This window comes from Nuphar pumila, chromosome 17 (genome assembly GCF_984573655.1).
Source record: "Nuphar pumila chromosome 17, dmNupPumi1.hap1.1, whole genome shotgun sequence".
Lineage (NCBI taxonomy): Eukaryota > Viridiplantae > Streptophyta > Magnoliopsida > Nymphaeales > Nymphaeaceae > Nuphar > Nuphar pumila.
Window position 1 is genome coordinate 18,552,566 of NC_143265.1, and position 72,089 is coordinate 18,624,654.

Genomic DNA, 72,089 nt, shown 5'->3' on the forward strand with positions numbered 1-72,089 from the left:
GAGAGTTTTTCAAAAGTTTGTATTTCTTGGGAAAATCTCGGGAGTTCAATTTTTATTTCAAAAATATAAAGAAACAAATTTTAAAGGGTTTTAAAATTTTAAAAGAAACAAAAGAATACGAAATGCAAACTTAAAATATAAAAAAAAGAGTTTTTTCCCAAAAATATTATAATATTATTACGATATTATCGTGATAATATCATGATATTTTGAAAATATCGTGAGATATTCCAGATATTACCAGCTGCCTTCAAATAGCCGATAATAAAGCTATAGTTTCAAAGTATCGCCGATATAGGTGACACTAATATAAAGAAATCTATCACTGATATACACAGCCATTACTAAATTTACAACAGGAATACAACAAACTGAGATATGCCTTTACCCAGATCTAGAGAGATCAGCCATATATATCTACTGATGTGTCAACCTTAGAACACATAACTAATATGGAACCGATCCATCCAGATAACCAGAGAGGTCCTGACTCTTTATAAATGGGATGATATGTCTTTTCCAGGTTAAGAAATTTGAGTTATTCAGTTTTTCAGAGACTAGTTGACCGAGAAAGCTGGAGGACATACATGACTGCGCATGAGTGAAATCCATTTGAGAGACAAAATAAAGGGCTCGGCTAATCAGCTTCACGTGTTTGATCAAAATCACGTGGCTGAACTTCGCTAACAGAAAGGTAATCAATTTCACATGGCTGGATTCGGCTAACAGAGCACTCGGCTAACAGATAGTAGAAGCATGTCTCGGCTAACAGAAAAGCAGGAGAAACAAGTTCACGTGTTGGATCAATTTCACGTGGCTGTACTCGACAAACAGAAAGAGAAAAACAAAAAAAAAAGAATAATGCGATTTCAGAAAATGCGATCAAAAGTGATTTCAGAACCCACGAAACAGCAGAGGCTAACAGAGATTTCAGAAGCACAGATTATAGAAAAACAGAAGAACCGCAGTGATCTGAAGTAAAAACAGATGTATGATTTCAGATTAAAGGTGAATAAGTTGACAAAGAGAGAAGAACGACCTGTGACCGAGAAACACAGGAGGTCGAGTTTTTCACAAATTCATGTGCCTGTCACCGTGAAACCAAAATCAAGGTTTGTCCAGTGAAGTTAATGTTTCCTTAGATGTCCTTGATGAGGAGCCATATTGGACAAATGATCTTTGATGGTGCACTCCTTTCATTGTTATCCGTGTCTCCTTCCCTTGTTGATTCTAAGAAAATATTAGGCACTTAATTTTTCAAGATATCAACATTTCTTTCTATTTTTTTGTGATTAAATATATCTTTCTAATTTCCTCTTTCACCTTCTCATTCTCACCCTTACTTTTATGAATTTTCTCTTTTTTTTGCTTCTGCATTGCTTCCTTTCTGTTCTGGAAGGCAATGTCATGACTCCGGTGCCGGCAATTTTCTCAGCAAGGGAAAAATATTGGCATACAAAAAAAGTAAAAATATAGAAAAATATGTACAAATATAGAGTAAAATATAAAAAACAAAAAGTTTGGTATATATGACATTAACATCACAGGAAAGTCATGATTTTTTAGAATAGCAATATTTTGAAAATATCATGATTTATTCTGGAAATATCACTGACTTATGTAGCTAACAATTGCAATTCAGGCACCAAAGACCAAAAATTAAAAAACCGAGTAGGTTTTTCTAGAAATTCAACTACATGCATGCAAAAATAAAATTTAATTAAAAGGGAGAAAACCTGTCAAATGGGTCATCGATATATTAGTCATCTTACTAACGCCATTATTAAGTAATGATCAAGAAGATGTTTTCTAGCAAACTGTTGGGTGCTTGAATGTCAAATTTTATGTGCAGTGGCACCATACTGGAACCTTCACTTTGAGACCAGTCTGTCACCTGAACTATACAATGTGAATACAACTTACAAGTGAGTCTTGTTGAACTTTTTCAAGTGGCGTATGTCAGATAAAGTTGGATAATCTAAGAAATTATTCTACACCTCTCTCTCTCTCTCTCTCTCTCTCTCTCTCTCTCTCTCTCTATATATATATATATATATATATATATATATATTAGTAATGATGGGGGTGCTCCGGAAGTACCTACTCCCACCTAATAAAAGCTTTAGATTTTCAAATTTCTTTATTTATTTGTTAATCAGACCCTATCTATGGTTTTGGATCATGTGATTATAGCATACATGTAGGTCCTTTAAGACCTTTAAAAATCAATGGCTTACAATGTATCAACATTTTATGACGTAAAAAATCCTAGTTTTATGTCTAAAAAACATTGATCCAAAGCATGATTTCTATCAAATAAGCTTCGTTGGGAGCACCGTAGCATTACTATATATATTAGAAGTATAAATAAATAAAAATAATCCTTGGAACAGCCTGATTCCATGTCAATCTGATACGTTAGTGAGCCGATTCTAAGAAAAATGGTCTTTGTGCATGGTGGAGAAGGAGCTGCATGGTAATTAAACACTACAGTTAGCTAGAAATCACAGGCATGGGTTGTGTCGATCCAATCGGATCTAATAAATGGATTCATCATGGTCCAAAACTCCAAATGCTATGCCCAAATGTTATCTCAATGTAAAATATGCTTGCGGTAACAATATGGTAGAAGAATGGTAGAACCACAAACAAGGCCTTCTCTTTCTGCCGGTCGATCTTCAACTCTATGTGGTACGGGCTCGAAAGTTTGGTTCAACGCTGACCTAAGAATTGCAAAGTAACGATTTCAATTTGGGATCGGTTGAGATAGTTTTTATTAGAGTTGATAAAAGAAAAAGGGTCTTCCACCTTTTTATTAGAGTTGATAAAAGAAAAAGGGTCTTGCACCACAACAAGCGCCTGTAGCTCAGTGGATAGAGCGTCTGTTTCCTAAGCAGAAAGTCGTAGGTTCGATCCCTACCTGGCGCGCTTTCTGCTTTCATTCATACATATTTTTTGTTTTCCACAAACAAAAGCATCTCTTCGAATTTCCTGTTGCCGACACGTGTTGTGGCATCATTTGCAAGAAATGTTTGTTTCACTAATCCATTTCCACTGAATACACCTTCCATATTTATTTTATATTCCAAATATGTACCTAGTTTTCATTTCCATTTCTGCTCATCCGTTAAAGCCTGGTTGATGTAAATTAAAGATAATACTTTTTTCTGAACTACCATTTTACTCTCTCTCTACTTTCTTCTGAACTACCATTTTACTCTCTCTCTCTACTTTTTTCTGAACTACCATTTTACTCTCTCTCTACTTTCTTCTGAACTACCATTTTACTCTCTCTCTCTCTCTCTCTCTCTCTCTCTCTCTCTCTCTCTACTTTTTTCTGAACTACCATTTTACTCTCTCTCTACTTTCTTCTAAACTACCATTTTACTCTCTCTCTCTCTCTCTCTCTCTCTCTCTCTCTCTACTTTTTTCTGAACTACCATTTTACTCTCTCTCTACTTTCTTCTGAACTACCATTTTACTCTCTCTCTCTCTCTCTCTCTCTCTCTCTCTCTCTCTCTCTCTCTCTCTCTCTCCAAAAAGTATTGCAAAATAGAACCACCTCCGGTCACTTTCCTTGCTCTCATTACCTCTTAAATGTTTAAGAAGTTGCCGTTATGTTTTTCTGCTCAACGCTTCTACTTGTAATCAACCCTTGATTGATGATTGTGGTGGTAGATGCTAGGATCCTTTCATACGTTCGGCTTCAATCTGGAACCCCTCATAAAACTTGCCTCAAGTATTATATTGATTAACCATGCAAGAATTAAGGTATGTACTTGAATTTGACAAAAAAGTAGTTTTAAACTTGAAAATTGTACAAAAAACACTGCCTAGCTTTTTGTTTATTTACAAAACTAACTTTAGAGATATTACAAGTTAAGCCTAGTTAACAAAGCGATTCTCAAAAGTTGGGCGTGTATTTGTAATATTTCAAAAGTTAGAGTGTGCTTGTAAATAAAATAAAAAGTTAGGTGTGTTTTTGTAAATTCTCCTCTAAACTTTTAATATCAGTATGGGCCGATTTTGAAAAATCTCGTGAGAAAAAGAAATTTCTCCAGAAAAAAATATGAGATTTTGAGTGAACGACAAGAACGGCTTATCTTTCACAAAAAATAGTATTTCTGGCAAAATTTATGTTTTTGACTAAATGAAAAACAAAATTTCGCGATGATATCGTGTTACCGGCCTTCCGGCTGATCGGTGAGTCCTCTCTCTCTCTCTCTCTCTCTCTCTCTCTCTCTCTCTCTCTCTCTCTCTCTCTCTCTCTCTCAACGATAGAACCAGGGGCGGAATCAACTTGGGCATGGTGCCTCACTACAAGAAAAAGCTCTTTAAATGGTGCCTCCCCTGGCGCGCGAGTAAAAGAGCATTTTCACTTAAGATATTTTTCATAGTGATAGGAAAAAAATAACTTATATTGGCGCTACATGTACTGCACCACTATAAATAATTTTTCTTGGCGCACAACATCATTGCGCCATTGAAAAAACTTTTTCGGGTGCAATGAAGAAGTGCACCAGTAAAAAGTAAGTTTTCAAGCCTGTTCTTTTAAAATCCTTGCAGATTCTTTTGGAACGAGTTGTGGACCTTTCTTTAATCCTTTTTTATCCATCAAACCTTCATGTATATATGAGATCAAATTTCATTTATGACCTAAAACTAGAAAAAGAAAAGTGAGGGTTTCTTTTACAAAAAATTATTGTACTTTACGGTTAATTTGAATCGATTTTCTAAAAACTCTATAATTTCTAACACTCTCAATGTCCAAATTGTAAATATCTGACATTATTAAGATCCTTTTACCCTTCATAACTGTGAATTGAGGCCTTATTGCGATAAAATTATACCATCCGTCTGCTAGCTCCAACTCTCACTTAAATCCATAATCACAACATTTTTTGTGTAGAACTTAAGAACTCACATAAATTTATTTACGATTTTTTTGTGAGAATGAACTCACTAAAATCACAAATATCCTACTTTTTCGCATATGCTTTCATAAATCACATAAATTTATCTTTGAAACTTACTACTAATTTCATAAATATCCTTTTTTTTTCATATACTTTCAGAAATCTCATAAATTTATCTACGAAACTCCACTTACCACTAAATTCACAAATATTTTACTTTGCTGCATGATTCTCACATTAAGTAATTTGTGAATCACCTTATATTGCAAATATCGTACTTAAATATTTGCATAATTATGATAAAATATGCTATATTTTTTATTTTACAAAATATTTTCTCGAATCATATATAAACCCGTTGTGGTCCCCAACCTAAATATTTTCACATAATCTAGGATTTCTTTTTGTCTTTTGTCTCCAACCAATGGTCTTCAGGTTGCTTCCCTTCCAACAACTATTCATAGGACACACGGCGACGTGTTTTCCTGGTAAGCACTATGTTTCTTTTTGTTTAACCGTTGAATCAAACATTGTTCTCTTTGTTTAACTACTGAATCAAATAGTTTTCTTTGTGTTTTTTGTTTTTTTGAAATGAAATGTTTTTTCAATATTCTCGGTAAGTAGAGTGTTCCTATTTTTTTGGAAATGCTTTTTGAAACGCAAATAGTTCATTTATTTTTTACAATGCTTTTTCAATATTTTTTGTCTTGTTATTATAGAAAAAATTGAATATGTCTATTAATATAATATGGCCAATAAGAAGAAGACAACAAAGAGGTCTACACCCACATCATCTTCTATTGCTGTAGCATAATAACAAAATCTAATAAAAAACTATGAACTAGGTCATACTGGTAATTTGAAGGCACGACTTAATGTGCAGAAGTAGGTAGAGAGGGAGCCACGTTCAAAGCCAAAAATGTGGATGACATTTTTTATAAAAAATATACCCTCGATAATCACATATAGTTGCACTCAAACAGTGAGCTGAAAGGAAAACATGAATTGTCATACAATGAACAACTACAAATGTTAAAGTGACCTATATCTAAGGCAGAATATGTAGAAAAAGTTGAGCAGTTTGTAGGCACAATCTTGTCTCTCACCCTAAAGGCATCTAAGGTGGGGGAGGCTGACCCATTGGCTGACACTGAGGTTGTTGCTAACCTCAATACCTGGATAAATAAAGATGGAGAAGTGGCCACCGGTAGCAGCAGCAGTGAGAGGGCGGAGAAGGTACCTGACAAAGGGGTTGAGGTTAATGTGGACCCTTCTTAGGAAGTAGATTATGAGGGTCATATGGATGGATCAGATGCAAACACTGAGTTTGATGCTGCTATCCATGCAGAGAAAAAAGTGCAAGCTTCAATGAAGATGTCACAATAGGGAAGAAGCTCTGGTGCTCGTAGACATGTATTGCTACTATCCATAAATGTAATTTAAATTAAAATTGAAATTGCTATTAAATATACATTCAATAATTGAAATTGACTTTGATTAGTTTATCACGTATTTGTGAAACATGCAGAAATTTATTGAAATTAAATGATTTTATTGATTAATTTGGGATATATATATATATATATATATATATATATATATATATATATATATATTGCTACTACCCATAAATGTAATTGAATTTAAAACTACTACTATACATATATACATTCAATCATTGATTAGTTTAATATTGCTATTATTCATTGAAATTGACTTTGATTATTTTATCATGTATTTGTGAAACATGCAAAAATTCATTGAAATTAACTGATTTCATTGATTAAATTGGGATATATATGTGTGTGTGTATGTGTGTATGTATATATATATATTGCTATTATCCATGAATGCAATTGTTGAAATTAAAATTGCTACTATATATATATTTAATCATTGATTAGTTTAATGTTATTACTATTTATTAAAATTGACTTTGATTAGTATGTCATGTATTTGTAAAATATATATAAATTCATGCAAATTGATTGATTTCAGTAAACTCAATTTAGATTGCAGGATTCTCAGTCAATTGATTCAGAAGAGCCAACATCTTGTATGCATCGGTTCTACTAGAACCAAGCATACCAATGGTTTTAATACTAACGGTGGAAGCAAAGGAATTGTTGGATCGAATGTATTTTTGCAAATTCTTGGAGATCACACTATGAAACATCAATCACCCTTCTTAGAGGCCATTGTGCAGTTTTAAAATATGGTAACCAACACATTTCAATTCAGAGATCTTGGGATGACCATCACGTTGGAGGACGTGACACAGATCACCAGACTGAAGTATCAAAGGGAGTCAGTTATTGGACATCGATAGAGAAATTTCAAGCAATTGTGTAATATTTATTTGCAAGTAGATGATGATGCATTGTGAGGTGATAAGATTAAGTTTTCATGGCTTAGGAGCTACTATGACCCCAATAAGGTGAGTAGGAAGAAGACGAAACTACTATGTATTAAGGGAAGGGTCGTAGTAGGGTGGACAAGATGGTGAGAGCACTTGCTATATTTCTTTAGCTCATGCTTATTCATCGCTACTGGTAAAAAGTTGATTCATGCATCATACATTAAATTGTTGAAAGACCTGGATGACGTCGATCAATACACATGGGGAGAAGTCACATTTGCATACTTGTATGCAAGTTTGAGTACCACGAGGACCAAAAGAAAAAACTTTGTCAAAATGTTGGTGTTATTGGAGGTATTTATTCTTTTATTGTACTTAAAATTTTTATTTATAGTTATTTATTTACTTATATATTGTGTTTTGATACATATTATGTATTAATCTTTGTTAATCATTGTTATGCAGGTTTGGATATGGGAGTACATATCCATTGAAAGTCCTCAGATGCATGACGTTGCCCATGAATTTCTACGTGCCACAATATGGAGTCAGCCATATAATGAAGAACGCTGTGATCGAAGATTGGTGGGTCCTTGCATGTCACGTGTTAAACGTGATGCATCGCTTTGCAGGCAAACTAGAGAAAACGTAAGTATTATTGTTAATTTTTTGTATAGTTTTTTAATAAATGCATGCATGTAGGCCTAGCCATAAAAGAAATATAAGTAAACTAATACTTCTGTGATTGCGCATTGTAGGAGGAAGAGAATGTCAATGTAATTATGGGGGTGAAGGACAACACGAGAAATAATATTTGGTTGCACAACATGAATGAAGTCAAGTGTCAAATGGCCAGCCAAATCGTTCGGCAGTTTTGGTTTGTTTATCAAACAACCAATCGGTTAGCAAATTTTTATCACATGCCACGATGGATTACCCCACGGTATTCCTATTCGAACTTCAAGACTAGTGCGAGGGTGGCAAAGACATCAGCTTATCGTCCATGGCACATGCTACCAATGATGATTTTGTAGTTGCCTAGTAGGTTGCATGTTCTTCAACGACAAAGAGAGTTTGCATGCTTGAGAGAAGTACAAAAAGACAGTAAGTGAATCGGAGGAAGAGTTGACTCTTACACTTGAAAAAATCTGCATGCTGAAGAATATGATACATACTCAAGAGGATATGATACATATTCAAGTTGACCTTCTAGAGGACACAATTAAGGTCATTGAGAAGCTATGGTCGTAGCAACCACAACATCCTCAACTCTAGAAATTCATTTGATTATTTTTTGTTTTTTTTGTATGTATTCGACGATCAACATTGTAACTCATTGATTTATATATAATGTCATTTGAATGTTTTTTATGAATAAAATTTTATATAAAGTCATTTGAATGTCTCTATGAATGATTTTTTGTATAAAGTCATTAAATGATTTGAATGTTTAAATTAAAAATACTATTGAATATTTAAATAATTTGAATGTTTAAATTGAAAGCATTGTTCAATGATTTGTATATAACATAATTGTTTATAAGTTTATATCTTTATATATTTTCAAATAATTTGAATGTTTAAATGATTCAAATGTTTATTTGCTTACATTGACTGTTATTTGGGTTATTATATACAAAACTCCATTTAAAAAATAGAAACCACTAAAATCACAAATACTTCATAAATTCGCTTAAACATATGTTCACTTAAATTGAAACCACTAAAATTGCATATATCACACTTTTTCACATAGAATTCACTATTTTGCATAAATATATTTGCAAAAAATTGACTATTTCGCATAATCGCTGAAACAACTAAAATCGTAAATACCCAATTCATTTGTGAAACAAAAGAATTTTTGCAAACTAGAAGGATTGTCACAAATATATTTATGCAAAATCATGAATTATATGCGAAAATACAATTTTAGTTTTCAAGTGAAGTTTTGCAATTATATTTATGTGAAACATTGACGTATATGCGAAAACGTAAGATATTTGCATTTTTGGTGGTTTCAGTTTCACCGAAAATTACAAATAAATTTATGTGAGTTTGTGAGTTCTGCATAAAAAAAACTATGATTTTGGATTTAAGTGGGAGTTGGACCTAGCCGATAGACAGTACAATTTTATCGCAATAAGGCCTCAATTCATAGTTGCGAATGGTAAACGGGTACGATCATTTTCTATTTATTTTATCCAACCCAAGTGTCTTATCCTTCTCATTCTTTTATTTGAAGACTATTGGCTGGTTGGGCTTTGGACGGAGGGTGCAAACTCTCAATTGTCACCGGTTGCCAAAAGCTATCCTTTGTACAAGTTTTTGATGGTTTATGGTTGATATTTCTTACATATTTTATGTTTGATGTTTGATGGTTGATAGTTGATACTTCTAGATAGATCACTTGAGATTCAAAATAAAATTTATGTTTTTTATGTAAAATTTAATTGTATAATTAGTTTGTTTTTATTTGTTTTTATTTGTTTTTATTTGTTTTTTGTTTTTTTTTTAGAATTATTTGATTTTTTATATTTTCTCAAGATGTTGCTGATAATAACTTGAGAAAAAAAAACTAAAGAAAAAATTACAGCTGAGAAATTGCCCTTAAATTTTCTTTTTCACTATGCTCATTGGATTTGAATGGACCAAGGAGGACGCACGGACGTGCAGTTGGGTTCCTAAGGAACGTAATGATGTTCCCTTTTCTCCAGCTTATTTAGGGAACGTTTCTTGGCTTCTTGATATGCAATTTGCTTTGCCTTGTATTTTGGTGGGGGTTTGCCTAACCTTAGATTTCTAAAAAAAAACAAAAAACAAAATGTTACCCTTCTTATCCGTGAAAATTTGAAAATTTTGAATTTTATTGCATTTGTACACAAAATTCCAATTTAAAAATAAATAACCATTTTTCAGTGGAAAAGCTAAAAACTCTAGTTTCTGGCAATATTGACGTTTTTATTTTTTCATGGTTCAACACCTTGGTCGAGCTGACATTGGGGATCTTATCAAAGACATGAAGCTTCAAGCTGCTCCTAGAGGTACAAATCTTGCAGCATTCCATGGAGAGAGAGAGAGAGAGAGAGAGAGAGAGAGAGAGAGAGAGAGAGAGGTACTCCAATGTACCCCCAAGTAGGGCTGGTAAAAGAGCGGAGCTTGGGCTAGCTGTTTGGGGTCGGCTCGTTAAGGGTACACCCCAGCTCGAGCTCGGCACGACATGAGCCAACCCAAGCCTGAGCTCATTATGAGCCGAGCTTGGCAAGCCGATCATGAGCTGGCTCATTTTCTTTAAAAAACATTTTAAAGTATTTTTAAGTTTGATAATATCTATAAAATACATATAATAAATTTATAAAACACATAATATATATTATATATTATATGAAATATATGTATAAAATATATATAGTATAAGTATATAATATGTAAAAACGAGTCTATAGAGCCGTGCTTGCCATGTTAGTGCTCGGCTCGTTTACCTAAACGAGCTGACTCGTAACTCGGCTTGCCGAGTTCAATTTCTGAGCCGAGCCGAACTGAGCAGCGAGCTGCTCGTTTCGTTTCCCAGCCCTACCCCAACCCCCCAAGTCCCCAAGTGTACCAAACTTAAAGCATCACATCTCAATTTATCCCTATGGATGTGGGTAAGTATAAGATGTTTACCACGAACAATACCTTGAATTGTGAATTTTTAAAAGAAAACCATGATGAAGTTGTGGCACATTATATGCCATTGATTTTTAGGACCATTGAAAATCTGTTTTTTTTTTTATCAATGAAACTATGTAGATAATATCTTTGTGCTTATCTGACCATCCAATCATTTTGTGGAAAATGTTGTAAAATGGTGTGCTTCCCTAAATGCCTACCAATTTGCCGAAATCTCTTGTATAGCCAAAATCTCCAATTCTTGCCTTTTTTAAGATATTTTTGTCATTCGCACAAACAAACCTATTCAGTTTGTGCGATATATAAGTACAATATAGGAAGTTCACAACCTTTCAATAAAAAAGAGATTTGCACGATCATTTTGCAGACCTCACGAATTTTACATAAACAAATTTGTGCACTCGACTAACTTTCATCCCAACAAACGAGATTTGTAACCCCAACGTGAACCTTCTCTAATTGAAAGGTTCTAGCTTGGCAGGTTCACTTTATGCATTTGTGGTAGTCCCAAAAGTGCATACATCATGCAAACCTCCTTTAATTAAAAGCTCACTAACCTCCACAAATATACAACCTTCGCAAATATATCTTGACCCAAGTAGCTTAGGTGTTTTCAATCTGGATATCCCTATTAGATAAATGGGTTTGCCCATACATATGAGTGTAAGTGAGAATTGAGGTTAAGATAAGGATAGTTCCGGCATATGTAAATAAAAGGGCAAAGGAGGCAATTTAGAGTATATGCAGGAGTGGAAAATACACTTTTCATGGCTTTCAGGGAAAAAATGAAAATGAAAAATAAGTAGCACCCTTCCAGGGGCAAAATGGAAAGAACATGAAAGAAAATTTCCCTTTGATAGGGATGTCCAGCGTGGGGTTATAAAATGTAGTTCCAATTCCTTGTTTTATGCTTTAGTTTCTAATTAAGTCCTGTAATTAGTAGTTACTTCTATTTTTTATGTGATTAGTAAAGATTTTCTTGTTTTCTTTTTTAGGATTGGGCTTCTTCTTAGGAAGAAGAATAGGCTCTTTAGGACTCTTGTTTAAGGTGAACACCATTCACGTTTCTCTCTCTCATGCGTCTCTTTCTCTTTCTCATGCATATCCCTCTCCACTCCATTGCCGCCCCATGCAAATTGGGCCTTCGATTCGAGTGTGCAAGCCTTATATCGAGTTTTTATCATGGTCATCTGTTGCAAATGTCTCTGTTGTTCGCACTCTTATTCGACCTCCGCAAAACTAATTTCTCCGCATGTACATCCACAAATATGTGTTGACGTTCTCAAATACAAGTTGTGAATGTTGACACCCATTTGTAAACATCCTCGTGATGTTCGCAAGATAATTAGCAAACATCCTTATGACCTTATTTGCGGACATCCCAAACATTCGTACATTCGACATGGGATTTACACATTTTTTTATGACTTTACTGTGAATTCCTTATCCTTATGTGAATCTCTATATGAGCATTAAATATGACATTTTAGTTTTTTTAATTACAGTGGTTCGCATTTGAAGGTTATTTTGGCATAAACTAAGGTTTTTGTGGTCTTCAACTTGTTTTTTTCCAACGTATTTTTCTTGGCAAATTTTTTTGGTGACTATTTTATGTGAATCTTCGATGCTATTGCTTGCTCTCTGTCGTGTGATGGCACTTCATCGGTAATTTTTTTAGCTTCCAGGACATCATCGACAATGAGATATTCTAGTAAACATATCTTTAACAGCTGAATCACTTATTTTTTAAAATATTAGCATGAATTGAAAAAATTGCATGATTCTAAAATTTTCTTTACATAATCAATAGCTTATCCCGTCTTTTTATTTGCTTAGTTCATTTTCATGTGAACCTATGCATTTCAAGTTTCAGCATTCTATTAATTTCACAGCAGAAGAGATTCATGCGACACTAGAGAAAAACAGGTGCCACGAACATCAGCATCAGGATCTCTTTGGCAAGGGAAGGTCTCACAATAAATTAAGAAAATTATTCAGGAAAATCTTTGGAAATATATCAGTATTTATAATTTTTTAAACATAGAAATATATAATATACACATAATTTTTTTGAAAATTTAAGGTGTGAATATTGTTTATCAGAACAAAATCATGATTTTTTTACAATAAATCATATTTTGAAAACACCCCTTTCTTGGAATTTATTTTGAAAATATCATGATTTAAATAAAAAATTGTTATAAAAAATCCTAGAAAATGATCACCGCTTATAATTTTATATTATAGAAAAAGATCAATTATAAAAAATTTATAAGGCTAATATTATGATAAGACATCGATACAATCATGAAACTTTCAAAATAGGTAATATTTCAAAAACATCACTGGGATTTTATATGTTTTTGAAAATGCCACAATAATTTCAAAACACCCACAGTTGTGACTGAGGGAAAACCATCCCCTTTTCAAGTGGAAAATAAAATAATTTAACTTGTTCCCTTGCAATTGCATTGAAATTAGAATTGCACGAGAAAAAGCACAAGCAACAGGGAGAATATATCTACTGCAAAACCCTGCAACAAGAAACAATATTGTCTTTTTTTTAAATGAATTTAAGCCAACATTATCTTTGATTCACCCATTGAAAACAAAACAGCACAAAATTGAAGTGAATCTACTAGCACGCTCATGAATACAACTCCTTAGTTTGTACTTTTGGCTAAAATCTACGCTTCTTCTTGTTCTTTTTGCGTATGTCTTTCTTCAGCTTTGCTATCTTCTTCATTTTCTTTTTCACACCACCTGTAGGCTTGAGCACCAACTCAGCACCACCATCGGCTGGTTTGCTTTCAGTCATATCCACATCTGTAGAAAAGCAACAGAATATCACTTGAATAAAACTGCCACGGAATGCGATTGAAAGGAATTATACAGCTATCTGCTAATATGATGACGAACAATCCGGCTATTCTGTTCATTATAACCAGTTTCAATAGCTCCCATACATCCTAAGAACCATGAGAGTTTATCTTGCTACACCCTTTATGTTACTTAAAAGATGAAGGAGAAGCTTGAGGCTATTTCGCGGATTTAAGATCTTTTGTTTTTTTTGGTATTTGCTTCAAACAATTTGGTCAAACTGCTCGGCCAAGATTTTAAGAAGCTACCATGTCAGTGCAGATAATTGAGCTGTAAGAGTAAAACAGAAAAAATATGGACATTTCACATGGCAGCACCGCTGGCAGCATACCTGCGGCATGTTACACATAAATTGATCTTACATAGATTGCAGGCTTGCAGCACATTTACAAACATGTTAACGTTTAATGACGAAATTGATTGCAAACAGCAGCACAAGTGGCCATCTATTCTAGTCACTAAAGAATCATGCTCTGAAGAAGATCAGACATTGGATAACTGAGAGGCCTGCTATCTATAGAGATCTATGTCACATGGGTGCGGGTGCGACGCAATTTCAAAAATTTTGGACACGGGGACTCGGCTATATATATATATAAAATTCTAGTAAACAATTAAAATTAAGGTAAACACATCTATGGGCCATGGTTAAAGGAAAAAAAACTTTAAACTAGACCTTGTGAAATGGTCCATAATCTGTACTGGTCCAATTTTTGAAATGACCCCTTTACTATAGCATTCACATCTGTTCAGTTTTGACATTCAATCATTCAAATGTTTAAACTGTATACGTTAATAGTTGCACAGACTGTGCAATACAGTCTGTGCAATGCAGTCTGTGACTGTGCAGACTGTGCACAGTCACACAGACTGTGTGCAGTGACTGGGCAGTTGCAGTTGCACAGTCTGTGACTGTGCAACTGCATTGCACAGTCTGGTTATATATTAAAAAAAAGATATATAAAAAATGATTTTTTTGTTTTTTGTCTTAAAAATGAACATTTTTGGACTCGGTCAAAGTTGACCGAGTCCAAAATGTGGACGGACTCGGCCTCGACTCGTTGACCGAGTCCGACTCGGCGTTGACCGAGTCTGAGCCGAGTCCGAAGCCGCACCCGTGTAGGGGCGTGTAACTCAGGTGCGGCACCTCCCTAGCCGAGTCTGTGTGACATAGATAGAGATGATGACCACGTATAGAAGCAAATAAAGTCTTCTGTTGACTTTCTTATTGCAAGGCTGTCACAAGTGCCCAAAGTTGGTAACTCGACTGCCATAATTTGGATTCCTCTGCCGTCTGTTCTTTGTTAGACAAACAATTGCCAACTCTTTGAGGTCCAGTTTGGCTATTTGGTTTTTTGAGAGATCCGTCAAGAATTAATTTATCTTTCCTAATAAATATGTTGGAATTGGAGGGATCTCGAACTCGTTAAGTATGAGGAAGCAGGACAAGGAGATATACATCAAAACGACAGCCAGAACTCCAGCCGCTCTCTCCAAATAAGAGTCACCAGGCCCTCTGACTTTAGACAACAAAAGACAGCCATGAACACTAGGTCTAGAAGGCACCGTATGTATCAAGCATAGAACCTGTTGGTTTCCCACAAAGCGTGCTCCTTCCAACACTGATTGCATCCAGTGAATCCAAGGTTTACTATTGGAGGACACAGAGATGGTTCTCTCCCCTGCTGGAAGAAAACATAAAACTTTCTAGGTTTCAGGAAAGAGAAATTGAGGCTCCAAACTGTTAAATTGTAATACCTAATCATTGTAATCCTATATATATTTCATATATATATATAGGAAGACACATGCACATATATATTTCATATATATGTACATGTATCTACCTACGTATATGTATAAAATATATATATTGATTTCTTGTAATAGTCGTAGAGGTATTTTAGTCATTTTGCGCATATTCATTTTATTGAATATGTTGTAATTAGTTTCCTTTTATTACTTTTATTACTTTTATTTTTTATCTTTTTCTTTTTAGTTTTAGGTTTTCGTGTACCTTGGGGGGCTCACTTTCTAGTCGTTGGGCCACATTGGAGGGACTCCAACTTCTAGTGCATTTGTGAGATTGATTCTTTAGTGGTTCTCCCCTTGTGTATTTTAATGGCTTTGGGTGAAAGCCCAAGTCTTCAATAAAGATTATATTCTTTCTTTTAGTGCATTTGTGAGATTGATTGGTTTGTGCCTTTGTACACAAATGTTCTTATTGCGCATGTGTGCACTTGTTCTTCATCAAGAATATTGAGTCTTGATTATAGTATCTTGTCGAAGATACATTCACATGGTATCAGAGCAAGGTTGAAGAAAGATCATATGGATTTTCACATTTTATCGGTGCCTTAAAAAACCTGCCCTCAATTTTTTGACGCTTGGCATGGATTCTCTTATTCATCCAATATTTTAAAAGATTCTTCCACCAAGAAAGATCTAAAAATCTCTTGAGGTACGTATTTTTTTTCCACATTTTTTCCCTCCAATGGGTGAAATACTCCAATTTCTCTCTCGGCTTTAAACTTAATGGCTCCAACTCACGTTTGGGCCGGAAATATAGAAGCACATATTAAAGGAAAAGGGCTTTGAGGCTATGTCTAATACTCGATTCTCGAACCGAAGCCTAAGATCACCTTGATGGAGAGAGGAGAAATAAAAATTCTTGAAAGAGAAGAAAGAGACAAGTCTCTTGAAGATTATTGTAAAAAACATGAAGAATGGGAGATGAGAAACTTCAAAATCCTCTTATGGATTTTCTTGCCCATGGAGACAAGAATCAATGTCAACATTATAAAATTCAAAAAAGCTTCTCAAGCGTGAGAATACCTTGAAAAAATGTACACTTTAAGGGATTTGTCCTACAAATACTATCTTCAAAAAAGGGCCTTGACCCTACAAAAAAATGAAATGACTATTACAGAGTATTTCACGGAGTTGTCTTCCATTTGGGATGAGCTTGCCATGCTTGAACCCAAATGGAACGAAGAGGCTATTGAGCTTAGGTACAAGCAATTAGAAAAATATCGTTTTTTCAATTTTTTGAATGGGCTTAGGCTCAAATTTGAACAAATACGATCATCTCTCCTATCCGCCTTCACTTCCCCCTCTCTTGAAGATGTAATTACTAAACTAAGTGGGGAAGAGACACGTATGGGTATAAGTAAGAATAACCCAAGTGTTCTAGCAACACCTTCCAATAATGAAGAAAATGAAGGTGTTAATGATATTTCAAGACCGGGGAGCAATTTAAAGACCTACAAGCCTTCTCATTTCAAGAATCAAAACCAAAGTTCAAGCAGTCAATGAGGAAATAGGGATTATAGCAAGCTCTTGTGCAACTTTTGTAAGGAACCGGGACACATCAAGCCTATATGTCCAAAATGAAAGAAGTTACTAGCCATGACTACCACATCCCAACCTCAAAAGAAAGAGTGTTCATCATCTTTAAATAGAGCTCTCTCATTGCAACAAATTGTGGATGCTCTTCAACCTCTTATCAAAAGGGTTATTTCTAGAGCCGTTATGTCAACCGCTTCTCCTCCTGGTAAGACATCGCGGCTTTTAGATTCGGGTGTTTCATTTCACATGACCCCAAGTATGAGTTCTTTTTCTGATTACTCAAATAATCGCTCTCTATCATTTGTTTCAACTGCGGATGGAACGTCTCTTGAAGTAGAAGGAATTGAAAATTTTGAAAAACAAGATTTTTTTATTACAAGAATTAGATTTATACCTAAATTAAACTTAAATTTACTTTCGGTTTCTCAACTCTCGAATCATGAGTGTGATATAAAATTTTTATCTAACACATGTTGGATACAGGATCGCCGGTCCGGGAGGTTGATTGGGGAAGGCTCTAGGAAGGGCGATCTTTACTACGTCGATTCTCTTCAAATTCCAAAGAACCTATTTTGTAATGTTGTCCAACAAAAAGATATTAATGTGTGACACAAGAGACTTGGACATCCAAATACTGTAAAAATTTCTCATTTACCTTTTGTTAAAAGTCTATGTAAAAGTGATTTCAATTGTAACGATTGTATACTTGGGAAAATGAAAAAATTACCTTTTTGTCAAAGATCTATGTTTACAACAATAACTTTTGAAATTGTTCATTCGGATGTACGGGGACCGGCACCTGTTTTGTCAAAAGGAGGTTTTTCATATTATGTCATTTTTGTTGCCAACTACACGAGATATTGTTGGATTTATTTTCTTAAACACAAATATGAAGTTTTTTCGACTTTTAAAACATATCATATGTTGATTAAAAAACAATTCAATGGGGATCTAAAAAATTTTAGAACGAACTCTTGTGGAGAATACCTTTCAAGTGAATTAAAAAATTATCTTGAAAGTCATGGTAATCTTCACCAAAGATCTTGTCTGAAAACCCCTCAACAAAATAGATTAGCCGAAAGAAAGCATAGACACATAATAGAGACAACTCGAACTCTACTTATTTCTCAAAACATTATAAAAGGTTTTTGGGTAGAAGCTGCTTTAGCGTTTGTCTATCTAATAAATCGGCTACCTTCGAAAAACTTGAACAATATCTCGCCTTTTGAAATGTTGTATACCAAATAACCCAACTATAGTCGGTTGAGAATTTTCGATTGCAAATGCTTTGTTCTTACTGACAAAAACGACAAGCTTTCACCGAAAGCCATTGCCTGCGCCTTTCTTGGATATTCTGAAACCCAAAAAGGGTTTTGTTGTTATGATATTAAGAATGATAAATTATATGTTTCCAGAAATGTGAGTTTTCTAAAAAATGTTAATGGTTTTGAAGGAAGTGAACCTTTTAAAGAAAACATGGATTATTCCTTCTTATTTAAATTATTAGCTCATGATGATCATAGTGATGATGAACGCACTCCTAATGAGGCCAATGATAAAGAAGATGAAGAAGATATTCCCTTCCATCCTCCTATCTCCCAACATAGTGATGAAGGGGCACCGAGAGACCCTATAACATATATCCATAGAGACAGAAATAGTTTTAGGAGTGCGATTAAAAAATACAGTGAACCTAGTGGTTCCAATTCAACAAATGATGAAAATCTACGAATAACTAAGAGGAATAGAAAGATGCCTTCTAGGTTCATCTCATATGATTCCTTTACTCCTAAACATAGAGCATGTCTTAGCGTCATTCATCTGTATGTAGTACCCAGGAACTTCGAAGAAGCAAAAAAGAATGATGAGTGGCTGAAAGCAATGGAATGTGAGCTTTCAGCTCTCAACAGGGCAAAAACTTGGGAATTTCAAGTTCTTCCTAAGGTAAGAAAGCAATAGGGTACAGATGGGTATTTAAGGTAAAGACTAAGAGCGATGGATCTCTTGAGAGATATAAAGCTCGGTTAGTTGCAAAGGGATATAGTCAAGAATACGAGATTGACTATGAAGAAACGTTGGACTCTGTGACCCGAATGGTCATTGTCTGATGCCTTATCATCGTTGCTTCAATTAACAAATAGAACATCTATCAGATAGATGTTAAAAATGCCTTCCTAAATGGCGATTTAAATGAAGAGGTATATATAGATGCTCCACCAGGAATGAAGGCTCCCAAAGAGAAAGTGTTTCGCCTTCGAAAAGCACTTTATGATTTAAAATAAGCTCCTAAGGCTTGGTATGATAGGTTTAACTCCGTAATGTTAGAAAATGGGTTTTCATCCTGTTTCACTGACACTGTTTTGTTCGTTAGAAAAACCAATGCAGGGATTGTCATTCTGCTTTTGTATGTAGATGATATGCTAATAACAACAAGTGATACTAAAGGGGTTAAAAGTATAAAATCAATTTTAAAAGATAGATTTGAAATGCCTCATTTGGGATTTCTAACTTATTTTTTGGGTACTGAAGTGACATACTCTTATAGAGGGTATTTTTTGTCTCAAACTAAGCTTGCCTCTGAGATTATTGACAGGTCAGGTATTACAGATGACAAGGTTTGTGAAACTCTTGCTATAGTAGGAGCCAAAACGAATATTGATGATGGCATCCCTTTTTCAAATCTCACCTCCTACAGGCAGCTTGTGGGATTATTGATGTATCTGAATATAACTAGACCAGATATCTCTCATGCAGTTCATACTGCAAGTCAGTTCCAACATGCTCATAAGATACATAAAGGGTACACTAAATAAAAGAGTATTCTTATCTTCTTCTTTTGAATTAAAATTAATTGCTTATACTGACTTTGACTGGAGAGGTGATCCAAATAATCGTTACTCCACCACTGGTTTTTGTGTGTTTTTAGGAGACTCGATGATCTCATAAAGATGTAAAAAACAACAAAAGTGTATTTATCTTCTACCGAAGCTGAATATCGAGTCATGGCAACTAGTACCATGGAAATTGTATGGATTCATCAGTTATTAGAAGACATGGGGATCAATGTAGAAGGGTCCACCAAGTTATACTGTGACAACAAGAGTATAATTTACATTGACAAAAATCATACTTTTCATGAGCGGACTAAAAACATTGAGATGGACTGTCACTATGTCCGAGAAGCATATCTGAAAGGAGTCATAGATCTTCCATATGTAACTTCAAAATATCAGTTGGCAGATTTCTTCACCAAAGCGTTGTGTTCTTCGCGATTCAACTTCCTTCTTGGCAAACTTTCGGTCATCATGCCCTAAGTTTGAGGGGGGTGTTAAATTGTAATACCTAATCATTGTAATCCTATATATATTTTATATATATAGGAAGACACATGCACATATATATTTCATATATATGTACATGTATCTACCTAGGTATATATATAAAATATATATATATTGATTTCTTGTAATAGTCATTTTGTGCATATTCATTTTATTAAATATGTTGTAATTATTTTTCTTTTATTATTTTTCTTTTTTATCTTTTTCTTTTTAATTTTAGGTTTTTGTGTACCTTGGGGGCCCACTTTCTAGTCGTTGGGCCCCTCCAACGGTCACAGTTGTGACCGTTGGAGGGGCTCCAACGACTAGAAGTGGAGCCCCTCCAAGGCCTCCACTTCTCTATAAAAAGGGGTTCGCCCCTTGTGTATTTTAATGGCTTTGGGTCAAAGCCCAAGTGTTCAGTAAAGATTATATTCTTTCTTTTAGTGCATTTGTGAGATTGATTGGTTTGTGCCTTTGTGCACAAGTGTTCTTACTTCTTAGTGTTATTATTGTGCATGTGTGCACTTGTTCTTCATCAAGAATATTGAGTCTTGATTATAGTATCTTGTTGAAGATACTTTCACACAAACATGATACTCCAGCTGTAATAAAAGTGTCATCGCTTGCTCTCAATACAAAAGCAATGCGATCTTGAAGTGGTTAGCAGCAAGACACAAATTGAATATCAATGCAGCCAACACGTGGAGGGGGCCAAGGACTCAATATTATGTTGAAGGGGCCAACATCAAATAAGGATTTCTTAATCTGGCCTCCAAGGATATTGCAGAAAGTAATCAAAGCATGAGTTCCAGATCTCACGCTTAACACACTTGATAGAATAACTCCAACCGTCTCCAACAATTCTATTGAGAATGGCTCATGTATCCAATGACTATGTGAAAGGTTACTCCCCAACAAGCTTGAATAAAAGAATATTTGAATTTCCTACCCCTCCACCATTGAAACTTTTCCCGTAATGAACAAGGGGAACGATTAATAGAGAACCGTTTTGTTACCTCCCTCCAGACACTAGTCATCACAATACAGTCCACGAATATACATTGGTACAACTCCTCTGTATGTCTACAAAGCACACAACGATTAGCTAAGGGAATACCCGTAAGTTGTAGGCAGTCTAGAGTTGGGAGATTGATACAATGTCCAGCAGTGCCTCGGATGAGCTTTAGAATCCCAAATCATAAAATGCCAAGGTTCTATAGTATGATGGAATCGGAGGGAATCCCAGACACTAACGAATCCCAAATTCTATAGTACGAGAAGAATTTGGAGCCCACACAACACGATCCGCTACTGATTGAAGGTGGATAGGCTGAGGAACCCAACAAGATAAGATGGAAGACAAAGAGAACTGGGACAAGGCAGGATCCTCAACGACCATGTCAGCAACAGATTTCAAAAGCACAGAACCCACAGCATCCAATTCAGAGGCATTAACTCAACCAGAAATAGATGAATCAAGCCACCGATCAGACCAAAATTTCATATGATGCCCATTTCCCAACTGCCACCAAATATCAGCCTTAATAGCACGCCAGCCTCAAATAAGCCCTCTCCAAGCCCAAGATCCACAATGTACTGGACCCAATGACCAAAGGCTCTTAAAATGGTTGGAATACATGAATCTGGTCCATAACGAATTACACTCAAGAATAATCACCTAAAGGAATGCCAGATTGGCACTATTCACATCCACTAATTTACGAAGGCCCATACCCCCCCACAATGTGAGGTCAGAACAAATCTGTCAATGACATCAGATGCATATTGTTGCCACAACCGTTGCACATGCGTGCCGTGGCATAGCTAGGTCTTTTGTTTTTCCTTTTAGTCCTGTTTTAGCCTGTCTGAAAGCCCTGTGTGGCTCAAGCTTAGTTTTCATAGGCACTAGGCAGAGCCTAGACGGCGAGCCTTTAAAAAGGCCTAGGCAGTACCCCAAATAAAAAATTAAAAAAACTATAAAAAAACATAATAAAAAACATGTATACTAAAGCAATTATATTACATAACCTTAACTTGATCAAACAAATTAAGAATAAATTAACAATTGAATAAACAAACAATACAACTAACAATGTGAAGAACAATACACAAAAAATAAAATCATGTATACAAAACAATTAACAACAACAATAGACATAATACAAGAAATAAACAAATAATATATTCTTCTTCTTCTTCTTAACAATAGATATAATACAAGCAATAGACAAATAATGTCGTCTTTTTCTTCTCAACAATAGACATAATACAATCAATGGAAAAATAACATGTCTTCTCTTTTATCTTATTCTCCTTCTCTTTAAAGAAGAAAACAAATGATGTCTTCAAAAAAAATTCTTCAAAAAAAAAAATTAAAAAAAAAGCCTAGGCTCTCAAAAAAGCCTAGGAGATTGCAGCCTAGGCGGCACCTAAGCAGTAATATAGGGCCCAGCACCCAAACCTGGTCACCCAGGCGGTGGGGCTGCCCTTAAGTCACCTAGGCCGCCTAGGCGGTGCCTAAGGGCTAAGGGCCCTTCTGGCCTTGTAATTAGCATAGGATGAGACTTGGTACCAGGAGCCCCATGCCAAAGTGTGCCAAGCTCCCAACCATGGCTAGGGGAACCTCCCTTGAAAATTTATCGTTCTCCATGTGTTTTTGGGTTCCTCTTATCCATTGGGGGGTAGTGCCTAAACTACCTATAGAGGGAAACTCATTGGTAAGTATAGCTCCCCTTGAAGCCGCACTCTCCAAAAATAACGATGGGCGTTGATGGTCGTCGTTCACTGGTGGCCAGTGGTCCTGACCTGTTCATCAGGGTAAAGAGGAGAGAGAGAGAGATCTTAATTCAAGGTTTTTACTGGCGCACTTTATATGTGCGCCAAAAATACTTAATTTTTACTGGCTCACTTCTTCGTTGCGTCAGAAAAAGTTTCTTCAATGGCACAATGATGCGTGCAAAAAAAAAAAATTTATAATGAGCACCAATATAAGTAACTTTTTCACTTGCTCTAAGAAAAATAGCATCATTGAAAATGCTTTTTTACTGGTCTCCCATGGGAGACGCACTAGTCAAAGATGTTTTTTGTGTAGTGATAATATTAGCTGTTAGGACTGGTAGATAAGCTGAGCTTGGGATGTTTTGGCTCGACTCGTTAAGGGCATACCCCTGGGCCCTGCTCCAATTGGCTCTTGAGCTCATCACAAGCTCAGTCGAGCCTCAGCTCATTATGAGCTGACTCATTTTCTAAAACCATTTTTTGGTGTTTTTAAAGCTTGATAATATATAAAATATTTTTATAATACATATATAATATGCTTGTCACACACACCAATGTTGTCAGTATCGTCTTGGGTCATGATTCGTTTTCCAAATGATTCCAGCAAATCAGGCTATACCGATACCGATTCAGGGTTGAATCATTTTGAATCACCCAACTTTTACCTACAGAAAGGCACGTGTAAAAATAATATTAAAAAACTATAAAAAACTGTCCATGCACGTCCACGGGACGCCCAACACGTGGGACTCATGCACGTCCGCAAGTCCGCACAAATGCGGGATGCACAGACGTCCACTGAGTACGTCCTGCAGATGCAAAATGGGTGTCTGCCACTGTTCGGTGCCCCCCATGGAACAACGGAAGGCAGAACAACCCGGACATGCAATTTTTTTTGTTTGAGGGTGCATGGACAGGGAGGGGCAGTACTTCATGTCCTGTTCGCCGACAGTACAGGACAGGAAGCACTGTTCTGTCCATGTGATCCGTGAATCAAACAGACCCTAATGTGAATCGAATCCAACCTGTTTACATGATTGCATCCCTGCTCTCGTTTGCAGGATTGTGTGTCCCATTTAATGTTGGCCTAATCATTTGTTATGGCGAAGAAGCCAATGTAATGATGTAAACGTGTGGGAGTTGGGTCAGGTGTAGGTAGGGGTGGGCATGGCCTAGCACCCAGATCGGGCCGGGTTTGGGTCAAAGTTTTAGTTCCTAACCTGTTAGCAACCGGGCCAAAACTCGTCTTGTTATATATGTACATGGGTTGGCCCATGGGCTACTGGGCAGATCTTGTAGGCATGAGCTACCTAATTAAGTTTTTAGTAGTTGGTTGCATAATAACTTGATAATTATTACTATTTGCTTAATTAGTTGCATTAATTATATAGAAAATAAAAAAAACAATTAGATTGGTGCATTAATCTTTCATTTCATTCAATGCTTTGGTATTATAGAAATTAATTTATGAACATCACTAAAAATAACTTAAAAATGGGTTTGGGTCCGGCTAGACTGACCTGCTGAACATTGACTCGTTGGGCCGGGTCATGGACTGCTCTTCAAACCCGAGCTCATTAAGAACCCCAAAATCTGGCCCATAAATAAATGGGCCGGGCCTACCAATGCCCAACACTACATAGAAATAAAGAAAGTCCTTATCAAACTTAGAAATGTCATAAAGATACATGAGAAGCAACTCAAGTTTGACAAGCAGGTTCAAACAAAAAAAATAAGTTGGAAAATAAGACATCGATAAAATTCAAGTTCAATACTCGGGTTCAAAAACATGTTTTAAATCAACCAATCAGTCTAAGTAGCTTTTCTAAAACTACAAAATTCAAGGGTTTACGTTGCTTTCAAATGTTGATATTATGAAAATTATATTTTTACCACCCAATCCAATGTGCATTTCATAGTAATAGGGAGGGTCAAAACAGCCAACTGAAGTTTTAATCACTGAGATTCAGCTAGAGATTATCATATTCCAAACTGTAGCTAATACTTTCCTCTCTCTCTCTCTCTCTCTCTCTCTCTCTCTCTCTCTCTCTCTCTCTCTCTCTCTCTATATATATATATATATATATATGTGGGTTAAGATTTGTTAGTCCTTTGTATGTACAAACTACTTAGCAAATGGAGCCGAACCCCATGTTTGTTTGTTTTTCACATCTAAGACCATAGATGTGATCTACTTGTTTTGTTTAGTAGAAAGCGGCTTTTAGATCGCCAGAATTTGACTTGTATATAGTTTTTTTTCGGCAATCAAAAAATCAATGGATATGAAGGCATCTATTTTTTTCAACTCATAAAAACATGTTTTTTTGTCAAATAAAACATGATTCAAGGGTCGATTCCTACTAAATCGAGCATGCCGAACACATTTATGAGGTTAAATTGTGTCAAAACAACTTGCAACGTGAGATTCAAACTAGGTTTTAGGTACAATCTTTTTACCAAATATAAATCCTATATACACACACACACACGAAAGCAGTAGTGAAACACCATGCCTTAGTGAAACACCATGCCTGACTTGCACAAGCAATCGATGGTGCATGTTTTTTGTGTGCAAAACTATAATTTAGCATAACTGCCTTTAAAGGTTTTGCAGGTTTTAGTAGTGGTTAGCCTAAATGCCTTTTGGCCGGATGAGCGGTGCGTCCACTGTTACTCCCTTATATATATATATATATATATATATATATATATATATATATATATATATATATAGGGGTGGCAATCGGGTCGGGTTGGCGGGTTGGCGTGTCAGCATACCTCAACCCGAACCCGACCCGTTTATTAAACGGATCGACTGTGGCAAACACGAACCCGACCCGTTTAATAAACGGGTAACCCGACACGACCTGCCAACCCATTTAATAAATGGGTTGGGTCGGGTAAACGGGTTTTCAGGTTCGCAGGTTAGGTTGGCAGGTTGACGGATCGGGTTAGCAGGTAGGCAGGTTGGCGGGTCGGCGGGTTGACCCACCCGCCTAACCCGTTTATTAAACGGGTCAGCCGGGTTGGCGGGTTGGCATACCCCCAACCCGAACCCGACCTGTTTAATAAATGGGTTACGCGGGTCGACCCGTTTATTAAACGGGTTGACTTAAGCTCAACCCGAACCTGCCTAAGAGGCGGGTTGGCGGGTCGGGTTGGCGTGTTGTGTCAGAAATTTCCACCCCTATATATATATATATATATATATATATATATAGAGAGAGAGAGAGAGAGAGACGAAAGTAATTCAACATTACCACTCATGAAGATCAACAAAATGTTGAACCCATGAACTGAACAAGAACAAAAGCCAAAACAAATAAATAAAGCACAAGAGAAAAGAACATTAGACAGATAAAATGGGCTCACGCCAGAGCCGCTTGCCCAGATTGCGACAAAGAGAGAGAGAGAGATGGTTGTTTGGAACAAAATTGTTGAAAAAAGCATTTGGATAGTCGGGAGTGAATTAGGGATTTATTACTACCAATTTTTTTGGCAAGGTTTTACAAAATATAACTGATATAAGATCAAGTGATGGAGCAAAAATGATCTTATGAGGCCAAATTTCTTGGCATTGACAAGCAATCAAATATGCAGCACCAGTCGTACAAACTGGTAGTTTAGGGGTAATAATCAAGTGATATAGTTGGTTTACCTATTTAAAACTTCTTTTAAATACTTTTTATTTAAAAGGACTAGCTAGGCAAACCCCTACCAGTTATTATTCAACATCCCAACACAAGGAGAGGTGGACTGACAGCTCCTCTCAACCAGGTAGAACCACCATTGAAAAGTTTTAAATAGTACAAGTAGACTTTTTTTAGGGTTACAAAATCCAATGGTGTAAGCTGGGATGGCAGTGGACCGGGCCCGGGTGGGGGACATGGTCTTGACTTCCATTCGGTGTCAAAATTTTGCTCTCCATCCCCACATGGGTTTTGATTTTAACCTTTATCCCCAATTCATTCCTGGTTTCATGTCCTTCATCCCCGGCCCAAATGAGACAAGGCGAGGCAAGCCCCATTTTCTCTATCATTCCACCACCGTAGACTTCCACTATTAAGGAATGAGAAGGAGTTGAGAGAAATGAGAGCTTGCTCAACTAGTTAGAGGAAAGATAAGAAAGAGAGATGAGAGATTTGAGAAAGGGTTTTATGTTAAAGTTAAGAATATATATATATATCTATATATATATATATGGTTTTGTAATATGTATAAAAGTATAATAGTAATTTTTTTTTTCGAGAATTGGGGGTGGGCTGAGGGAAAGAATGAGTTCATCTCTGCCTCCATCCTCGCATGGGTTTTGATTTTAACCTCCATCTTCGGCTCATTTTCTGTTTCATGTGCTCCATCCCCAATCCAAACAGGGCGAGGCGGGGTGGGGCTCTATTTTTCCTCGGTTCCCATCCCTAGTCTAAGCTACCTCAAATTTTTTTAGCCTCAAGGGGTGGGATGAAGCCTTTGCCACTAGAGTGTGGTCAAGATTCCGATCTCATGGGCGTCACTCTTCTTGCATATTGAGCAAAGCAACTCCCTTGGGGGGGGGGGGGGGGGGGGGGGGGTAAGGGGTGTGCCTAGATTCTAAGAGTAGGTTGCCAGATTTGACAGGATCAACCAAGCATCATTCGGAGTGTTTTTTTTTTTGGTTCTCATCAAAAAAATGAATATTAAAAATATGATTTTTACATGAAAACCATCCAATCCAAAGTTCATTTCCTAGTAAATAAATCATATTGAATGCATTTGGAGGGTTAGATTGACCAATTAAAGCTCGCCCCTATAAATACTCTAGAGCACAACCAATATTTTCTCTAAAAGGAATATGATATGGATCTGGTAGGTTTGGTTTGCTAGGCCACATGTGACTCCAAATGAGAAAATGAAAACCCTTGTGGTACTAATGATTCTCACGTAAATGAGAAAACGACTCTTGATACCCCTGGGAACAGGAGTGCACGTCACCTTGTGTTGGGAGATTGCAAGTTAGAATCCCTATGATATAGTTGTATAACTGGTAGGGGTCCGCCTAATCCCAGCTTTCTCTGTCCAACAAAAAAAAAAGGAAAACGACTCTTGGTTTTTGGCCACTCCTTTTTTTAAGTTTGGTTAACCGATGCTAACGAGATTCATTCTATCGTTTGTGTGAGAATCTAAAATCTCATGGGAATTTGCCGAACATGAGTAAATTGACTCGTAAGTAATGCGATTCCCAATCATACGATTCACTCCTTCTCACGGTTGCATGCATGCTTAGAAATGAGAAAAAAATGTGAACACGTGCACCTATTTCTCTCGAGAAAAGCCGCCCTTTTTCTTCAAGATTCCAACGACCTAGTTTCACCTGGCGACTATAAATAGGGTGTGGGAGGGACGAGGGACGACCCGAACAGAGAAACCCGATTTCCGGATCTCCTTCTTCTCTTCACAGAGTTCTTGCTCTGGAGGGACCCGTTTTCTGGATATCTTCTTCTTCTTCTTCTTCCTCTCCCTCTTCTTCTACTTCTTCTCTGTATCACAAATGCTGCAGGGATGCACCGTCTCCGACTTCTCCCGGACGACAATCCTCCAACCCTCGCTTCACCGGCAGAAGATCGCCGTGCGTCACCTAATCCGACGGAATCTCCGGACGTCGTCGTCCCTCTCTCCCGGAGCCCCAGATCTGGCCGTTTCGGAGCGTCCGGTGCCCCTTCGCGCCTCCGAGATCCTTTCTGATAGGCTCCTCCTCGGGAGCTTGGCTGAGGACGGCCTCTCTTACAAGGAGAGCTTCATCGTCCGCTGCTACGAGGTCGGCGTCAACAAGACAGCCACGATCGAGACGATCGCGAATCTCTTGCAGGTGCTCCGTCGCCTGAATTCCGTAGCTTCCTCAGGATTAGGGCTTAATGTTGTGTTGATGCGTGGTCGACTGAATCCTGTTTGTATCTGTTAGCTTTGAGGTGTTTTTTCTCTTCAGATCTTGCTGTATAAGTGTTTGCATGTTGATTTTCTGGTCATGCATTGCACTTAGGCACACAATGAACTCTATTTTGGGAATGAATATAGGTGGAATACATCATTATGGGGAAAATTTTGCTCAAATATTATCTTAATATGTCATTATTTTTGGCATTAAGTTCACTGTTGGATGATAATTGTTGTTAAATAAATAAATGTACCATTATTTTGACAAATGGGTACTAAAAAAACAATCTTTGCGGAAAAGGTCATTTTTTTTTGGGTAAAGATTTGTTACAGTCCTTTGTATGTACAAACTACTTAGCAAATGGAGCGGAACCCCATGTTTGTTTCTTTTTTCACATCTAAGACCATAGATGTGATCTACTTTTTTCGTTTAGTAGAAAGCGGCTTTTAGATCGCTGGAATTTGATTTGTATATAGTTTTTTTTTTGGCAATCAAAAAATCAATGGATATGAAGGCATCTATTTTTTTCAACACATAAAAACATGTTTTTTTGTGAAATAAAACATAATTCAAGGGTCGATTCCTACTAAATCGAGCATGCCGAACACATTTATGAGGTTAAATTGTGTCAAAACAACTTGCAACGTGAGATTCAAACTAGGTTTTAGGTACAATATTTTTACCAAATATAAATCCTATACACACACACACGAAAGCAGTAGTGAAACACCATGCCCGACTTGCACAAGCAATCGATGGTGCATGTTTTTTGTGTGCCAAACGATAATTTAGCATAACTGCCTTTAAAGGTTTTGCAGGTTTTAGTAGCGGTTAGCCTAAATGCCTTTTGGGCGGATGAGCGGCACACATCCGTCACAATACTTATAAAGCGTCCACTGTTACTCTCTCTCTCTCTCTCTCTCTCTCTCTCTCTCTCTCTCTCTCTCTCTCTCTCTCTCTATATATATATATATATATATATATATTATATATATACATATATATAGAGAGAGAGAGAGAACATTTATCATTCAACATTACCAAAATACATCCAACCGAATATTGGATGAGAGAGGAACATAAGAGTAAGACAACCACCATCTAGATGGTGACTGTGCACAGTTCAGAGTACAAGTAGTCCAACCCCCCGTCTCTACTATGTAATTTAATAGCCAGATACACATCAGACATAACCCGCTAACGTAGCCTTCCAAAATTGAATTTGATGCCCCTGAAAAAGATATCATTTCTTTCAGTCCGTATCACCCACCATGCTGAAAACAATCATACCCGCCACAATAATCTCCCTTTTTTTTTGTTTCGTAAACTCATGGGACCAAACAAGAGGTCCCAAATAACAGAACTTGAACGAGTTTGAACAGGCGATGCACCCCAAGTTTGAAAGAATAGGTCTAAAACTATCAAACAAAACCAAAATAGGTGAGTTGTGTCCTCTATTGCCTTCTCGCAAAGAACACACATGCTGAGAAATTGAAGCCCTTGTTTCCTAACATTAATCTGGGTTTGAACACGATCCAAAACCACTAGCCACGCCAACACTTTTGCCCTTGGAGCGGGCCCCTTACCTCATATACAATCAATGGAAAATCAGTCTATCCCGAATAACAACAAAGAATAGTAAACTTGCTTAACGAAGAACCTATCTCCGCTCGCCATGGCCCAGTGAAGCCACGGGCGGCCATGGCCAGGCCTAAGATCCCTGTCACTGAAGGAGCGAAGTGTTTTCCGCCACTCCAACCAGAGGGACGAATGACACACTGAACTGTGCGTCGAAAGAAGGGAGTTAGGTAAACTACCATATTTTTCCCTAACAAACGTAGCCCAAGAAGATGGAGATGTGGAAGCGACCCATGCCCACTTCAAGACTAAAACAATGCTCCTCTTTCTCAGAGCCGGAATCTCCAAGCCGCCTTGCTGCCTCGGGAGAACAATCTGCTGCCAAGAAACAAGCAGGTACTTTTTGTGAGACGCATTCCCAGACCAAAGAAAGTGCGAAAGCAAACGATTAATCGTTCATTCTACTGTCGTCGGTATAATAGACATGTGCATACAAAAATCTGGTAATCTGCCAAAACATGGCGAATGAGCGTCAATCGTCCCGCAAAAGATAAATATCGGGCCTTCCAAGACTGCAATCTCATTTGCACCCGCTCTATAGTAGACGTCTAAGACGAAGTTCTCGACGGCTGCAGTGAGTGCAATGATAGACCCAAGAAATTAACAGGAAGGTCGGATATCGGGCAGTTGAAGATCCTTGCAGCAGTCGATTGGAGGAGAGGGTCAACATTGAGTAAGACCAGAGCGCACTTACTTCGTTCAGGCGAAGGCTGGAAATTGCAACGAATATTTTAATAATGAAGCACAACCTAGACATTTGATTACCATTCGCATGACCAAATATTATAGTATCATCTGCATATTAAATTGTGTGACCAACAAAACCAGGAATGCCCAACGAATTCAAAAAGCCTGTTTGTTCTGCCCTTTTCATGAGAATAGGTAAACCATCTGCCGCGATATTAAAAAGGATGGGGGCTAGGGGACAACCCTGTCGCACACCTCTAGCCAACTTGAATTTTCCCCTCTCAGTCTGTTGATGCACACCGACGACACTGATTTCGTGACCAGCTCCTTAACCCATGTTATAAACTGGTTGCCGAACCCCATATTTGTTAGAGATTCAAACAGAAAATCCCATGACAGACTATCATAAGCCTTGTGAAAATCCAATTTTAACAAGTACGGTGTTCCGGTTGACTGTAAAGAGTGAAGAAGCTCAGTTGCACAAATAAATGACCCCTGCACACTTAGACCTGGAATAAAAGCCCCCTGATTCGGAGAGACAAGTTGATCAATGACAACGCGCAACCGGTTAGCCAACACCTTAGATATAATGCAATACAGAGCGTCCATCACCAAAATCGGCCTGAAGTTGGATATGTCTGACACCCCTTACCTTTTAGGAATCAAAGAAATGACTGCCACATGGTATGGTTTAGGCAGCATGGCATTACGATAGAATTCATCAAACAACTGGAGCAGGTTAGCTTTAACAATTGGCCAAAAAGCTTTGAAGAAGTCTACGTGAAAACCATCAAGGCCTGGGGCCTTCCATCCTGAGAGGCTGCTAATAGCATTAGAGAGAAAGATGGTTGTTTGAAACAAAATTGTTGAAAAAAGCACTTGGATAGTCGAAAGTGAATTAGGGATTTATTACTACCAATTTTCTTTGGCAAGGTTTACAAAATATAGCTGATATATGCCGCATTGTCTATAAGATCAAGTGATGGAGCAAAAATGATCTTATAAGGCCAAATTTCTTGGCATTGACAAGCAATCAAATATTTCGCACCAGTCGTACAAATTCTACAGAGGAAGCGGTGGTTTGGGGTTAATAATCAAGTACTTCGTGATATAGTTGGTTTAGCTTTTTAAAACTTCTTTTAAATACTTTTTTTTAAAAGACTAGCTAGTCTGATCCTACCAGTTATTATTCAACATCCCACCACAAAGAGACGTGCACTGACAGCTCCTCTCAACCTGGTAGAGCCCCCATTGATATGTTTTAAATAGTTTAATTATATTGTACAAGTAGACTTTTTTAGGGTTACAAAATCCAATGGTCTAAGCTGGGATGGCAGTGGACCGGGTCCGAGGTGGGGGACATGGTCTTCACTTCCATTCCGTCTCAAAATTTTGCTCTCCATCCCCCACATGGGTTTTGATTTTAACCTTTATCCCCAATTCATTCCTCGTTTCATGTCCTTCATCCCTGGTCCAAATAAGACAAGGCGAGGCAAGCCCCATTTTCTCTATCATTCCACGACCGTAGCCTTCCACCGTTAAGGAATGAGAGGAAGGATAAGAAAGAGGAATAAGAAATGAGAGCTTGTACAGCTAGTTAGAGGAAAGATAAGAAAGAGAGATGAGAGATTTGAGAAAGGGTTTTATGTTAAAGTGAAGAATATATATATATATGGTTTTGTAATATGTATAAAAGTATAATAGTAATTTTTTTTATCGAGAATTGGGGGTGGGCTGAGGGAAAGAGCACCTCCATCCTCGCATGGGTTTTGATTTTAACCTCCATCTTCGGCTTATTTTCTGTTTCATGTGCTCCATCCCCAATCCAAACGGTGCGAGGCGGGGTGGGGCCTTATTTTTCCTAGGTCCCCATCCCTAGTCTAAACTACCTCAATTTTTTTTTTAGCCTCAAGGGGTGGGATGAAGCCTTTGCCACTAGAGTAGGGTTAAGATTCCAATCTCATGGGCGTCACTCTTCTTGCATATTGAGCAAAGCAACTCCCTCAGTGTGTGTGTCTGTGCCTAGATTCTTAGAGTAGGTTGCCAGATTTGACAGGATCAACCAAGCATCATTCGGAGTGTTTTTTTTTTTTGTTCTCATCAAAAAAATTAATATTAAAAATATAATTTTTACATGAAAACCATCCAATCCAAAGTTCATTTCCTTGTAAATAAATCATATTGAATGCATTTGGAGGGTTAGATTGGCCAATTAAAGTTGGCCCCTACAAATACTCTAGAGCACAACCAATATTTTCTCTTAAAGGAATATGATATGGATCTGGTAGGTTTGGTTTGCTAGGCCACATGTGACTCCAAATGAGAAAATGAAAACCCTTGTGGTACTAATGATTCTCACGTAAATGAGAAAACGACTCTTGATACCCCTGGGAACAGGAGTGCATGTCACCTTGTGTTGGGAGGTTGCAAGTCCGAATCCCTATGATATAGTTGTATAACTGGTAGGGGTCCGCCTAATCCCAGCTTTCTCTGTCCAAAAAAAAAAGGAAAACAACTCTTGGTTTTTGGCCACTCGTTTTTTTAAGTTTGGTTAACCGATGCTAACGAGATTCATTCTATCGTTTGCGTGAGAATCTAAAATCTCATGGGAATTTGCCGAACATGAGTAAATTGACTCGTAAGTAATGCGATTCCCAATCATACAATTCACTCCTTCTCAGGGTTGCATGCATGCTTAGAAATGAGAAAAAAATGTGAACACTTTCTCTCGAGAAAAGCCGCCCTTTTCCTTCAAGATTCCAACGACCTAGTTTCACCTGGCGACTATAAATAGGGTGTGGGAGGGACGAGGGACGACCCGAACAGAGAAACCCGATTTCCGGATCTCCTTCTTCTCTTCACAGAGTTCTTGCTCTGGAGGGACCCGTTTTCTGGATATCTTCTTCTTCTTCCTCTTTTTCTGCTTCTCTGCATCACAAATGCTGCAGGGATGCACCGTCTCCGACTTCTCCCGGACGACGATCCTCCAACCCTCGCTTCACCGGCGGAAGATCACCGTGCGTCACCTAATCCGGCGGAATCTCCGGACGTCATCGTCCCTCTCTCCCGGAGCCCCAGATCTGGCCGTTTCAGAGCGGCCGGTGTCCCTTTGCGCCTCCGAGATCCTTTCCGATAGGCTCCGCCTCAGGAGCTTGGCTGAGGACGGCCTCTGTTACAAGGAGAGCTTCATCGTCCGCTGCTACGAGGTCGGCGTCAACGTGACAGCCACGATTGATATAATCACATGATCCAAAACGGAATGATATATGAGTAATATATCTAGTTCTACAGAAAATTTGCTAGTCCTAATGAGATGGTCCATAATTTGTGCTGTAATTTCGGAAATGACAACATATGGGAGTTGAAAAACTCAAAATTTTAGCTTTATTGCATTGCAGTAGCGTTCTCAAATTTCACTGAAGATATCCTTTTTTTAGTCTGAATATTGAAGAATTTGTTAGTTCTCACTCTGTACAAACTAAATAACCAAGAGTGACCTCTGTAAACCTCAAGGTCCATGTTCATATCCAAATGTTGGCTAAAAGTCTAAGGCAAAATCCTAAATTTGAGACCTAATTTTTTCCAAATATGCAATGAGTATTGTTTGATCTTAAATTGCAAGCATTATGCTGCTTAGCACACTTTAACACTACCTCTTTGGATGAATGTAGAAATGTTTATGACATTCATATTCCACTTTAATTCAATTTTATGGATATGATGATATGATCCATAATATTAACCAAAGCAGAATTATACAATACAGGATTCACAAATATATGTTGGCGTGGTTCATGAAACATCAACTTTAGAAGGGATGCTGAACAAATAATATAATCAAGCCTACATATTCTCTAGCTCTACCAAGGCTATTAGACCCATTATAAAAGGATATATTTTTCCAACCCAATTCATTAAAAGATCATAAATCTCCTTTGGGCTAATTAATTGAAAAAAGAATTAGGAATTTGCCCAAAAAAGGAGGCCGTGTGGACTGCACAGTATAATATATCAGTAGCACTCTAATTTGGACAGTTATTTGAGCAGGACGCCAAAAGCAATTCAATTTCACATGTAATTTGTATACAATAAGATCAAGTTGTACGGATAGCTAAAAACAAATATCATAAAAGCCAAAACAATGCCCAAATTACCATAAAAAGTTCTAGAGCAATCAACACTTAGGGTTCTTTGCCAAGGCTGGATGCATAGACACGACTAATAAAATACAGAAGTCATTCTTGCCTCAAATCATGCCTAAACAAAATTATGAGAGATCATCAGCTATCAAAGCAAGCAGAGGATTTTACAACAGACAAGTTGCAAGAGCCCATTATTGATGCAAATCTAGCAATTCATATTTCATTTGAATAATCTATAAATGCAACTGAGACATCGAGCATATATTTCTGTAAATAAATAAGAAATGTTGGCATTACTACACTATAAGGAAGAACTACATTACATGGGATGATCATCTTTTCCTCCAAGAATTTTGGCTTATCCCGTTTTTCCTTTTGCCAAGCCTGTGACTTAGAAGTATCTTCCGAGATAAAGGGTGGAAAACATGAAGTGAATGCCTCATAAAGCTTCTTCCTGCAAAATAGTATAGTTCACAAGATGGAATCAGAAATTATTGCAGGTCCAAGCCAACAAAATAATTTGAATATGTTGACAATTTTATAAACACACACACACACAGTATGTCATGCATATCCAGCAAGATCTGTAAATTGAAAATGACATTCTTCTTGCAAAATGAACAATGGTCTGTCACAGGCTTAGAGCAGCTATTGCTAATCACAGTTGTGGCTTTGGCTAGATACATCGATGGAACCTAACCACTTTCTTCATCTATTATTGATACCATAGCCCACATGGAATGCTTTTGCCACTCAGATAGACACATTAGGCCCTTGATGTGTGTGTGTGTGTGCAAGGAAAAAGCACACCTAGCACAGATGAATTATAGGATTAAATGATCCTACTAAACACTATCAGCAACATTCATTTGCAAAATGAGACTTAACAATAGAGTTTCTTGGAAGAAAAGCATTTGCAGCATTTTTTTAATTAAATATTCTTACAGGGCTCTACTGGACCTCTAGTGTAAGGACACCCTCAAGAGATGTTTGCCCACAAAATTCCCAACCAGAAAGCAAAAATGTTGGCTTGCCATCATTTGAATGGCAGCCATGCATCAGGCGAGAAAAAAATGTGGCTTATGCCTAAAATCCTGAGAGATAGGATCACAAGCATTATGAAACTGTTGTAATTCCCATCCTCTTGATTTTTAATATAAGAGAATACCGAAAGGTGCTCCAATTCTATTGTATACCCAATGGCTGATCGTCTGATTGCCCACAAGAATAAGGTGAAAACTTCTACCTAATGGTGTCTATTACCAGTATTTTTCTACCAGTTGTAGGTCAAACCATGCCGCTTCACCACATTTTTTCCACTAGCCCAACACACACGTGCACATTCCCACATGCATGAAATCATGGATATATACAAACATACATACACAAGCACACACGAACAAAGGAAAAAATGGATATGTGATTTCCAAGAGCCTTCAAACTATATATATGCTTGAGCATCGGAAGTCTATCTTTTCTTGAAGTTTGTCTACACATTTGGCTAAAATGTGCCTCTCTTGATACTTCTAGAACCTTGTGAATGTGGCAACATAAGGACTTGCAACATCAATGCCACTCAATAGACATGGACGTAAAATGCCCTATCTAGTGGAATATTTTTGAAAACCCGTTGTTAAGAGCAAACCATGCAGCAGAATTGGTGATTAATAAACAGCCCAGTTGCCATTAGCACAAACTAAGGCACTTGCCAAAAAAGCAAATCCCTATCACCTTGCACTACTACAGAAGTCAGTACATCGCATACATGCATTCCCTATTTACAAACTGCAAAAATATTTCTAGCAAGATGTGGTTGCTCCTTCCCATTAACTTATGAGCTTGATAGGCTAATGCAATCACACAAGAGACAAAACACTTATCACGAATCTATGCTTCTGCTCATCTTGGGATTATAATATACAGTTGACACATACAGACTGAACATAACATCAATCTTAGATCATCTCTCTCAAAAAATAACATCAACCTTAGATCATGCATGTGATATAGCACCATAGGCACTCGAAACGTTAATGTAGGAAACAACAGTTTCATGTGCCAGAAAAACATGTCATACTTCTCCCTATCAAAATATCTCATCAGAATCATTCACAGGACATCATAAAAACAATTTTATAAGTTCAATCAATCTATTACAATATAACCATCTGCCAATGCATGTTTTCCTATTTAATTGTAAGCAGATATACAAAGAATAATAATTTTGGAAGACTGTGTAAGCTTAATAACTAAGTTTCCCAAACTAGAAGCCTTAATAACTTTTAATGTTGATGAAATAAACGAATGCAATCAGATGGAAACCATGCTCCTTACTTTCTAATATAAAACGTGATTTAAAATTGAAAAATCCCAACATTAGAACACCACCAAAATAAGCCAGAAAGACAGAATTTTCTCCAACAAATTTTTTAAGCTTCAAATTTTTCCTCAGATATTCTTCAGCCAGTAGGGCTTTGACAAAAAATGAAGAATAAAAGGTGTCAAGACTGCATCCAATCTAACAGATCTTTATAGCATCTGAGAAAACTAGGACATGATTCAAAATCGCTTCCTAGGAATGTCTGGAATAGAATCCAAGCTAAAAAAATGTGGGATTAATATTTATTCTCTGTAAAACAGAATGATGGATTCTCCTGCCCACGGGAATCATTCCAGAGGAAAGTACTCCAACTCTCAAAGACAAGCTTTCAAATGAATTTTAAGCATCCATTTCATGAACACTGTGAATAAATTTGCAGAATACATAAGAGACAAAGGAGGAGAACTTCAAAGTTCAAATAACAAACCACTGCAATGGTTCCATGAAAACCATGTACAGAATGAATAGTTCACTCGGGGGCATCGGCAGGGCTCAGAAAAGGCATAATTTACAATAGAAAAAGGGTGCCTTGTCTGTCAAGCCCATGTATTTCCCTCATGGAACTTGCAAAAATGGAGTGACTTTTTATAAGAAAGTTACCCTGCTACTATAAAATCCTCAAATCCCCCATTGAAGTTTGAATGGCTGGTGGTAGGGGTGATTTGGGCTTTAGTTCCACAGAACCTCCCACAGACAATGATGCCACCGGAGGGTTTTCTGCAACACACACAAACGCCCCCAAGCGACACCAGCTCAACTTATGAACAGCCACAGTACCCTAAATGATAAAAGATTCCACACAATGATGCCCAAGGCAATTAACCCCAATAGGATTTTTTTTACCTGATTTAAACTTTTCTAAAGCAGGAACACAAGTAGAAACGACATTGTTTTGCTGACCATGCAACCAAATATCACTAGCACCTGGAGCTGCAACATTTCCATCTGAATTGCCAGGTTGCTCACTGATGCATGGAGATAAATGATCATTCCTCGTAGTGGGCAGGATCACATCATGCTCTGATAGAACCGAATCTTTCATACGTCCACCCAAGATTGACAAATTAGATTCACAGTACTTGCTTTCATTAGTTACTGCCAGCATTTTTTTATCCACATTGGCATCAACATCAAAAGTTATTTTCTCATTACAGGATTCAAATATGTGATATGGGGTGCCAAAAAGAGATGAATCTTGACTATTACACTTAAGTAGTGACAACTGAAACCCTTTTTCTGTACAAGTCTTTAGTTGTTCCTCTTTAGTCTCTTGCTCTTGTTTATCACAGAATGCACCAACTAGCGGCTTTGTTTTTTCAGCAGCTACCATGCTTGTAACAAGAGCATCAATGGTATCATGACTTGATTCTGGACTAAATGGACTAGTCAACAGATAAGCTCCACCTGCTTTGGCTATGGTTCCTTCCACCTTACTTGATGTGGTTGTTACACTAACATCAGCACAAGTAACATCCGCACAAAAAGAAACCTCTCCATGCATTTCTATATTCTGGGTGTCGCTTTCAATATCAGAAGGAAATCCCTTTGACATTAGGCCTGTTGTAGCATTTTCATGTACTGGCACCTGGTCAGCAACTGGATATGATTGTGATCGCAGTGGTGATGATGGCGATGGTGATGGCAATGTCGATGGTGTTGGTCGTGGTGAAGAAATCTCAGATGCTATTACAGCCTCAGCATGCTTATGCTCTGGTAGCTGCCCGGTGTGCACAGAAGCCTCACATTTTCTCGGTCCACATGATTGTAGAACTCCATCTGCTGCCGGAGGCTGACTGCTAAGATAATCTGGTGTTCTACAACATTGTAAGGCTTCTGGCTGTTCCTCGATCTTTTTCATCCCCGATATTGATGCAACCATTTTCAAATTACAAGGATAAGCAACAGTAAGTTCTTTTTCCAACACCAAATCACCTTCACCGCTTGAAATGGGATCCCACATAGTCCAATCACCAAGCCAAGAATTTTCATTATCAACCGACAGTGAAATATTCTCTACTCTGATAGCATCCTTGTAGAACTGCCTTCTTCTTAAAGCATTAGATATTAGGGACCTGAAATGCAGCAAAACCTAGATTGTAAGGATTACTCGCTTATGCACATGTTCCAGTATATTCAAAAACCATGCCATGTTGCGAACCTGCAATTCCTAGAAACAGCAGCCTTAGAATGCTGCATGGAGAGACCAAGTAAAGTTGACAAATTAGCAACATCATATGGCCCTCTAATCTCATTTACAGTGGATGCAGAACTTGAAACAATAACATTCTTCCCTCCAGTCCACCCAACAAGCAACTGCATATGCATAGAAACATTTTTCAAGTTTGAAGCTAAAACATCTTATGGTTTCTAACCAACAAAAATTAACAAAACATATCCCACTTGCATAACAAAAACTGTTAAAACGTATTCCATTTGCTTAAGAAGGAAAAATGACAATAAGCATAGAACTTTAATAGGCTAGATCAGTTACTGGCACCTGGTTGTTGGCCTTTAGTGGAGTATGTAAATATCCAGAACAGACCCCTATTTAATTGGATCTGGATCCCACTCAAAACATGATCTATAGAACCCATCTAGCCTCCAACTTTTTGGCAAACTTTTAAGTAAAAAGTTGCCCGGTCATGGTTGGACCCCACTACACCTCAACTGATAAAAAACAAATATGCTAAATAAGAAAAAACTTTTAACATTCTAACAAAAATGATAAAGGATGACAAATCAAGCTCCAAGCATAATATAAGTAAGAAGTGCAAATCAAACACATCATGTTCCTTTTCCCCTTCATAAAGAGATGTTATTAAATCCATATATAGCTTCCAGTAAAGCACACATGCAGTCATCAAATAGAAGCTTCTTAACAAAATGTACGCCTTAAATCCAACATTTTTCTAGTCATGTTTCGTATCATTATTAACTAGAAAATACAATTTCAAGAAGAAGCGCCTCACCTTGGCACCTTGAATCATTTCTCTTCTTGCACGAATATCAGATAAAAGAGGGGAATAGATGAATTCAAAATATAGACCACGCTGTTAACAAAATTTCAAAAGTGTTAGTAAGAATTATCTGTCAAGAATGAGCAGTTTCAACAATCCAGAACAAACTATCTTAACATAAAGCCATCCATCAAAGAATCAGAAACCTGTATTGCAGCTTTCACCATTTGAGACTTTAGGCGAAAGGTTAGCTTCTGGGAAAAATCAATCGCAATTAAGTCTACCTAAAAAGCCGAAGAATATCACATAAGATATGGAGAAAAACAAATCTCATAACAAAATATCATATAAGCATGCACTGATTCCTAGATATGATAAAGGATTAAACAGTCTAAACATTAATATTTTATCATTCTCAAAGAAAAAAGAAAAGGTCATTCTAAAATTTTTATTAAAAATGCAATAAACAGTAAGAAACTTATAAAATAGATGTGACATTGCACAACATAGAAAAGGAATTCAGCCAGCAGAAGCCATAGAGAGCGAATGGTATTTCAACCAAGTCAAAATCCATGTTCCGAGCATCTAGCCTTACACCAATGGATGAAAATTGAAATTCTATGAACAATGAAAGTTAAGGCAGTCATGTTGAAGCAACCAGTCCACAAATAATCTCCTGAACCAAAACTGTCACTTGAAAAATCCCTAGCTATGACATCTAGATAATTTCCACTTGAACTCAAAGCTGCCACTCTAAAATATGCGTGCAACCACTAGGGAGCCATCTAAGATAATACTGTGCACTAATATGTAGATAACTCAATCCAAATCCAAAGGTATCTGTGCGTCTATCTCAAGTGTCAAACCTCACATTCAGTAGGTGTGGTTGTTAAATTGGTTAGACTTTTAATGCTATAACTATATTCACCATAGGATCCATGACACTTCTTAATCAATCAAATGGACCTACTACTCCAAGTCATTCTACAGGCAAAAGTGGAAATCAATCCCCGGTGAAGATTGTTAAGTTATATGTATAACTTCATATATAGTTATATATATTCAAGACATATGTAATGATAATGAATAATGTAATTTGGGTTGCCCATCAGGGGTATTTTAGTCATTTCTTACAAGTTAGAAAATAAGTTTTCTATTTATTCTTCTTCTTTTTAATTTTTGTATTTTATATTTCTTTATGTAAAGGCATTGTTGTTTATGCCTCCACATAGTGGGAGGGAGTACCCTCTTGGCCTCTTCTTGTCTATAAATAAGGGCTTAAAGCACCTTGTATTTTAAGCTTCTTTGAAACTCCTTGATGAATAAATTCATTATTTTTAAGTGTTGCCTCTCTTTTGATATTGTATGCACTCTTGTGTAGTGCTTTTTGGATTGTCCCATAGTGGACTTGTGCATGTGCACTTTGTGATTGAGTTCTTCATAAGCCCTTAGTGGTTTTTATGCTTTGGACCATTTGTGGGTGTGATTTGTGCCTCTTGAGTGAGGTTTGCGAAGACTCTTTGTTTCATTACATGGTATCAGAGTGAGGGTGTTCTTAGACCTTCAAAGTTTGATTATCACATGCTCATGGTACTTGTGTGATCGTGGTGATTGTGGAGCCCAAGAGGATGTGTTGTCTACATCTTTCTTTCTCTTATAATCATTCCAGTTAAATGGAGCTATCTTTCAAGTTAAATGGAGCTACATGATGTGGGCTTCGGTATGTATTCTAAAATTCTTATATATATGACTATTTTTTAGTTCTGTGTCTTTAAGAAAGGTATTTATATATTTTTGAAAAAATTGTTTTGAAATAATATGGTTATTTCTTAATTGTGTAAAATGTATTTTCTTTAAAAATTAAATTGAAACTAGAGTTTGTGTTTTGACATTAACTCATAAGTAGCATATTGTTGAGCAATTGATGATAAATCCTCCACTTTTACTTTTCTACAAAAATATATATTTTTTATGCTCTGGTGTATATCCATTAGTAAATTTGCATACGTGTTCATTCAAAGTATATATATTTATTTGAAAAAATTTAAACAATTTAAAGATTATTAGTAACTTCATGCATATGTCAAGGCATGTTCTTTGAAATCTTGGTAATTTCATACATATTGCATTTGGTGGTAAATGATTTGTCGGTGCTTGAAGATGTTCAACCCCTTCTTGCATTATTTCATCATCAATAGAATATTATTGTGTTAACCACCTTGAGTGTCCACTTTGTTGATTGGTGAACATTTTTGGAGACTTTCATTTCCTTGCATATTAATTCAAAGTTTATTTTGGGTATATTAGTGTCTTTATGATTATTTGTGCATATTCCTATAATATATTAAAATTTATGTTCTAAGTATGTGGTTTCTTAAGAACTCTAATTACTATGATTATATGTTTTCTATACTTCTTCCTTTCTTGTTGAACAAATGAAATTTTCATTTTGAGCCTTTTATGGATGCCCTTTTGTGGGCTTTGTTGGTGTGCCCCTAATGGACACTAATTTTCTTGATTAATGGTTCTTGTCATTCATAAAATATTAAATATTATAGTAGATTTTATGTGGCCTTCAAGTTATTAGATTATTGGATATGCCCTTGGTCTGTATGGTTCATTGAGAATCTTTGTAAGTTTTGGCCCCTTTATGTTGTATACCATTGTTGTCTCATAATAGACTAGATTGAGTTATCTCTCTATATAGCATGTTTATATTGGCCATAATCATTCATCATTGTTATTGATGTAACCTTGATTGTCTTTACTTACAAGGTTTATGAAAAAATATAAATTAATATTTTGTGTGCATATGATTGAACAAATCTTTATAAGGTTTTTACCTAACTTTATTGGACTTTATTTGAAACTTGCTTTTTCAAATCGGATATTTGATATGAACTCACCTATTTGGAAATTGAATTATGTGAGTATGAATTTCCTTTTGTGGCTTTTGGATTGTCCATCGCATAATTTTATATGATGCATCATTCTCTTAGTCTTGTTATTTGTTCAGAGATGTTTGTTGGAGTGAGTTGTGTACATCTTGTTTTATGTCAGTTTAGATTGTCAACTAATGATTTGGCTCTAATTGACGGTTGAATGATCTCAGGATTTATGAGTGTGCTGCATCACTCATTTGTTAATTGACCAGTGTTATTATTATGGATGCTTATAATTATGTTTGACTGTGATGGCTATCTGTTTTTTAAATCATGGTATTTCGAAAGATTGTTAAGATTTTCATTGGTGACATTAGTTTGTTTTCATTATAAGCTTTTTTACCTCGTGTGTTTTCTCATTTTTTTATGCCGTTTATTTAAGTGTCACTTTATGTAGACAAGAGACGTTTATCAGTGTGGTGAGGTATGTGCACTCATTGAAACTGATGTTGTTTAGAAGAGATTTTGGAATATCAATGTGTTGAGTTGTGCACCCGTTGAAACTGATATTGTTTATAGTTTTACAATCATTTGTAAAGTGAGTTATGTGCACCTCTTATGGATTGTAATTGTTTTGTATTGTTGGGGAGCCCTGTATTGCCTGTGCATAGTCACATAGATAATTGTTGACATTTGTGATTGATCTCTTAATTTGTATTGTCAAGTAGCATTATATTGTCTGTGCATGGACATAAAGATAATTGTTGCCAACATTTGTAATTGTGCTCTTGTTCTAGTAGCTAATACACTTAAATTTTAAGGTTTGGAGGTCTTGTGATTTGATTTGCTTGTGGTGGTCAAATTGGTGCTTTTATTTGTAAAATACCTTTATTATGATGTATGAGATTTCTCATAATTTTTCTAAACTCATTTGCTCTTTTATGAGAAATGGTTGTTGAAATGTTTTCAGGAATTTTGCATTATATATGCTTTACTTGCATGAGTACTCCATGATTGGTTGTCTTGCATAATTTGCAAAAGTTTATGCATTTCTTTAGTAAAATCTCTTATGTATATACCCATAGTGGCTATTGTGTGCATCTGATTACTCTTGAGATGGTTCTCACTTGCATGAGTACTCCATGATTGATATTACCTGTTGGTAAACAGGTGCTTATGCACTCCTATTGTATTTGTGTGAATTCTCATTAGGATCCCTTTTATGTATTTTCTCATGTTTCTAAGCATGTGCTCTTAAAAGTTTATTTATTATTATCTCTTGAAATTGGTCCATAAGTACTTCTTTAGTTGAATGACTGATATTGCTTCCAAAGATGTAATTGATGCATTTGACTTCTCTTAATTAAGTGATGGAACTCATTTTCTTGTATCTTCCATAGTGTAAAAATATTTTGGGATTTAAACTCGTGTAGGTTTTTTCTTCATGGTATTAATGATTGTTTAAAAAATTCTATTATACATTAATATGATAAATATATGTGTGTATTGAATAATGCATGTTTTCATGAATGTTTAAAATAATTAGTGAGTTATGAGCTTATCTTTGAGATATTTTGTGCATGCATTTCTCTTTTTGATAATATGCAATTATGTTGAAGTGAGTCATTTATTCATGGTATTAATGTTACTCAACAAATCCTATTTCATGTCTTGCGCATATTAATGTGCTTTTTCTTGATAAATATATGTGTTAATTAACCTAAAGTTAACTTTCTTCTATCTTTTGGTTGTTTCTTGAGTTTTTCACATCTTATGCATGATTGTAAAGTTCTCCTAGTAGGTTTTACTTTCTCATTTTGAGGTATTGGGGTATTATGCATATTTTCATAAATGTTTTCATGAATGTTTAAAGTGATTAATGATTTATGAGCATGCCTTCTTTCATAATATCAATACATTTTATGATTCTTTGTTTTTGTGATATATATGTTCTTTTGTATAGTTCAGATATTTGGCTTGCTTTATTTACTGGTTCCCAAGTATTGAAGAGCCGATTAGAGCAAATGATTGACAAAAGTATTGAAGACTCTATACACCCTTCAATAGAAGGAACTAATGAAGGAATATGATGAAGACTAGGAAGACTTTTAAAGACGTTCCTATGTATTTGCAAACTTAAGTTACATCACCATAAGTTTGAAGGGGGTGTCAATTTATATGTATAACTTCATATATATATATATAACAATAATGAATAATGTAATTTGGGTTGCCCATGAGGAGCATTTTGGTCATTTTGACTAAGTTAGAAAATAGGTTTTTAATTTATTCTTTTTAATTTTTGTATTTTCTATTTCTTTATGTAAAGGCATTGTTCTTTATGCCTCCACATTACTCCCAACGTCTATTTTGGAGGCTCCCTCTTGGTCTCTTCTTGTCTATAAATAAAGGCTGAAAGCACCTTGATTTTAAGCTTCTTTGAAGCACCTTGATGAATAAATTCATTATTTTTAAGTCGTCTATCTTTTGATATTGTATGCACTTTTGTGCTTGTATAAGTCTTAGTGTTTTTTGGATTGTCCCATAGTGGACTTGTGCATGTGCACTTTGCGATTGAGTTCTTCGTAAGCCCTTAGTGGTTTTTGTGCTTAGGACCATTTGTGGATGTGATTTGTGCCTCTTGAGCGAGGTGTGTGGAGACTCCTTGTTTCATTACAAGGATGCCCTTTGCAAATCAAAGAACAATAAAAAGAATAATAATAAAAATGGAAACAGAAAGAAATACTATAATAGAAAACAATACCAGAAAATAGAAAAATGAAGTTCAAGGAAAAGAAATGTATGATGGACCTTAATCATAGCAACTTCCAGATGAGTCTAGCATAACCTTTGTAAGGAAAGAAATAAGCTTTTGAAAAGGAGATTTCCATGAAAAAGGGAGGAAAATACTTAACGCTATTTCCATAAACAAAAACTACATTTTTTCAGAAGATATAAAAAGACATGAAAGAAAAAGATTTTATATAGATTACAATACAAACGTACCAATTGATTTTGAAATGCATTTCAAAGAACAGTTCACTATGTCATATGCCTGCTATGTGATCATGATGGAACATTATATTGCACCCCTTTGGGAAATTTTTCCTTGCACTTATCAAGGATTCTTGGGTCATGTTACTTTCTTCCCAAACCGGCTATCTGTACCCATGATAACTTTGAGCCCATCACAGTCATCCAAATCATCCTACTGTCTCAATAATGGTCTTAAAGCCGTCAATGTGACCACTGTTACAAGGATGCCACTTAACAGAAAAAGACATTTGATCACTAATGTGTACATGTGCTCTATTTAGAAAAAAGCTGAAGGTGGTTCCTAGTCGATAGACCCCTACAAAGACGAGTCGATCACTAGGTGGGACTAGTCAGACTAGTCGGTACCCCAATTAAATATAAAAAGTACACAAAATATACATAAAAATATGTTTAATTATTTTACTAATAAGATGATTTCATTACACGAGTATAGAATTACACATTCAGCAACAACAACTACGCCTTCATAACAAAACAATTGGGGTCGGCGATATGAACCCAAAAAGAAAATCATTCTGGGTCTTCCACATGAATCCTTCTCCTCCAATCATTTCTATCCAATGCCATGTCCTCGATGAGGTTCAAAGCATTTATATCCTTTCCTATCATCTCCATCCAAGTCTTCTTAGGCCTACCCCAACCTCTTTTAACTAATATATTTTCCCATTTCTCCATCCTTCTAACTGGAGCATCATTAGGCCTTCGCCGAATATGTCCAAACCACCGTAAACGATTCTCTCGCGTCTTATTTTCAATGGATGCAACGCCTACCTTCTTACGTATCTCCTCGTTTTGAATCTTATATTTTATTGTATTTCCACACATCCATCTAAGCATACGCATCTCAGCTACACTCATTTTTTGAATATGATGTCTCCTGGCAGCCCAACATTTCGTACCATATAGTAAAGCGGGCCTAATTGTCGTCCTATAAAACTTTTCCTTCAACCGCAATGACATTCTACGATCGCACAACACTCCGGTTGCACTTTCACAAAATATATTAATATATATAACCAGAATATACATATATATAGTTGTACACACACAAATATATATATATATATATATATATTGAATTATTCATAACATATTCAGTATAATTAGCAAAATATGCTTTCAACCTTGCCTGCTCACATATATAAATAACATATTACATTATTCATAATGCTAAACATGCTTTCAGGCTTTTATAGAAAAATTCATTAGAAACAAAGTAACACATAAAAAACATACTCAATTAAAACTAACTGTGCATGCTTTCAATGTTTCGCAGAAAAAATCCCAAAAGCAATGTAGCACACATATATAAATATAATAATTAAGCATGTTTTCATGATTTCAGTGAACACATCACACAAACACACGCACGTGCATATTTTATATATATACAAAAAAATAACAATATATATACATATATGAATAATAAATAACTAAACTGCCTTCATACCTAGGCGGAAGCAGCTTAGTCACCGACTAGGCGCCTTACTCGTGTTAAGATAATGTATATAATTGTATGTATATATATATATATATATTAAAATATATATGTATTCCGGTCATTTTACATTGTAATAGGCATCAGCCCATTAGGGGCTGACTGTTTATTTTTATGTTTTCTTTTTCTTTTTTTGTAAATGTAAAATGTACTGTGATTGGGCAGCTACAACAAGCTGTTGGAGTTAAATGTGACCATTGGGAGCAGCCCAATAGCTAGTTGGGCTGCTCCCTATGCCCTTTGAGTATTATAAATAGGGCTTCAAAACCTTGTATATCTCTATGCCTTTAGAGCATTTCATGCAATACAAGAACTTTTATTTTGACCCTTGTGTGGGTAGTGTGGCTTGATCAATCATGTGTTTTTGGTTGGTTGTGTTCTTGTAAGTACATAAGTGACATTTTTGCTTTTGTTCTATTTCATTACATGGTATCAGAGCTTTGGTGTTGTTAAGTTGTTATTCATTCGAAAAGGCCAAGAGGAGGATCTTAGAATGATGGAGCATCGGTTTGTGGGATCGTTGCATCGGGAAGTGCACTATCAAAGAGCTCATCAATAAATCTTATGTCTCTCTCTCTCATTATTGTAAAACATGGAGAATGAAAGATAAGTGATTGTCTTCATTCCCGTGCGACTCAATGATACTATGTGATGTGGGCATCCATAGTGAAACACAAAATATGGGAAAAAGATCTATAGTGTTTGGTTGATGGTACCGAAAGAGAACCTAAACTTATACCTACCAAGATTGAAAATGGAAAGGAAGTGGCTCTTTAAGGAGAAGAGATGTCTAAGGCCGTCTCCGAATATGAGAAAAAATGGAAAGAGTAGAGGATGGGTCATTCCAAGATAATTGGATGGTTCATCAATAGTATTGACATCAACAAATTCTCTAGCTTAGAAAAAATTGACTTCGCTAGTGATACTTAGAAGTATCTTAAAGATATATATAGTATAAAACCCGTGTTCTTTTTCAAAAAAAAAAAAACTTTTGGATCCAAGTTTGGATGCGACCGGATCTGGACCCGCAGCTCCTCCCGTGTTTTCTATTTAAACACGGAGGGGGTGGTCTCCTTTTACGCAGAGGAGAACCTCCCGTGTATGCACACATAAAAATTTTTCGGTCCATGTATATGTTTTTATTAAAACTCATGGAAATTAGGCTTTGAGAAAACAAGTTTCAGTATTATATTAGTGACTTTTGTAGGATTTGATATTTTAGAGGATTTTTAAGCTCCATGTGAAAAAAAAAATGAAACCAACCTAGAGCTAATGGTTATTTACGTGGAGTTCAACAAAAATAAATGTATATGAATGTTAAAGTTTGTTTTGAACCATATGTATGCATATGCGCAGATTTTCTGTGTAAAAAAAAAGAACAAAGCAAAGAATATTTAAAGAAAGAAAAGAGCACATGTGTAGTTTCTTTAGATTGTCTTAGTTGATCCTTAGTAGTTGGGTTCAAGCACAATGCAATGTTTGCGTTCACGTGAATAGGATAACTAGGATGGTCAGACTTCCTATCTAGCCAACACCTGTGGCCTTTTGGGTTCGAGCAATTAAGCTTGAGGGATGTTCTACACCTAGTGCAAAGTCAACTGGCCTGGGAGCCACCGGCCCAAAGCTCGCTACATGAACCCATTAGAAAGCCTAAAAAGTATAGGCATTGCACACGGTAGGAAGAAAACTATACGTAGATATGAAAATCTAGGGCCTAGTGACTTGAGCGATTAAGTCTAAGAGATACTCTGTAACTAGTGCCCTAAGGTCATCTGGCCTGGGAGCCACTGACCCAAAGCTCGCTCTGTGAGTCATGAAAGCTTGAAAATTGACATAATGCTCAGAAAAAAAAGAGCCTAATGAAAATCCATTGCTTAGGGAAAATCATGAAAATCTATGCAAAAAACATATATGTGAGGATAAATGGGCAATAATATGAATATGCATGATTTTTTAGAGAGAAACATAAATAATTGTGAATTTTAGGAAGGTGGAAAGAGAAATTTTACTGTTGTGGTGGTATGATTTGACTCTAATATGTTATGAGAATGCAATTTCATGAAATATGCCTAAACTAGCTTTCTTGAATGCCTAATATTTTTGAAAAAGATTAAAATGCATAAATGACAGAGATGTTTGTGGGTAGTATCAGTGCAAACCCTCACGAGACCTTACTCGTCCACAGGGGTAACCAAGAGGTTTAAAGGGCTTGTTGCATATGTCGAATGGAACCGTGATTCCTACGAAAGTGAGTTACGCTAGTTAGGTGTTGTACATTAGTTTTTGCACTTAAACCTTTGCTTTGCATGGCTTGTTCCGCTTTCTTTTAGTTTAAGAATAAAGTTTGTTCAAAGACTAGAAAACAATAAGCACGGGAGAATTTGATAATGCATATTTACGCATATTTTTATATATTCTTATGCATGATCTTGTGCATATTTAATGTTTAAATGCCCATGTTTAATTGTTTTATGTGTGTTTTCTGATAGGAAAGCTTTGGTTCAAAATTCACGAGAAACGAAGCTAAAACGAGCAATCTTGAGCAGTTTGGAGGTATTCGAATCAAATCCAGAGGTAAGTACCAGTCAAAATCCAAAATTTAAGGTCTGGTCCATTCTTTAGAGGGCCTAAATTACCTAAATACCCTTAGTGGGGCATCAACCACCTTACAGAATTAGTGTAAGTTCTAACATTGTTTTAGAAAATAGTTGTTGAGTTGAGGTATTTTGTAAATTTTAAAAAACAAACATTTCTTTGATAATTTTACAAAACTACCTATCTAACCCTAGAATAGCTTATTTAAGCTATGATGGGATGTGTGAGAGGCATCTCTGCCTCCTTGGAATTGCCGCCCCCTCTTACTACATCTTCCCCCTTTTTACCCAAGGCCCTACCTCGATCGTGGTGCCATCGGAGCCTCTTCTCCAGCCTAGATGCTGCCATGATGTTGGTCGAACCCTTCTTTCTCCCTAGCCGGTATCCTCTTTTCTCCTGCACACTTCTCCCATATCCGTTGCTCGACAAAGAAAGCCACGAGCAATTGAGGGAATGGTGAACCTTGTGGATTTCAACTCGGAAAGAAGGGAGTCATGTGCGTGAACAAGTATAGGCCGCTCTCTTCTCTCTCAAGCTCCTCGAAAACGCTCTTTCCTATCCCTTCTTTAGTTTAGGTGCATATAAATTAGGATTTTTTTTACTTTTCTTCTTTGCTGCATATAGATTAGGGATTTTTATATTTATTTCAGCATTAAAAATCAGTTTTTATTTTTGTTAAAACTTGTTTTTGAAAACCGGCAACTAGGGCGGGCAGCCAGTAGGCCCAACCCAACCTGCCGGCCAGGCCTGATCAGCCACAAACGGTCGGCCAGACCTGTTTTGTATTGATCTTTGATTAGTTTTAGTGGTCGGTGATTAACTTTACTAATTTTTTATATTAGTTTAGCATGTTAGTTAGCGGTCAGCATGTTAGGGTAACATTTTTGCAAAAGATTCAAGCGAGTTTAATGATAAAAATCTGATTTTGAGTAGATTTCATAAAACCGAGTTTCATGTGTTCAACCAAATCCATTTATGGCAAAACTGTGACCTAGTTTTTTCCTAGTTAAAGTGGTTTCTTTTCTTAGATTTAGTCGCAGCAATATGTTATAATTAGATTTATTTCAATTATTTGTTTTACTCGGACTAATGGTAGTTAGATTAGATAGTCTGGCTTGTCTTCATTTTTTGTGTTTGTTTCGTGTTTTGCAGGTGGTGTCATGAGCTGATTGATTTTAGGTGGAACCAGGGCGGTTGTAGACATATCCGGGCACCCCCGTACACACGAGGACAACAAGAGCGAGTTCGCGAGCAGACGAAGACTTGTTATTTTTTTATCATTAGGGCATTAGGCCAATTACTTATTTTGGGTTGTACTAATTTTTATTTTCGCTCAAAGATTTGTAATAGGTTTGATTGTGCATTTATTTATTTTCAAGGCAATAAATAATGTGTTTTGTTTGGAGTACAAGGTTTTGACCCATTTCCCTGTGTTTGACCTGGACTTCACCACTAGTGTGAGCCGGCTATTTATAATTTGATACACGGTTTACACTGACAATTTTCCATTGAAAATATCTTTTGAAAATACTTTTAAGAAAAGTTGCATCAAAAGCCTACTCCAATAAATGCCTGAAAGTTTGGAACGTTCCTCCCAAACCTGTCATAGTCTGTTGGATCTCTATATTGATATGGATCAAACGAATCTAGTGCTAGTCTGATCCAAGGTGGAGTGGTAAACCAATGATCTAGATCTCTTGCACTATCATCCCATGATCCACATAATGTTGGTGACCCAATCCAAACAAGCTTAGGACAGGTTTAGTTTAGATAAGTAGGGTTCGAGTCAGGTTTGGACTTGGATAAGAGGTAGGATATGGGAAGGTTCCTTTTGGATTGAAGACAATGGACACAGGTTTAGGCCCAACTTAAGGTTGTCATGCATAGGGATATGAGGGTCCACAATGATTTTAGGAGGATCCAATAGAAGAGATTTGGGTTCAAGACATGGGTTTGGATCCAAATCTTCTTGAATTAGATTTGGGTCTTAAAGGAGATCTTGGATGAGTTCTAAGAGAGGGTTTGTTGGATTGGGTTTTGATTGGGTTTCACCTACTTGGGTTTGGATCATTTTAGGGTCAGGTGTATAGATACTCGTTTTCCTTTTATGTTTTTCTTCAAAATCCAATGCACATTTAAAAGCTTGTTCCAAAGATGGGAATTTGATATAATTCAATTTATGATAAACGCAAGGGCAAAGTCCAGAACTATACTTAACAATTTGCTGGTTGGGGCCTCACAACTTTGACCTTGTAGTGCCAAGTGATGAAACTCTTCTATGTATTCTTGCACTGATTTTGAACCTTGTTGAATAAGGAGGTGTTGTTTGAAAGATTTTTGAGCATTGTCAGAAGGAAGAAACTTGGCTTGAATCAATTGCTTCATCTCATTCCATGTTTGGATCTGTTCTAGACCCTAGTCCTTGCGCCTTTGTTGTAGATCATTTCACCATTTCTCAGGCAAAACATAGTCATGTAGCGGGTAGAAGGGTCTTATGATGCTCTGAAGTGTCATATAGCTTGAAGAAAGACTAATGCATGAACCCACTATGAAAATATCTTTTTGCTAAAGTGGTTATCGAACTAACTCTGGTAGATGTTTAAGAACGTGTATATATGGATGAGATTGGGTTTTGCAACATCTAGGTGGGTTGTTTGAGGGTTGTTACAAGTAGGATATGAGTTGGGTTGGGGTTGCTTTAGACTGGTTTTTTGTTTGTGTCATAGTTTTGGTTAAATTGGGTCAGATTTGGGGACTTTTGGGTCGGTTTTAGGGGATTTTGGATCGAGTTTAGGTAGGAAACTGGGTTTTTGGATGGTTTAGGGTCTAAAATAGGGTTGTTCTGAGTCGGATCCATGTTCAAAACAGAGTCGGGTGGGCTCAACAAAGGCTGGAACCAGTTTTGGGATCTTGAACCAGTTCCAGAAGCTGGGCAAATAGGTAAAGAGGGGGATTGTTGGAGGCTAACCGGTTCTGAGATGACCCAGTTCAGCCCCATCGTGTTTTCCTCTCTCACTTAGGAGGGAGGGAGATGGTGGGCTGAGGACCTAGGTTAGTAAACCCTCAGCCCACCACCGTCCTTGGTGGGTCAAGGAGATAGATGTCGATCATCGTCCAGTGGCACCGCCTGTCAAGGCTTCCCGACGGACCGACCATATCACGGTCGACAGTTATGTCGCCGCTCGCCGGTTGGCCAGCTTGCAAACCAAAAGAGAAGGGAGCATAATCCCTCCATATTGATGGAATAGAAGAGGAGTCTGTGACGGCTTCCACTGGCAGGAATGGGTTCGACCGACTAACGCTATCTAGCTGGTGGTCGCTGGACAAGATGTAGCCGACAGCAATGCCTTCCCCGGTCTGATTCTGCTGTTGTGAATAAAAGGGGCTGGCAACGGCTTGCAGTCCGCTGCCGATTGTTGTTGTCTTGGACGCCGACAAAGAAGGGGACGGTCGGCCCAATCCAGTAGGTGGTAGGTAGCTGGCCAGCGATAACCCCCCTCCTTTCTAGTTTTGGCCATTGATGACCATGAGGACAAGCGAGGTCAAAGGATGTCGTGTCGATCGGTTGGATCAGCCCCGACCCCGACCAGAGGTTGCTCCCACGTGGATCGAACAATGATGGATCCGCTGCAACGTCTTCATCTCCGGAATAGTTGATCGTTGGGCAGTCTTTCGCAATGTGGCTCAGGTCATGGTATGATCAAACGGTGGTTTGATTGCTCGTTGCTTGGTACCAGATAGTGCTACCAGTTTTTTGCACGATGGTGCACCATCAGCCTCGGCTTGCCTTGTTCAGTCGCAAATCAATGTTGTTTGTATCGTACGATACGTATCGTATCGATGCAAGTGCATAATACGATACACACATGTATCTCGATACGGGTGTGTATCATACATGTATTGTACAATACGGTACCGACAAACTTTAAAAAGGGAAAAACTGAGGTTTTAAGTTTTTAAGTTATTGGGTTTTAAAGGGATTTTGAGGGCAAACCCTCATTCATATAGAACATACTAGAGAGCTTTCCATGCACCCTTGGAGTCGTGAGAGCATTTTAGGGGCTGATCTTTGCGTCGAGGAGAGGGCTTTTGTGATTTCATCAAGAGTGCATTTCCACCATTTTTTCACCCAAAAAAGTGAGTTAAGGTGATGAACAATAAGAAGGAGAAGAAGAAGAAGAAGATGATTGATGGTATACTTCTTAAAAACTTGTTATGTATTGTAATTTATAACTGTTAAGTATTCATAAACTTGTTTTTTTTTTCCTTTTAATGAATTTTGTGGCATGTTCTTAATTGAAGATATTACTATTTTGCATTGTTCTTGTGAGATTTGATGATTGATGATGTGTTATGTAGCTCATAGAGACATAAATGTTTCACATGTGGTTTTATGGTTGCATTTTGTGCATTTCAATATTGTTTTGTGTGTTATGATTTTTTAGAATTTCGAATAATATTTTTAATTTTTACTTTCTTTCAAAATTTACTATTTTTTACTATACTATCTTATTTTGGACCTGACTGATAAAGGTAGTGATACGATACATACAACCTCATTGCAAACAGCCAATGCTCGCTAGTAGTGTCATGGCCTGAGTTGGCCAAGGACTGACTACGTTGTTTGGTGAATCGACGGCTTGTTCATAGATGTTGTCAAAGAATCTTTGATGCCATCAATTGGAATGGTTCGCAGAGGAGAGGAAGCCATGTTCTAATCGACGTTGTTCCTCGGATTGAATGCTTTTTACTGATGAAACCAACAGGATCATCCCTCAACTCATCCCTCAAATAGAATTGAGGGATGATCCCTCGCTCTGATACCAATTGATGTAGATCCAATCATGTATCTAAAGAAAATTTCTACCAAAACTACGATTATCTAACAATATCTAAAATTATCTAGGAAAGCTGGGAAATAACTAAAAAATGCAGAGAAGTAAAGAAATGTGAAAATCAAGGGAAAAGAGAATAATTGATTCATACCCAATTCAACTGCCCAATTACAAAGATAACTCATCTATAAATAGATAAATCTTTCCTAATTCTGAATTTAGCAAATTTAAAAAAGATAAAACTTATCCTAAAATATGGATCTGATATTGTGATCCAAATGCAAAAATATTCAAAAAAAAATAAAGATCAAAAAATGCAAATGGATCTAAATGGAACCTTATGGACCCAGGTCTTATGCTCTGCTCCTGCATCACAGATCCAAACCCAATAGGGCCGATACTATTCAACAAAGCCTCTCAAAAACTTAGAATCACCAACATTCAAAAGAAACGCCTTTGACACCGGAAATTCACAAGAACAACGCCAAAATCCTCCAAATCATAAAAGCAAACTAAATAACAAAAAAAACAAAAGGGCCGAAAAAATTCTAGTACTACGAATTCACCTTCGCGTTCTGGCAAGCGTGTTCAAACACAGCCTGGTTCATCGGCTGAACGGCCACGAAATCATACGTTTTGAGGATCGGGTTTCCCGAATTCAGGGCAGAAACCTGGATCATGCTATCAACGACGACGGTCAAGCGAGTGTATTGCCGGAACGGCGAATTAGGAGGGACGCCGAGAATCCCTCTGTGGAACTCGACGGTGGCGGCGAGGGAGGGAGCCAATTGGAGGAGGGAGGAGAGAGGGAGGGGTTGGATGGAGCACCTGTGGGAGTCCGCCATCACTCCGCGGATGGAGAAGTTGTAGGCGATGCCGCTGTAGCCCAACTCCATGGCTTTCACCACCAGCTTGACCCTAGAGCTCTTCTGGTTATCCTTCCCTCCTCCTCCTCCTCCTCTTCCTCCCCCTCCCTCTATCAAGGGAATGTTGAGATCGAAGAAGACCATCTCTGGCTGAGCTAGGGTTTCTGATGGGCTTCCGATTAGGGTTTTAGGGGGAGGGGATTGGGAGCAAGCAGTGGCGGAGCCAGAAGTTTTTCCTTGGGTGGGCAGACTTCGGGTCTCGGGTACAATGCTATGGTCTTGAAGGACGATCCTGTAAAGAGTATGCACAAGTAGCAATGACAGTGGAATTAAATGTATGAAATTCTCAAACTATTTAACATGACTAGAGACTGGTTTAAGTACTGAAACAGAATATCACCATAATAGGCAGCTACCTAGGCAGTAATCATCAGATTAATGTGCAATTTCATATGAAACAGAATATCATAATATTTATAATTCAATAAGTGTACAGAGTGTACTGAGAAGCAAAATGTCAGTTATACAATGATGTTAATGTTACGGTAAAGGATGAAACATCTTAGGTTTAAGGCTTGGTTTGAATAAGAAACTTATATTCAGGTAACTTTACAACTTATCATTGATAGAGGCAGCACTTCTAAAACTCAGGGAATACTAATAAGACCATCACATCAGAAACTGATACCAAAAGAAAACTGAAATAAAACTATAATATGAACTACATTACTGTTCGTGGGTTTAAATCTACAAATATTCACGTGTGCGCAATTCACATTTTTTTTCTATAGTTCATAACAGGAATCAAAACCCTTCCGTCAGGAAAATCCGAAATCCCAAAAATAACAATTCGGTTTGCCATTCACGGAACCCACACACACATCTCTCGACCGATAGGAACCCTAACGAAGAAAAATAGGAAATCCTATACCTCATTATTATTTTTTTTTATTTGGGTTCATAGCAGCCGAAACCCCTAAATCTGCCGATTTGGGTTTTACGGCAGTCAAAAAGAACCTTCTCATGATTTGGGGATTTACAGCATCCCACACCTCATGCTCGACCCACGACGCACCATTGAAAAAAAGAAACAGTATCATCCTACCTGTTCCGGCGAGAGGGAGAAGGTGGTTGTCGCTGCGGGTGGAATGGTCTGTCGGCCTCGACCGCACCGCAACCTGGAGAGAGGGCAGGGTCGGCTATCGTGCAAGGTCGCCGGCAGCATCAACCGACGTCGGGCGATGGTCAAGTTTGTCGCACGCAGGGAGACAGAGAGAAGAGAAAGAATTAACGAGAGAGTGGGAGGAAGACCGAGAGAGGAAGAGCGCAAGGCCTCCCCTCGCCCATGCGTTATTTTAAGGGTGCGGGAGGTGCGGATTTGGAAACCCTAGCAGAGGGAGGAAGAAGGAGAGCAGTGCAGGGGAAGTTTTAAAAGAAAACCCCTGGCCATGCGAGTTTTAACCCTAACGGGTTGGCAGATCCGGGTCGGATCCGGATCCGACCCGGGTCCAAATGTGTGTGCGTGTTTTTTTTTTTCTTTACTTAGCATGCTCGGGGGCACGGCTTGGGTCCGGGTCCGAGACCCGGGATCCAGCAGTAAGGTGGATCCGCAATTCTCTTGCGGTGTGGATCCGCATGTTGGATCCATATGGATTCCCACTATGGATCCACACATTAAAATTATATATATATATATATATATATATCTTTAGTATATTACTATTACTATTATTATTATTATTTTATTTTTTTTCAAATATATGTATATGATATTATACATATATATATATATATATATATATATATATATATATATATATATGTATGGACCCTAATTGATATGGATCCGCTTCATTCATCCTGGATCCAATATTAAATTTGATCCCGATAATGAGGATCCATTACCAAAAATCCAATCCATTTGGCCGAAATCCATTATTAAATATTCATTTTAAGGTTCGTGGTCCGATATCTAAAATCTGAATGGAATATCGGAGTTCTAAACAGGATATTTGGGATCCAATATTGAAGATCCAAATAGGTTATCCAAGATCCAATTACGAATAAATAATTAAAACAATAAAATATTCTTGTATCACCTTAATGACTTAAAAATCTAAGTTTATTTATCTGATAAAAATCATGGTTATTACACTTGAAATCGATACATATGCAAAAGTACATAAACCCTACTATTGGCGATCCGAAATCCCCAAACCTGGCAATTGGGGTTTCTAGCACCTCAAACCCCCAAAACCCTATTTTCGTTAAGGATTTACGGAAACCCCACACCACATACTCAACGTGTGGTACACCTAAAGAAGAAAAACAGAAAATCTGCATTCTTTTCATGCAAAACCCCTACATCCCACTCAGATTCATGCGATACTCAACAAGAAAAGCTATCAGAATCCTACCTTTTCGAAGCTTTTTCCCTGAATTCCTCCTCTTGCTACAATGAATCCGGTGCAGTCGAACTCATGTTCACCGACGAGTGTGAGAATGGAAGGGAACGAGAGGAGGGTCGTCGTCGGGTGGTGCTGCCGGAGAAAGGAGAAGCGAAGGTGGCGGCGATGTTACCCGAGCTCGAACAAGGGAGAATGTTGCAGGGAGGTCTTTGACGGCGACCGCGATGACGAGAGAGGAAGAGTGCAGGGTGAGAGAGATGAGAGGAAGAGGAGAGTGTGAGGACGAGAGAGAAAGTGAAGGAGGAGGAGAGGGGTTGCGAGGTGAGCCCCCCTCTCCCCTGCGTGTTTTTAAAACACAGGGGGTGCCTTTCAGGAAACCTGAAAAAGGGTTTCCCCTTTCTTTTCTTTTTTTTCGTAACGGAAGAGTGCGGCGCATAAGAGGGGAAAAGAACTCTTGCCCCTCAGCTTTAACCCTAACGGGTCTGGGTCGAGTCCGGATCCGACCAGGGTTCGTTTTTTTTTTCGCGTAACATGCTCGGGGCACAGCTTGGGATCGGGTCCGTGACCCACGATCCGGCTGCGGTGTGTATCCGTGGTTTGCCTATGGTTTGGGTCCGCAATTTGAACCCATACAGATCCAACTACGGATCCATATATATATTTATACTTGGTATTATTATTACTATTTTATTTTTATTTATATATATATGTATATATATATTACACCCCAATCGGGTACGGTTTCGGTTTGGCCACCACTGAGACCCGCAACCCAAATCTTTAATGAAACCACCCAGTTGGGCAATTTGGATATGTCTAAGGATTCAAAATATTACAAGCTTTAAAATATTATTTTCTTAATACATTTGGTTTATTCTTCGATACGATCTTGTGGGTCTTTCATAGGTTAATATAAATCCATTTACGTTATCCAAAATTAACATAAATTAATATGGATCCAAGATCCATTGTGCTTCGTCAATCTTTTTAATAAAATTCGAATCAAAATATCCAAAGTTTTGATCATACTCTGATTTAGAACTATGAATCCAAATGAATTATTATGGATCCAGCTAAATGTACATTGATCTTTATGGTTTCAATACAAGGATCCAGATTAATATTGAAATTCTGATATCGAAGATCCAAATGCAATATTGTGGATCCGAACATCGCCTTAAGCTATACCAATTCTCACTAAAGTGTTGTAGAAATTTCTCTCATTAAAATCCAATTTACTTCAAGGATCCAAATAGGTTATCCAAAATCCAAATTCGAATAGATAATTAAAATAATAAAATATTTGTGTATCACCTTAATGACTTAAAATCTAAATTTATTTATCTAATAAAAATTGTGGGTATTACATCCTTTCCCCCTAAAAAGAATTTCGTCCTCAAAATTTCATTGTAAAAATGCCGTAGAGATCCCAGTCTGAGGGGATTGGTATCGACAAGGATGCACGTATGAGTGCGAGCTCCCAACATATACCCCACATATAAGAATCAGGACAACACACGATGAGTTTCTAAGAGAAGTTTGGAGCTAAGAGTTGGTGTCGGCAAACTTCACAATTGATTTCTTTGATGGCAAAATCTGTACTGAATCACGAGAAAGTCTTAACCTAAGACAATTAGAGTGTATTTTTACTAATTCCTAGTGATGATAGACACAACCTGATATCCTTTTACCTTGTTCTTGATTATTGGATAGAGTTTTCCTTTATTTTATCATAATCATGACGTTGTTTGTTGTCCTCGCTATTTCTAACAGACTCTTTGTCCTCATTAACCTCTACTTATTCCTGTTTCTCAAGGCTTTTCGCGGCTAGTTGTCTCCGATCAAGACCTTGCTCAAGTGTAATTCTCTCACATAATGGCTCATCTATCCACAAAAGACACAAACATGTCATTATATCGAGATATAAAATTAATAATGATTCAATTCTGTTATAACTAAAGCCAAATCTATTAATCTCTAACTGGCTATATCAATCACTCTCAGCAAGTTCTCCCAATTTATCATAACTCTTTATTATTTAAATATTAGCAAGATCCACGTCGGATCACTTGGCCTAGGAAATGCACAACCTCACACAGAATTACCGCGCTAGATGGTATACCCGGTCTTGGACAATACACTTCCTCACAAGAATTTACCATCTTTGCGACTACTCGTTCTTGGATAATGTATTACCTCACGGAGATCTACCGCTCTAGCCGGATTACCTGATCTTGGTCATACACACCCTCACAGATAATCCTTTATGGAAAAGGTCCTCAACAGGTTCCAAAATAGTGATACTACAAATGACCGCTCTCAAGGTTGATAGCCACCAATATGGGCACAAGCATATATATCATCAATATGCATCATCACTTCATATGACACTAAAATCATGAAATCACACTTTTCACTAATAAGGTTCCATAAATCATAGTTCTCTATTGAACTTAAGCATATATCGCATGCTCTCAAAATTTCAGATCACATGGTATTTCAATTATATCATATAAAAGCATATTATCCTATACACCATATCATTGCCACTCGAAGCATTTCATTTTCCAAATCTAACCTCGAAGCATGAGTTCTATTCAATGTGATCATCTATATATCAATAATCAACTAAACCTCAAGATACGTAACTTCTACGTAGTTCGAGTTATACACACAGGATTCAAATCCTATATGAATCTAAGACATTCAGATCATTTCACGTGCATTGATAATTCTTACATCATATCACATTCGATTATTTTGACGTGAAACACACGCACATATCTACTAAGAAATTTAGTCAAATATCCCTAATACACACATCAATCACGCTATACGAGTGTGATAGATCCATTCAGACACTCATAATACGGTCATCTACAATAAAACAATGTAGGCGTGATACATCATCCAACAAGTAGGTTGACACTAATGATTTGTTGGCGTGATATAAGTCAACAACCTAAAAGCTAATCATTAGTAGATGTGAAGTGTCATTCACCTAATAGGTCAATATTGATCAATTGTAGACGTGAATTTACCTATATACTATTATGAGCATCACAAATAAAAGAGCGTGTACCATGACCAATAACAAAACAAAATAAATTATACTCACATAGCGATTGCAGGGTGTGGCACGGTCGTGATCTTTGATTTATTATTCCCAAGCTCTGATACCATTTGTAACGCCCCAAAATGCTTAACCGTATTTTATTTCTTGTTTCCGCTGTTATATATATATACATAAAAGGTCTTCAAATTTTGGGTTAAAATTTCGGGGCGTTACAACAACAAACTAGATCAAATGATTTTAGCTCCTCACCAACCGGTGGTGACTGATAGGGTATGCTACCCTATCATCGTGCCTAGTGTTGGCTGTCAGGGACCATCGACCTATCTATTGCTCAGTGCAGCCCAACTACAGTCAAAAGATAAAATATATATATGATAAAATATTTTGAGAGACAAAAGGTTCGGTGCGGCCTTATAAATGATAAATGCTCGAGTTCACAAAACCTCAATTGTATATGTATTCTTGTTATATTTTTTAATCTAAAGCAAAATAGAAATTGGGATGGTTTTGGCCGTCATAGTATACTTAGACACACTTTTCTAAAAGTTGCACATTTCACTATTTATTCCTGAAATATATGTTTATCTCATTCTTGAGTTTGTGAAGTATAGAAAATGACAATTGTACTTGTTACTTTCCTAAAAGTGAAAAATATATTATGTCAGAGATTCACTATTATGCACATACTCAGAGTAGATAGGAAACACACTAATGTGCACATACATTGGTTAAGACAAAATTCATTGCAGTGCATATGTTTAAATAGTATGATGATTTTTATTAAATGCTTATGAAGAGGATATTATGTGTTGATGAATGTGGCCAATGAATGAGATATCAATGATGTATTTATGTTGCACATGGTTTTGTAGATGGTTGACACATAAATGTTACGACCCATGTTTAAAGCATGAATCGCCTGTTGTTAAATGCATACTTTTGTTATAATGGCACAATTAAGAAAAAAACTACAGGGATATGATAATATAAAATTGAAATTGAGCATGCAGAACCATTGTGATGCCATAGGGGCACTTATGATGCCAATTAATTCACATATAAATTGAGTTGTGATTGCATGCAAATGTTTTGACATGGTTTGTGCCGGTTGATCTATACTTGTTCTACAAAAAAATTTGCATAATAAAGGACATTTTCCATGCCGTAATCATGTAAAAACTCAAAACCGAGCTTGCGGTCTTGCAGGACCATTGTATTGCCATATGAGCACTTATGAAAAGTTTTACTTGAGACATGCCATATGAGTGCATTGTTAGTGAGGTATGAAACATATACCCGAGCTCAGAAATGAAATTTAAAATGTTCTAAGTATAAGTACTCGGCTTAGAGTTGAGCCAAAATTTTGAGAAATTACGGTTGGTGCCTATGGAGCATTCGATGGGTAATTTGCATACACTGAGATCACCCCGAGTGTGGGTTGGGATTTTGAAAATCCCCTGTGGTGCAATGACTTGCACAAAAAAACAAACAAAAATGAAAAATATGCACACATAACCTAAAATGTGGGATTCTAGGTATACCTGAAAGACAGTATATATTACCACTTTTTCGGGATGTTGGGTATACCTGATAACGGTATATGTTATCGGTTTCTCAGGGCTCTGGGTACACCTAAAAAATAGTGTATATTACCGGACCCATGGTTTACCTTGGAGAGGGTAGATGGTACAAGCTCTGTGAGACAATTACGTTTTTGTGAGAGCTAGGCGTCTCACCCGGTCCCCAGTCCTCAGAGTTAAAGAGACCAAGACTACCAATGTGTCCTAGGTGGTAGATCCAAGTCTTCTGCAGAAGTTATAGGGTGCATCCTAATTCTAGTTCTAGCCATTGGAGATTATTCTCTCGGTCACAAACCGTCTCCTTTGGACCCCCGTATGGCTAGTCATACGAGGTATTAATAGAAAAAGGCATAACAAACCCCCTGTGTGGTCTCAGTCCGATACGATGTCGAATATATGTGCGTACCCACAGGGTAATTAACAAAAGAAACATAAAGTCAGTACACTTTTAAAAGTATTCATACACAATGCCTGATGTTGCATTTGTTATAGTATGATTGTGATTCACTCATCTGATGCATAACTTAGCAATTTTTTTTTACATTGAAATGTGATAACCTAAATGTGATTCATTCATATGATGTGTCATTCATTGATGTCTTTCCGTTATGTAGTAAATCATAAAATGCTGAAATTTAGTGCATTGTACATTCAGAACTTGTTTAAATGTTTGTCATTTCTTATATCCATGTGTTGCACATATACTTGTACACATGACACCGACCACATTCATATAGATATTTTGCTTCTTACTCAGACGGGGTAGTCTGACTCCTTCTAAATTAATATTTTCAGAAAATAAATAAAGATAGGCTATTGCAGTCATCGTGCGGATGGGCCATGAGACCATATCTTCTTTGGATGTCCTGAGGAACTCTGACTTTAAGAAAGTCATTAAATTTATCATTTATGTCTTGTAAGATTCCAAGGCAAGATTTTAATTTGCCTAATGTTAATTGAGTCTGTGCTATCACTTGTAACCCGCCCAAATTATTTGACTGATGAATTAATAAAACATTTCTGTTGTGGTTTTAGAAAAAAAAATTTATTCTAAATTTTTTGAGTTAAATATTTAGGGCGTTACAATTAACATGTTAAGATTTGTCATAAACATCAAAAATAAAATTTCTAAAATCATTAACATGCTAAGATTCGCTATGAACATCAAAAACAAAAATTCTAAAATCATTATCATGAACATAAAAAACAAAATTTTTAAAATCATTAACATGCTAAGATTCATCATGAACATCAAAAACATAATTTTTAAAATCATTAACATGCTATGATTCATCATGAACATCAAAAACATAATTTCTAAAATCATATAAAAATTAACATCAAACCCAAAATCTAGCTAGATGCATGGTTTATACTAAGATCCCATGCAAGTTAGTGCGAAATCATACCTCTCATGCTAAAAATCCCCAAAACAAAATATGTAGACAACCCAACTAGTGCCTTGACATGAGCCCACACACAATGGACACACCAACTTCAACAAAACACAACACCTCTCACTAGGAGTTGGCTCCACTGAAATTATCTCCACACATCAACTCCTAGGTGTCAAACTCCAATAAGAAGAAAATGAGGGAGAGAGAGAATGGAAGATAGAGAGACGATTGGGAGAGTGGAGGTAAGGGGGAGGGAGATAGAGAGTAGAGAGAACGAGAGATGGGTGGTGCGTGTTAGGGGGGAAGAGAGAAGGAAAAAGTGTGTGTGTGGGGGGGGGGGGGGGGTAATGATGGAGTTAGTAAGGTGGCAAGGGGAGTGGGAGTGTTGCCACTTGGCAAGCCTCCAAGTCTCATTCCCATGTAACAAGACCCCTATGCCCCTTCAACCCAAACTAATACCCTATGTCCCCAAACCATACCCAAAATACCCTTATGCAGCCCCCTACTCACCAATATGCCATTTGGATTTAATTCTCGATCTAAATCCAAATTTCTCACAACCTAAACACCCCTACAAAGCCAATACAAGTGAGTTTTGGATCGAGTCTAGATCCAAAGAACCCCAAAACAAAAAATACGACTTTGACATTCGAAATAAACGAATTAAATGCAAGAAACAAGCCTAAAAAATTGAAGGTGTTACAGAAGATACTTAGCATTTATGTCTCTCGCCTATGGGTTAGTCATATGTATTAATGTCAACCTTATGCTTTTGTCCAAGCATTGATGCTTCTGATGATACACGTCTATGAATCATCTATTGAAAATTTAAAGTTAACAATATTTATGACAAAATAAGTATGTATTAAATAATATATTACAAAAATATGGATATCACAACAAAAAAACAAACATATCACAAATTAAATAAAAACCTGTCACTATTATGTTGGCATTCATCTATGAGTGTGTCAATTGGGCTTTCAATGTTTGTTTCAAGGATATTTGTCCTGACCCAATCTATATCAACATTGTCATTCACACTTTAGACAACTTAAATAACATATAGTTCACTAGCCGAATATGGTTTTAAATCATCGTTATTCATGTCATGCAATTCACCAAGTTGTTTACTATGCATATCAAATAAATCCTGAGGTTTTGTTTTAATGACAACTTGTCAATCTGCAGCAACATGATCTTGCACATAAAAGACTCGTTATACTTAATATGCAAACACATAGGGTTTATCCTCAATGCAATACAAGTTCATGTTGACAAGTGTGAAACCAAATTCATCTTTCTTTATACCCTTTGCATGAGGACTGAGAATATCACATCATTCACACTTAAATAGAACAAATCATATATCTCCATGATATTCAACTTTAATGATGTCAATAATGTATCCATAATAGATAATACCAACTATCAGGTTTTTATTTCTTGCACTTGAATTACTTAAAGTTTAGACACTGATAACAACACCATTATTTTGGGACTTATTTATTTCTTCATGTCATTTCGTATGAAACCAAAAACCATTTATGATAAAACCTATGTAGTTCATTGCAATTTTTTGAGGATACTGAGAGTGTCATATTATCTTATTTTGAAGTTTATAGTTGGTACGCCCATCACATAGTTGATGAATATATTATATTAAAAATGCGATTAAACATATTATTTTATACATGTAATAAAAAATATGCATGAGAGGACAATGTAGTAGTTTATTACATGGTTCTGAAACCAATATACAAATTTGGGCTTATGAATGAGCTCAAGTTCAAGTAGACCCCTTGAGCACTGACTTTAAGGTGATATTAAGTGTTGCCTACAAGTCTAAAAATCTGGCTCAAATGTTATAAATTTATTTAAAAAAATTGTAAATAATAATTGAATATAAAAACAATCGTAATCTTATTAAACATGCAACAATACAAATTCATGATTGAATATAATGTACATATGAACTTGGTTTAATGGTGAGGGTGAGAGATTAAACAACTCACCTACGCCCAACATACGTTCCCTTCATAATATTGAATTATTGCCAACTGCAACACTAACATCTTCTTCATAGTTTTTTGGTGGCCTATTGAATCGTGTCTCCACACCATGTAAATATCTGAAGCAAAATATAAACTTTTTTCAGCCAGGTATCCCTCAACAATTGAGCCTTTAGGCTGACTTTTGTTATCCACATATGCATTCGACTTACATAAGTACCTAAAATATGTACACATCAATTGTAATAATTGATAATACATGATTGATTAAAAAATCACAATAGTATTGCATTTATAAAGTATTGTTGTCTAGATCTTTCCATATGATACATTCATTAGAATACAACTACCCCACCCAACCGAACCTCTTATGCTAGATGAACTGGTAAATGCACCATTATATCAAAAAAATAAGAACAAAATAATCTTCTCTAAATAACACAATATCAAAACGACATGCATTTTTAGTTGCTGCAACTCATCCTCATTCACAACCTTCAAGCACAAATCCTTAAAAAATATGCAGAACTCAATAGTAACTGCACTAACCTTCTTGGGTAATGTCATTCTTAGTGCCAAATGAATAAATGAATGTAATGACACATGACAATCATGACTTTTCAAAAAAAAAAAACTTACCTTCTTTTGTGCGTACACATCGTGACATGTTTGTTGAATAGCCATTTAAAACTTTCATATTTTTTAACATTGTACAAAATATTGTTTTCTCCCTCTTGTTCATAGAAAAGTATGCAACATGTATGAACACTCTAGTAGAATTAGTATGCCTTCGTGAATGAAGTGCATATCTTATATTTACTTTGATGTTCCTTTGACTTCTTATAAATGTTCAATAAATTTTCAATGATGTTATCACATATGTTTTTTCTCAATTTGCATGACATCCAAGTTATGATTAAGCAATTTTTGCTCTCAATAAGGCAACTAATTTTTTTTTTTTTTTAAATTCTATGAAAGATTAAGTTCACCAATGACTGAAATATATGCACCAACAACACATTCATGCCTGAAAGAGGATCTCATTTCAATTGTGCCATCGAATGCATGCTTGTCCCACCGATATCTATGATCTATGGGAAAGAACCTGTGATGCCCTGTATAACACGCTTTATTATTGTTTTTTAGCTGCATAGAACATGTGTCCTTATTGCATAATGAGCACGCTAACTTTCATTTTGTACTCTATCTTGATGGATTTGCATACCCAGGAAAATCATTAATAGTCCACATCAAATTTGCACGCAACTGAAAATACTCGTTATTTGATGCATTATAAGTGCAAACACCATCGACCCACAATGTCTTTAACTCCTCAGTAAGAGTTTGCAAAAATACATTGATATATTTCTTACGAGATTGTAGTCCAGAAATAAGCATTAACATCATCATGTAAGACTAGGAAGACTTGGATGGAGATGATAGGAAAGGATATGAATGCTTTGAACCTCACCGAGGACATGGCGTTGGATAGAAATGATTGGAGGAAAAGGATTCATGTGGAAGACCCAAAATGAATTTCTTTTTTGGTTCATATCGCTGACCCCAATTGTTTTGGGATGAAGGCGTAGTTGTTGTTGTTGTTGTATCATCATGTAAGACTACTTCATACGCATCCATGGAGGCAAGTTGTATGCAATGGCAATGACAACGACTAACCATATGTTATAAGTGGTACTCAAAGTTCTATAGTGGTTGAAATCGTCAATTGCCAATCTCAGCCTAACATTAAGACTATCAGTTGTAAACAATGGATGAGAAAGATCAAAAGATTTTCATATATATGAGTCCACAAGATGCCTTAAACTGTCATCTTTGATGCACCCTTCATCATGCTATTTTATTTTTGAAGCAATCTTTGCTGACATAAATAACATCTGCAACCTCATAATCAAAGAAAAATACCGTAAAGTCTTCGTAGAAACATTGATAACTTTTTTAAGATGTGTTACATCACCTTCACTCTCTCTCCATCTTGAAATTCAGTGCACACATTTATCCTTTTCTTTGTCTTCTTTCTAATATAACATGAAAATTTTGGGACATACATATATTTTTTCATAACTCAATCCTAGTTTCTCAAATGTTTTTTTTGTCTTCTAATAATCTTTAGGTAATTATATACTAGCAGGAGAAACTTTATGTAATAGTTCCAACAACATATCAAATGACTTATTACTTCACCCATTAATGCATTTCAGATGAAACAAATGCACAAAAAAATATAGCTTAGTAAACTTTGAGCATTCAGGATGTAATCTTATGCGTTATCATTTAATTTGAAATATGCATTGCTCTCTAAACTTTCCCTAGCAGGTACCTCATCTACATGATCATCGATTGTCGAATTTGGATGTACTTCAAATCCATTCACTATCAACTCGTCCATATCAGTTGGCGGATAATTTGCACATGGTATCATTGGTTCACCATGAAAAAGCCAATTGGTATAGCTTTCTAGAAATTCATTTCACATTATATGATCGAACACATCATACACTAACTGCCACAAAATGTTAACACACTTTTGACATTGGTACTTGAGATTTCTCGAGTGTACTACATTATTATTTTAGGCAACTTCTAAAAAATTCTTAACTCCTTTTAAATAACGATGAAGGTTGCTCCCATGAAATAAATATTATCGAAGACATATCATCAACTATTGCATCTAAATTCAATCTTAACTTGCATATAAGGCAACCCAAAAAATACTTAAAATTGTCTTTCAATTTGGATCCAACTTCAATCATCCATAATGCCTGCACACTTCTCCAAAAATGCATAATTTCAAAGAGTATTGCTTAACTAAATATTATGTAAAAAATGTTAAAGCAATATATATATATATTAAATTAATTACAAATATATGAATTAAAATGCAAAGCTCCTAAATTATAAGTCATTTATGTGATGCAAAACCCTTAAAATCTAAATTGCAAAGCAAAAAAAAAGTTAGATTACAAATGCATTTACAAAGTAGATTACAAAATTAGTAATTAAAATAGGAAACCCCTATAATCTAAATCATACTTGAAAATAAAATTGGGTTAAGCATGCGTCTACTAAATAAATTATAAAAATAGCAATTAAAATACAAAACTCTTAAAATCTAAAGTATACTTGAGAAAAAAATTGAATTTAGCATGCATTCACTAAATAAATTATAAAATTAATAATTAAAGTACAAAACCCCCAAAATCTAAAGCATACATGAGAAAAAAATTAGATTTAGCATGCATTTATTCAATAAATTATAAAATTAGCTATTAAAATATAAAACTCCTAAATCTAAATCATATTTGGAGAAAAAAAATAAGATTTAACATACATTCACTAAACAAATTTCAAAATTAGCAATTAAAATACAAAACCCCTAAAATTTAAAGCATATATTATAAAACAAATCAGATTTAGCATGCACTCACTCAATAATTTACAAAATTAAGAATTAAAATACAAAACCCTAAAATTTAACTCATACTTAAAAAAATAAGATTTAACATGCATTCACTAAATAAAATTTTTAATTAGCAATTAAAATATAAAACCCCTAAAATTTATACCATACATAAAAAAACAGATTTAGCATGCATTCACTTAATAAATATATTGTAATAATTTTAATTAAAATATAAAATCCCTAAAATTCTCTGTAGCAAAAAAAAAAGATTTAGTATCTATTAAATAAATAAATTATAATAATAATAATTTAAATACAAAACCCTAAAAATCTAAATCATACATGACAAAAAAAATAGATTTACTATGCATTCATTCATTAAATTATAAAAATAATTATTAAAATATAAAACTTCTAAAATTTAAATCATACATAACAAAAAAAATGAATTTAGCATGCATTCACTCAATAAATTACAAAAATAAGGATTAAAATGCAAAACCCTAAAATCTAAAGCATACATGACAAAAAAAAAATCAGATTTAACATGCATTCAATCGTTAAATTGCTAAAATAGTGATTAAAATATAAAACTCCTAAAATCTAAAATATACATGATAACAAATTGGATTTAGCATGCATTCACTTAATAAATTATAAAATCTAATTTAAAATGCAAAACCCCGAATAACAAGTGGGAAAAGAGAGAGCATATACGGTGAGGACGCAAGAAAAGATGCCATTGGGAGCGAAGGGCGTTGAAGAGAGGAGTGTGGTGGTGGCCGACGGTTAGACACAGTGAAGACAAAGGCATGCACATGAGAGAGATCAAAAGAGAGAGAAGGTGTTGGTGGTCGGGTCACAATGTTAGCTGGTGAAACGAGAGAGAGAGAGAGAGAGAGAGAGAGAGAGAGAGAGAGAGAGAGAGGGCATCAGTGGCCGACAAAACTAGAGAGAGAGTGTCGGGTTTAGTGGCCGATGGGCGTTGATGGTCGTCGTTCACTGGTGGCCAGTGGTCCTGACCTGTTCATCAGGGTAAAAAGGAGAGAGAGAGAGAGAGAGAGAGAGAGAGAGAGAGAGATCTTAATTCAAGGTTTTTACTGGTGCACTTTATATGTGCGCCAAAAATACTTAATTTTTACTGGCTCACTTCTTCGTTGCGTCAGAAAAAGTTTCTTCAATGGCACAATGATGTGTGCAAAAAAAAAAAATTAGAATGAGCAACAATATAAGTAAATTTTTCACTTGCTCTAAGAAAAATAGCATCATTGAAAATGCTTTTTTACTGGTCTCCCATGGGAGACACACTAGTCAAAGATGTTTTTTGTGTAGTGATAATATTAGCTGTTAGGATTGGTAGATAAGCTGAGCTTGGGATGTTTTGGCTCGACTCGTTAAGGGCATACCCCTGGGCCCTGCTCCAATTGGCTCTTGAGCTCATCACAAGCTGAGTCGAGCCTCATCTCATTATGAG

General features: G+C 36.5%; 1 protein-coding gene and 1 non-coding gene across 3 annotated transcripts; one reads left to right on the forward strand and one right to left on the reverse strand.

Moving 5' to 3' along the window:
* The first annotated feature begins 2,855 nt into the window (after positions 1–2,855).
* On the forward strand, positions 2,856–2,928 carry TRNAR-CCU (transfer RNA arginine (anticodon CCU)). Its single transcript has one exon. It is a non-coding gene; the product is annotated as a tRNA-Arg (tRNA).
* Positions 2,929–13,482: 10,554 nt separating this feature from the next.
* LOC149811754 (uncharacterized) lies at positions 13,483–58,132 on the reverse strand. Of its 2 annotated transcripts, XM_089992711.1 has the most exons (8): positions 57,827–57,915; positions 56,422–57,013; positions 41,195–41,272; positions 41,001–41,081; positions 40,190–40,344; positions 38,875–40,103; positions 35,975–36,105; positions 13,483–13,773 (listed from the first exon to the last, which is right to left on the reverse strand). In XM_089992711.1, exons 2-7 carry the CDS (start codon positions 56,863–56,865, stop codon positions 35,984–35,986), a joined length of 2,109 nt encoding a protein of 702 aa, XP_089848837.1. In that variant the 5' UTR covers positions 56,866–57,013; positions 57,827–57,915; the 3' UTR covers positions 13,483–13,773; positions 35,975–35,983. The 2 variants fall into 2 exon arrangements, with proteins under 2 accessions (XP_089848837.1, XP_089848838.1); XM_089992712.1 differs by lacking the exon at positions 56,422–57,013 and having other exon boundaries at positions 57,827–58,132.
* Positions 58,133–72,089: the final 13,957 nt, after the last annotated feature.

Bases quoted from the DNA above. Each gene is read 5' to 3' on its own strand.
- LOC149811754 (XM_089992711.1), bottom strand. From the start codon at position 56,865: ATGGTCTTCTTCGATCTCAACATTCCCTTGATAGAGGGAGGGGGAGGA. The intron at 41,082-41,194 runs GTTTCTGATTCT...TTTTGTTAACAG, and splicing joins TGGTGAAAGCTGCAATACAG to CGTGGTCTATATTTTGAATT. The intron at 40,104-40,189 runs GTTCGCAACATG...GCTGCATTTCAG, and splicing joins GCTGTTTCTAGGAATTGCAG to GTCCCTAATATCTAATGCTT.